Genomic DNA, 72,089 nt, shown 5'->3' with positions numbered 1-72,089 from the left:
GCAACGACAAGCCTTTGAACAAATTAAGCAGGAAATAGTTCATGCAGTAGCCCTCGGGCCAGTCCGAACAGGACCAGATGTAAAGAATGTGCTCTACACCGCAGCCGGAGAGAATGGTCCCACCTGGAGCCTCTGGCAGAAAGAACCTGGGGAAACTCGAGGTCGACCCCTGGGGTTTTGGAGTCGGGGATACAGAGGATCTGAAGCCCGCTATACTCCAACTGAAAAGGAGATATTGGCAGCATATGAAGGAGTTCGATCTGCTTCGGAAGTGGTCGGTACTGAAGCGCAGCTCCTCCTGGCACCCCGACTGCCGGTACTAGGCTGGATGTTCAAAGGAAGGGTCCCCTCTACGCATCATGCAACTGATGCTACATGGAGCAAGTGGGTTGCACTGATTACTCAGCGGGCTCGAATAGGAAACCCCAGTCGCCCAGGAATCTTGGAGGTGATTATGGACTGGCCAGAAGGCAAATACTTTGGGATATCATCAGAGGAGGAGGTGGTTCGTGCTGAAGAAGCCCCCCTGTACAACAAGCTACCGGAAAATGAGAAGAAATATGCCTTGTTCACTGACGGGTCCTGTCTTATTGTGGGAAAGCATCGGAGATGGAAAGCTGCTGTATGGAGTCCTACACGACGAGTTGCAGAAGCTGCTGAGGGAGAAGGTGAATCGAGTCAGTTTGCAGAAGTAAAAGCCATTCAGCTGGCTTTAGATATTGCTGAACGAGAAAAGTGGCCAGTTCTCTATCTCTATACTGATTCATGGATGGTAGCAAATGCCCTGTGGGGGTGGTTACAGCAATGGAAGCAGAACAACTGGCAGCGCAGGGGCAAGCCCATCTGGGCTGCGGCATTGTGGCAAGATATTGCTGCCCGGGTAGAGAACCTGGTTGTAAAGGTACGCCATGTAGATGCTCATGTGCCCAAGAATCGGGCTACTGAAGAACACCAAAACAACCAGCAGGTGGATCAGGCTGCTAAGATTGAAGTGGCTCAGGTGGACCTGGACTGGCAACATAAAGGTGAATTATTTATAGCCCGATGGGCCCATGACACCTCAGGCCATCAAGGTAGAGATGCAACCTACAGATGGGCTCGTGATCGAGGGGTGGACCTGACCATGGACACTATAGCACAGGTTATTCATGACTGTGAAACATGTGCTGCAATCAAGCAAGCCAAACGGTCAAAACCTCTTTGGTATGGAGGACGATGGCTGAAATATAAATATGGAGAGGCCTGGCAGATTGATTACATCACACTCCCTCAAACCCGCAACGGCAAGCGCCACGTACTTACAATGGTGGAAGCAACCACCGGATGGCTGGAAACATATCCTGTGCCCCATGCCACCGCCCGGAACACTATCCTGGGCCTTGAAAAGCAAGTCTTATGGCGACATGGCACCCCAGAGAGAATTGAGTCAGACAACGGGACTCATTTCCGAAACAACCTTATAGACACTTGGGCCAAAGAACATGGTATTGAGTGGGTGTATCACATCCCCTATCATGCACCAGCCTCTGGAAAAGTTGAACGATACAATGGACTGTTGAAGACTACACTGAAAGCAATGGGTGCTGGGACATTCAAAAATTGGGATACACATTTGGCAAAGGCCACCTGGTTAGTCAATACCAGGGGATCTGCCAACCGAGCTGGACCTGCCCAATCAAACCTGTTACGCACTGTAGAAGGGGATAAAGTTCCTGTAGTGCACGTAAGAAACATGCTGGGTAAAACAGTCTGGGCTACTCCTGCCTCAGGAAAAGGCAAACCCATTCGTGGAATTGCTTTTGCTCAGGGACCTGGATGCACTTGGTGGGTAATGCAAAAGAATGGGGAGGTCCGGTGTGTACCTCAAGGGGATTTGATACTGGGTGAGAATAGCCCATGAGTTGAATTGTAGTATGTTAATTATTATATAATACTGTATGTCATCACTACCATGATTGCTATATATCATAGATGAAAATGGTGATTAATTAGAATGTATTGGACAGAGTGTAACCTGAGCATGACATAAATGGTATGGAATAAGGGGTGGATATCTGTCCTGGTTCCAGTTAGGACAGAGTTAAGTAGCTCATAGTAGCTGGTAGGGTGCTATGTTTTGGATTAGGATGAGAAGAGCGCTGATAACATGCTGATGTTTTAATTGTTGCAGAGCAGTGTTTACACCAGGCCAAGGACTTTTCGGCTTCTCGCTCTGTCCTGCCAGCGAGCAGGCTGGGGGTGCAGCAGGAGCTGGGAGGGGACAGACCCAGGACAGCTGACCCAAACTGGCCAAAGGGGTATTCCATGCCATCTGACATCATGCTAAACAATATATAGGGGTGGCTGGCCGGGGTGGGGGGGCCGGCTGCTCGGGAATAAGCTGGGCATCGGTCAGCGGGTGGTGAGCAATTGCATTGTGCATCACTTGTTTTCTTACACATTATTATTGTTAATACTATTACCATTATCACTATTATTATTATTATTGTTATTATTATTTTCCTGTCTTAATAAACTGTCTTTATCTCAACTCACAGGCTTCACTTTCCCGTTTCTCTCCCCCCATCCCAGAGAGGGAGGGGGGAGGGTGAGCGAACGGCTGTGTGGTGTTTAGCTGCCAGCCGGGTTAAACCACAACACTAGCAAAGTAACTTAGATGCTTAAAACACTGTTGAAACTGATCTGAATCTCAAAACTTTTTAATGTTACATTTTACAATGTGGCCAGAACGTTGTAATATTAAAGAAGCATTATTAACTTTGGTATTATAGGATATGGGGGGGGGGGGGGGGGGGTGTTAATAAAGGTACTGTTGATAGAAGGAAGAAGGAAGGGCAGGAAGTAGTTAATTATTTCCTTCATTACCATTGCTTTCAAACTGAAGGGAGCTGAGCATTTGGGGCTGATGAAGATACAAGGAGGAATCTGTGGAACTAAAGCTACTGATACTGAAACAAAGTGATTATGATCTGGACAGATAAAACTAAATGCCTTGAGAAATAAAGTTGATTTTCTTCTTTATCCTCTGGGGAAAAAAAAAATGAAAAAAAAAACTGTATTTTTTGCATCAGAGATTCGTGAGATTTTTCATGAAAACATTAAAGGAAGTGCTGAGGATGGAGAAGAGATCATTTGAGTTTCACCACCCAAAACAGCATAAAATAGAATGAGGTTTTAGTTTTGAAAGCCAATCTGACAAGTGGTCTACAAAAAATATATTTTTGTGAAAAAATAAAAAAATAAAATAAAATAAAATAAAAGCTTTTTTCCCTCCAGGGAAGTCATTATTCAAAAAAAGTTTTATGTTCAACACCATCTAATTAAACAAAGACTTAAGTCTCTGGTCATATATTGAGGTAGAATAGGTTTTCAATTTAATCTCTGGTCATATATTGAGGTAGAATAGGTTTTCAATTTAAGTTTGAGCCTTTCTAACTTCAGTGGACAAATATCCAGTCATATCCCATTCCCAGCTTCAGGGTGTCCCCTGCTTATCTTGTCACAGTTCTAAATGCAGTTCATATTAAAATTCAGTCTGGTCTCCTGAAGAGAGTATATCAATGCAGTCTCTCATTGCATATAACACTACCTAAGTGCATGCCAGGTTATTCAGCTTTCACTCCCTAATACCTTCTGAACAGTTGATCATGGAAATTCAACAGAAAAGTTCCAAAATGGAAGTTGTAGTGATCAATTTTATATAAAACTGGTAGTCAGATAGAGATGAAACAATATTCATTAAGTCCCAATAAGAAAAGAGGCTTCAATGAAGATCTATATCTTATCGAGCATCAGAGGCTACATCTTTGATACGAGGTAGTACTGCTCAATAGAAGCAGAGAACTGGCACTAGTGACCATCCACGTTATGTATACAGTGTATAGGGATATGGCAGTGTTTTACACTAGCTCTAATTTGTGAACTGAATGCCTATTAGAACTTGAAGCATATTAGCTGTAGTCCTGGAGCATGTTTTGGTTTTGTTTCATCCAAAAGGAATAGACTTCTGAGACCCTACAGTGCATAAATAGATGCACCCAGGGACCTCAGTCACAGAAACAAACCTTACGAAAGAAGTGCTACTAGTTCTACTGTTTGCTGTAGTGCAGCATTCAATGGTATGGGGAAACACCAGACTCTAAGTGATTCTCTCCTAGCATTTCTCATAGGGATGAACAGAAATTCATTGACCGTGAAAGCAGTAAGGTCCCAGTGGGAAGTCACCAGAGAGGTAACTGGTTCCTTCTGCATAAAATTCAATTATCAGGTAAGGATAATAAGAATGAAACAAGATAGTGCAAGGCACCACCTAGAGATAGAAACACTACCCCTAGCCATGCTTTTTCCTCCAAACGAAGTGGCACATGACAAGAGCAGAAAATGAAAAATGAACATATTATTCCCAAAATAGGACTATTGGGAAAATGAATTAATAAAGAAAGGCACTGAATATTCAGATACATACTTAAAACTGTAGAAAATTATTCCAAAGCTCCAAATATTTAGAAGATTGATGTCAATATAAAGCATCACCAGATTTTTCAGAAGAAGAATATGACAGTTAATGAACTGTACTGGTGACAGTAAAATTGGGAGCTTTCTTAAATTTTTCTTATGCGTTTGACATAAAGGAATGACTGACCCACAAGCTGATGCCCTTCAAAACAGGCTTTGACCTCACTCTTATACAGAGACAAAAAAAAAAAAAAAAAAAGTGAAAAATTTGGTGATTCACTTGCACTTTTCTAGCCCTGAGGTAGTGATTTAGTACCAAATATGTTCTAAGACATAATGCACACACTTTTAGAAAGGTTAATGTTAATGGTAGTAGCCACTTAATTGTCCTAGCTTCCCCGCTGTGTCCACCGTTCCTCCAACAGAAGACATGAGAAGTAACTATGCCCTGCAGTCAAATGGTCAGGCGAGATATAAAACAATTTCCAGCAAATAGCCACTTATACTGAGAAGAAAATGAGAGAAAAGCTAGGGAGACAGACTGACAGCTCAAAGGCTCATCAGAGAATGAACTTTAGCATATGGCAAGAAGGAAGCCGTGAGGTAAAACAGTAAGGACTGCTATCAATTCTGGGGCTGCTTTAACACATTTCGGTTTTGTTACTTCCTACAGTAAACAGAAGCTGGTGTTTTTTCTTGGCAGATTTCTCCTTCATTGGTAATTCAATGTAAGTTACATTATAAAGCCATAATATGAAACAAAGCCAATGTGCATTAACGGTTTAAACTTCAAAAAGATTATTAATAAGTTAAGTAATCCTTGAATTAATGAGCTAGAGTCTGCATACACTTTTTGTTATTGCTTGTCCTGTTCCTTAATGCTGAATTGTTACACTAGAAAGATCTGTTTTTCAAGTGCAAATCACATTGAATGAATTTATCATCTTCCATCCTTCCCAGTGCAGTTGACATTAACGGCCACTTCCATATTCTGCTTAAGATTTGATAGTAAAAAGATACACAAAAGCTGAAAATACCATATAAATATATATTTCATAATTAAAAATGCATTAATTATAATACAGTTGTAATTAGAACGGAGTAAGATTAAAGAAAGGTAGTCCAGAAATATTATTAAATGACTGGTAGAAGGCTTTTCAGTGTGACAGAGAACAATTCAAGCCAAATTTCAGCAAATATATAGTTTATGTAACAAGGGTCTTAAAAATATGCCATGACAAGACAGTGGGGTAGTTGCAATACTTCATCCATTACCTTAAAGTTGTGTCAGATAGTGGTCATTAAAGATACAAATATATATATATATATACATTCTAGTTACAGAGGAATTACACTGCAGATAGCATATGCTCATTAAAACATTATATTGCAAAATGTCAGGAACACTAACACCCACTATTTAGTTTGCAGGCCTGACTTTTGCTATTTGTCTTCCAGATATAATACATATTTTCCAATTTCTTGTGCAATATAAAAGAAGGAAGGGTCATCTTTTTCACTTGTATTATCTAAAGAGAGAGAAACAGTAGTAATGCAAAGGCATGTCAAAACATTATTTTCATGTTGTTGACCTGATGACAGCGAGCGTTTTCTCCCTAGACTTCACAGAGATTCAGAGGGAAGTATTTACTGCAACTGCTCAGGAAGTGAAAGCCCTTACTGCAGCAGCTGCCACCTTTTCAGCCTAGCAGTGAAAACCAGCACTGAAGCTGCAGGTTTGATACTTTCAGGCTACTGAACGGACAGAGTAAATTGACTCGATATGGCTTATTAGCAGCAGTGAAGCAGCACAGTAAGCATTCATTCTATTCAACACAATAATAAGTCTTTTTACATTTATTTGGTGGCGATATTATTTAAATCTCTTACAGTGGCTTTTCCACAGTGACTACAAAATGCTTTTGTGGGAAATTCTGACTGCTTGAACAAGAATAAAATAGTGGCAGAGTCTACACAGAATATAAACATCAGGTCAGAAAGATTGTAATAGTTATTCATTTGGGGTTCAGACAGGAGCAAGTAATCTGACATGCTACAATTTTTACTGTGGCTTTTCTTCTGTGTCACAAGCAGTATGCAGAAAAATAAGCAGTATATTGGCAATATATCTCAGTATTCAGTAGAATAGCCTGTTCCTTCTGTTTTCATTAAAATTTGACTTTGGTGAGGTTACATTGATTTATGCTACCTGACAATAAAGTCCTTTAGATTTTAACAATCATTATAGATGTAAATCTGAAAGCTAGATATTGTCAGTGCTGGTTGGCTGGACTTCGATTGCTGGCCTGAGTTTCTTAACACATCATCAATTTTGGGTGAATCCTTTATGTATGTATGTATGTATTTATTAAATATAGGTAGACTCAGACGTTTTGCTTAGGGCTTGTTTAATGCTGCTGCACCAACTGCACCTCAGTAAACTAACATGGAAAAAAGACAAAGTGAGCACTGGCTGCACTGTACCACTGCATGATGGAAGCATTCTTTGTCTGTCCCTCTACTGACTGGAGATGTTTAGGAAACAGCTGTTTCATGCTTTCAGATACCTTACTGTGGTCCATGCATAATAAGATAAATTATTTACGTTTTTTTAAAAACTTTTAGGGTTCCTTATATTTCCAGTAGAAAATGTGACATCCCTCAATAGAATTATTTTCTGATTTCAGAATATTAAATCCCTAAATCTTTTGACTCACCTGAAAAATTCTACAGAAATAGATTTCTTTCTTCTCCATTTGAATTAGGATATAAAGCTGCTTTGTAATATATGTGTGAATGTAGTATGTATCTGTGTGCATGTATATGTATATTTATTCAAATAGAAAACATCTGACTACAGCTAATACAAAAATTATGATAAATAAGATACCAAAACAGTGGTAAGTAAACAGAAAGAAAATTCATGTTGCATTACAAATCTAGATCCCAATGCATAGATTCACAAAACCCCATAGAATCATATAACAACTTTAGATGGAAGGGCCCCCTCATAAGGTTATCTGGTCCTGCTCTTCCACCCAAAGCTTGGAAGTTAGACAGAATGCCAAAGACAGATAGATTGCTCCAAGTCACACCCTCATAACAACATGTGTTGAAATTATAAAATTAATAAAGTGAACCAGAAATGTTGCTTACTCAATCTCCTTGTGCTGAGACAGCATTAAATCCACCTAACCGCTTCTGATGCATGCTTCTTTAACTTGCTTTCAGAGAATGCCCATATAAAGATTTCTACCGCTTGTTCAGCTTCTCACAATACTTCACTATCTATACGATTACAGTGGGAAAAAATCTGTTACTCAAAATTAAGATTTTAGAGACTCATTAGCACCTTCTTGTCCGTCTCCCATAGTACACAAAAATGAACTCAAACATAAGAAAATGGTGCTGTCATTTTTAAATAGATCTTAAGAGTCAAACTATTTTCAGTAAGAATCCAAAACCTACCTCCTTCAAGCTATTTACAAGTGAAGCCAAATACATTTAAATGATGCTAAGCGGAAAATCCAGTTTCAGAAAAACCAGATAAAATGCTATTTTGTGAAAGCAGGATTTGATTTTGCAGACTTTTATGTAAGTCATCCACATTTTCATTACAACCTGTAATAATCAACAGAGCTGACAGCTGCAAACAAGAATTGCAAACAGAACAGTCAAAAGACTGGCAGACGGGTTAAAAATTACATTTTCTCCTGTGACTATTCTTTAATTCTTATGATAATTCATAAAACACTGAGATCACTTGAAAGAATATTCGGCCTGCATTTTAAAGCATGAAAAGAAAAGGGTAGAAGTGGAGTCTAGCAAATAGTTTCCAGACCCAAAACTAATGTTTTAGATTCTAGACCAGCATAGGGAAGCCATTAAAAAACAGGCTGTAAATTTTTCAAAAATAAAATAAAATTTATTTTAAAATGAGACTTGCAAAAATCTTAAAATCTACAGGAAAAAATAATATATGAAAATAGGAAACAAAAAAGTAGCAATAGCAAAGTGATTTTATTGCCTAACATTATGTTTAGCATCCTAAAGACAAATTTTGTGTGACTGATTATTCAAACTGTAAGTAGAAATGCTACAGTTGCATCTGATACAACAGGTTTGTCCTTAGTTGCGTGCAAAAACCTGTTTTGTATATGCAGAAAACATGAGTTCACAGCCCTCTAAGTTTGCTGAATCTTTTATTACATGAATCATAGAATATGGATTTTTCTGTTCTATTAAAAAATGTTATCCCAGTTTAGCATAAAAAGATATCTCTGAAAAAGTGAAATTTATTTCTCCTTTCACCTACCCAGAGTAGTATTCTTAACCAGACCATTTTTTAATATATCAATGAATTCTAACCTTAAAAAAAAAAAAAAAATTAAGAAAATTATTCATCTAGAATATATTCTTGGTTGTTATACAAAGTGCTTCAAAACCAGTTTTAGGACTTTGCCAAAGTATATTCTTGTTGATACCTAAAACTTATCTTAATCTTTCAACAAACCTTTCCTTTGTTATCACTAGAATCCACAGGCCCTGGTCACATCTCTGCAATTTTATCTCCACAAAAAACAGCCCCTGTGTGCTACAATTCTCAAACTTCTTCACAGTCATAAGGCTGAGAAGAAGACTACTAAGAAGCTTTCTACCTCCATGGGGTATGAAATAGGAGTAGAGTCATTCTTCTCCATCTTTGGCATCCTCTTCCCTGCCACAATACATCATAAAACCCTGCTGCACAGAATACTTTTGCCATCTCAAGACAGTGACAACATACTTCACACTAAGAAAATATTCAGTATAAGGCTGAGCTAGCTAGCCCCCAAACTATGTGATATTCCTCAGCTTTTATATAGAGTATGAACACTCACACTTCCCGCAATTTTTCATTTGAAGTGAACTAGGTGTGACATGCTAAGATATAAGGTTACTCATTTCGTTAACAAATTACAAGTAAAGATGCTATGTGTCCCTCACTGCTGTGACCTAATATGAGCCAGCAGAAAAGTGCATTTGCTTCTTCCCACTGCCTTCAACCCCTGAAGAGGACATTTGACTGTTATTTCCTTGGCTTTAAATGCCTAGAATATTAATAAACTGAAGTTTGTAGCATACCATCATATATACTCCCAAACCATACGATCATACACAGTTTACAGAGATCCTCAAGTCAGCCTTACATTACTGATTAATCATGCTTTCATTTTTTAATCTCTGTAACTTCTTGGTGTTTCCAAGCTCTTTGGGTTTGATTTTTAAAGGCTGTATTCCTTCCAGAGTTTTTTCAATGTTTTCAACTCTGTTGCTTGCTCACTGAAGCTTTGTGCTGTGCTGTTACTCCCTCACCTGCTCTTTCAGTTCATTGCAGGATGCAGGATGCTCATTTTTTGCCATCCCCTCACTTAACTGGGGTCTACCAGTTAGAAAGGCTAATGTATTCGCATTGTTGTGACCGTAAACTACAAGACAAACTGCTTCCAAATCACATAGAGACAGTGGGGGGGGGGGGGGGGGGCGGGGGGGGTTGGGGATTTTATAGGGAGATACAAGTTATTAATGAAGCCTTCAGAACAATCAGAAGCAGGTTGAGCAGATGCCCGCTGCTTATGTAAAGATTTACTTGTAAAGCTGCTTGAAAATGTTTTGATTTGCCTCTTTAGGTAGCTTTTAAAAAACTTCATAAAGTATTTTTAAATGTTGCCAGATCTTTAAGCAAAATTGAAACATCAAGAGATATATTTTTAAAAATAAAAAGCCTAAAAAATGGCAAAGAACATTTCAAAGACTTTTTTCACCAGTTTTTGTCTACAAATTTCATGGAAGTTAAAATCCTTCCCAAAAAGGTCTACTCATAAGAAACCAGGTGCTTACATCTTTATATATATATATATTTGTAATTATCATTATGTATTACCATATTACATTTATTCATAAAATCACTGCATAATCTGAGGAATGAAAGCTGCTTAGCCCTTTGAAGAATTTCACGTACTAATATATTTAATGAAAAAGCAAAGTATCAGCAATCTGACATTCAGTGCAGGCACATACCAGACATATGCTCTCCTCCAAGGCAGATTTGGGGTAGAATATTACAGCAGTTCTTTTCCAGTTATATTAATACATAAAAGTGAGTGAGGTAATATTTATTTGACTATCACACTCAAAAAACAAATGTTTTGTGGTTTTCTTTAAATGTCAATTTACCAATAGCATGGTAATACCTCACCAGTGAAAGGACAACTTGAACTCAGTGCAGAATGCATCTCTTTTAAAAAGCTGTACTTTTGTTCCTTAATCCTGTATCCAGGGAATACTGCAAGTTCTAGTAATCAGCCTGCTATTTCACTTACACTTTGTTGTTATAAATCTATTAAATTTTTCATAAAGCAATCTGTATTTGCAATTAATCAAGTGAGTTGTCTTTTTAAGATAGTAGCCTAGCAACTTCCCAGAAGCCAGGGGAAGTCCCAGTTGGTGCTGCAGACCGATACAATGATTATCTCAAGCCTGATCTAACTTGTGTGTTTCAAAGCATCCTTCTGATTAAAAGTGAGAAGAGAAAAAGTTTGGTGGAAGCTGGAAAAATTGTTACATCTTGGTGAGTGTTCTTTATGTCCATGTGAGCTAAAGATTTTTTTTCATGGGAAAATTAATGGTTTCATTTGTCTATAAATTAATACAGATTTGCTTCTCATTCACAAACAGGCCCAAACATAAAAAAGAAGCAGTTGATTTTCTTCTCGCTGTTTTGCTTCAACCCCAAACTAACCACTCATTCAAGTGGAGCTAGGAGACTGGAAACATGAAAATGTATTTTCTAAGTAAGCCAAAGTGAGTGTGAACCTGCCAAAGTGGATTATATTTAATTAATCTCAAGGTGTCCAGATTCCCAACTCCTTGCAAGAGAAAAGACTTGATAATTTGAGATCTAAGTCTTTCACAGCTTCATGCCAGGGACTCTGAAAATGCCAGAGTTCCCAGGGCTCCAAGATGCATCAACCAGAGCTGCAGGCTTTAAGTCTTGGCTGAAAACCGCCCTGGGAGCATCTTTGTATCAAAACATGTAGGTTTCCACTGAACTTGCCTGTTTCTTGGTCAGAAAACATACATTTCCAGGCAACATTTTGTTCTCAGTGAATTCATTTCACCAGCGCTCCTAAAACCATAGCATTTTTCAAGCCACTGACTGAAAGACAGCTATGAAGTTGTCCAGGGAAGAAGTTTCTGAAGGGACTTCCTATCCAGATTCACTAGTAGTAGGCTAGAAGAGCACCTGTCCCCCAGAAGTAAAAACCCTGCTGTGGAAGTGCAATCCTGACTGTCACCAGCAGGCCACAACAGGTCTGTAACAGCTAGCATTGAGGGGAGGCCAATTAAATCATTAAACGGGACCAAATGAAAACCCAGGGAGGAACAGAGCTATATCAAGGTCTCACTTTTGCATGCATATTGCACACAGATACATTGCATTCTTCATTAAAGGTAATCTTTTCAGTATGCTTTTCCTGAGCATTTGACAATGGTCAAAATTCTCAAGCTATGAAGGCCTAATTTTAAACTTTCTATTTAACTTCAGTGTAAAGGGACTAACCTGAAGACGAGTTTGTCTCTTGTGTAAAGTCATTTTTGTTGCTTCCCTGAACATTCAGTCAAGCAGCAGCTGAAACTCCTTTTCTGAAATCTCCTTGTATTCATTACCAGAGAAGCAGAACAATTCTGATTCAAATTGCTGAAAGGACTTCATTTAAATGAATATACATTGCTTCAGGGCTTTCTGTTTGGGATCAGGGACAAAGATTGCTGTAAGTGATAGGAACTCTATCAGAGACAGAGCTACTGAATGTTGAGAGGCCTAGACAACTGGTTCATATAATCACCATAATTTACATGGTTTATATGAAGCTGAAGATGTTTTTCTTCTTTCAGTACAATTTGACTATGGAAGTGTTCTCCTTCTACATTCCTTTAAACTTACTCTGTTAAGGAGTTTATAATTGGTGACCAAGCACCTTCATTATTCTTTGAAGTTAAAATTATTCCCAAAAAAATCCTTTTTTTTTTTTTTTTTTTTTAATCTTTTCAAAGGACTGGCTAAAAAATCAAATTCTATAAATCCTAGTTTGACCATCTGTGATTTAATATTGTTACTTCAACTTGCTACTTAACTCCTAGTATGCTTTCTCCATCCTCCAGATCTCTTTCCAAGGTGTTATGCTGCTAAAGACTTTTGGACTATTCATTGAGTTAAAACGCAGATTTTCATGTCATTTTTAAACCATTTCTTCAGAAAAGCTGTATAAGGCTTAATGTTCTCTGCACAGCAATCAAAGACAGTTTTCTCAAACTGCAAATAGTCAATGAATGATTCCGATCCAAAAGCATGAAGATTTTTAAGGGCTAGAAATCAATATGATGCAGTTGAAAGGGGTAGGAGGAAAAAGAACTGAGTTAAATGAAAGAGAGAGAGGGTTGACAGAGGATGTTTGCCTACCTGCTGTCTTCACCTTTGCAATTCCTGACCCTGACCTAAAGAGTTATGCAGTTAGAAGGCTTCCAGTCTTGTACTCATATATATGGGAAGTGGGCAGATAATTGAACAAAGATGAGCCAACATGACAGAAGAATCAGGCTAGACATGACATATTTGGCCTTTTATAAGGAATAAGACATTTATTCTATAGAATTAAACTACTCTGTATGTGCAAATAATACCATGATCTCCTGATTATATTGTCCAAAAGTATGGATATTGGGGGGTCGTATAAAGTTCTAATACTTCCTAAAAATCACCATAGTGTGTCACTCTTAATCATACCTAATAGTATCCTAGTATGTTAGTAGATTAAATTAAATATCCTTCATGGGGTGAGCAGAGAAGTATTTTGTTTCATCAGTTTTTAGTACCTGTCATCTAGCTGCGCTATATGACCCATTTACAGCTTTGTTTTATAGAGTTAAACAGTAGTTTTAAGAGAACAGAGGATATCATGTTTGTGCTATGAACAGTACAGAACCCCTCGCCATTGAATTATCAGGGACACAAGACAGCTGCTCTCCTTGCAAGCTAGGAGATATTCCAGCAACTTCTGCATAGTCACTCTGTCTAATGATAGCTTTGTTCTGGAGCTCAAGGACCTGTTTCCTAGTTAGGTATCATCTGCTATAACATGTGACACAAATTTACCAGCCTTTTCAACAGAAGGCATTAAGCCATCAGTTCCCAGATGTCCAGCAGCCCAGGCTGTTTGAGTCTGGAAATCTCAAACCTGTAAATACAATAAGCCTGTTTCCGAGTATGTCCAACCAATTATACTGTGAATCTGTGCTACACAGTTGACACATCATATTTACTGAACATAAGGAGGTCAAAAGACAGTATGCCTAAACCATCACTGCTCCGTATCATAAGGAGGTAACTCTCTTTACTGAAGCCTCCATAGGGATGTGATCTGAGCAATGCTTCCACGGGAAAATGGAGTTGTTACGGGAGCCCGATCTTCAACTCCTGGACATCTAATTTCAGAGAGAACTGAATAGTAAAGTGTATTCCAGAATAGCCAAAAATTGTAAGCTTTGTGGCCATTTACAAATTTGAAAGTATCTATCTACCCAACACACCTACTTTGTTTTCCAAATTCATTAGAGAAAACAACATTTAAAAGGTTAGGAATGTTTGTCACACTCCGGCTTGCAATGCTATGCTAAGAATTCCATAAATAGTCCATTGATGTGCTGCTACTATAATACTTACAGTTAAAATTTTGGCATTTAAGAATTCACAAGAGTTTCAACATGTTTGACAATGATCTGTAGGTCCCCACCAGTAGTTCCAGTCAAGGAACTACTAGCTTGGAAACTGAGTTCTCTTACCATCTAAAAAGATTGCTTTTCAGATTAGGTTTAAAACGTTGATAGGTCAACATGGCATGCTTTCTTCCCCTATTATGCAGATAATTAGAAGACTTTCATCTGATTGAAGCTGACATTTCAGCACTCTGTAAGAACACTAAGTTCCATAGATGTACTTCTAAAAAGGAGATTTACATTATGAGCGCAATGGTAACAGCAAAACAAGTCTCCTGGGCTCTCAGGAGAGGAAAACTTCTCACTTCATGCATGGCTGGACTAACAAAGAATTCTTGAAGACTACAGAAGCTGGATCTTTTGTTTATTTTTCTTTTTTTCTTTTTTTTCAGAGCTATACTACATTTTAATCATTATTATTAAAAAAAAAAATTAACATATACTTATGTTCTTGCAGCCATAGGCTCAAGTGATAAGGGTTATTTAACTGAGTTGGTACTTGTATTGATCGCTCATTGCTAAGAAAGGAACTTGCAGGTTAATCAGATCTGCAAGTGCCTTTCTCATTATTTACACTGCTGAAGAGGATTAAATATTAGGGGGGAAAGACCATGGTTTGCTTTGCCAGATAAATAAAAATCAATTTGTTGTCGTTAGTAAATGTGTTAAATGTAGCAAGGTAACAAATCCTGCAGCCCTCTTGAGGATGATTTTTCAAGACAGAGTAGCCTCTGAACGGCAGTAAAGACATGGCTATGAACAGGGAACTATGTAGGAGGTATTGCTCACTCCCTCTTCTGGTTAATTCTTCTGTTAACCTCATTTCCAAATCTGATTTTTCATGTAATGTGTGATATTAATCTCCACAGGGGATGGACAATTACACACAGCTGTTTCTTCTTTTAATCTTGTTTCCAATTCAAAGCTTGGACATTTCTTATGCAAATTGTTTGTGTTCATGACATTCAGGTTCTTCAACAGATCTGGAGACAGCTAATGAGACTGGATGTAGATCCTGATGAATTTCTATGATGCTAAACACCTTCATCACGTATCATATTGCAGTTTTACTAGCAAATTCTATAACCTTGTGTGTTTGCATCCCTCTGACTATTTGCAACGCGGATTGTTGTATTGTTGTCAGCCAAAGTTTCCTGGCAAACTCTTTTGCCAGGTTCCAGCAGCTATGGTACCAAGTACCACATTTGAAAGCAATATTCCCTGGCTTTGTACCAGGCTGTAAAGTACATGGATTCATGGATTAGGGAGAGCTGAACCTGATGTGAGGCAAAGTTGCATGCAAAATGGTATTTCATGTTTCTTTTTAAATCTACTTTCTCTAAAACTGTCCTACTATCTATGCTGGAAACATTTTTTTTTTCCTCCTCTGACAGTCTCTTTCTCTTCCTAGACTGACAGACTTCCTAGACTATCATGGATATACAGGATTTGTATGAGGGTAGGTTCTTCCTCCTCACATGGTGGGAGCTAGTTCTGCACTAAGGGGTACAGAACATTTCTGTGCTTGTGTAACAGCAGAACAGGTACTTATCTCATTCCATTGCCTGACAGACAATGCAAGTCACAGAGCACACCTTATCAGCGTTATGTTTGTTTACTTCTGTGTGTCCATATACTGTATAAATCTCTGAGTCCATTTGGCTGAGATTAGAATGGAAGAATCGACAAAATGACACGAGTGAAATGCAGTTTGCAGTTTGATTGTGTGTGGAATAGGTTTCATTTTTAAGTATCTGAATAAACCAGATTGCAAGGAGAAAACAAGGTGCTTGTTCTGCACTTTGTGAGCTCAATTTATTTCCTGAATTGGAAGCAGGAAGAGAATTCACCTTGTTTTTAATTGGTAATAATTGAGCAAAAGTTGTTGTGGGACTACAGCACTTGAGGAGGCTGGACATTTCTATGGTGTAGCAAACAGCCTCATGCCATAGTGTCAGAAGTTAAAGTATTCGGTACCTTACAGGACAAAGACCATAATCCACCTACTTTCAGAAATGCTCGGTGCAAGCATATTTATTTTTAAAATAAAAATCATATACATTAATAAATTTAACCCTTCTCTTTCTCTTGCATTTTACATTTTAGAATTATCTAGGTCAGTACATACCCTTCCAGTAAAAACAGTAATTTCTGTGATTTACCTGAACTCTCCTACCCTTCTTCCAGAGCTCTTCTTAACCTTCAACACAACTAATTTGTTCGTGTTCCAAGTTCTTTGACATAGAAGTGTCTTCTAAAAACTCAAGAGTATGTGGCTATAGATTTTCTTCTGGGGCATTAGGCACATGATGTCAGGATGCACTACCTCCAGCTCGTGGCTTTGCCTGCCTTTCCTGGACTGAGGCTCATGGTGGCTTCCATTCTCACGCCCGCCCTGCTCACCTCACTTGTGTGCAATTAGGGTTGTGCCCTTGTCGGTCGGGCCTCTGCTCTTGCCTGCCTTGGTTGCCTGCCTTGGTGTCAGTCTTGGATCCCAACTCCCCTTCCCTTGGGCAGCAACTAGCCCTTGCTGATCCTGGATGGATACCTTTAAGGACAGAAAGTCTTGAACTATCAGTTTCGAGTACCTTAAAACCAGAGGTGCTTGGATGAATAGCTCTTGGTTAAGTTTGTATTAGGCATAAACTGCACATCTATAATTTATGAATGGTAATTATTAAAAAAATTATTAGTTAGCAATCTACCAATTATACACAATATCACAGGATCACCATGCTGCTGAGTCCCCAGTTTTGACAGCAAAGTCTCACTAAGAGCTGCTTTTAACACATTAATTTCCTTTTTAAAATACAAGTGTTAAACAACACATCAGCTGTGGATGTTTTGCTGATTTTCTGTGTTCTCTGAAAATACATTGCACCTGCCCAGAAGAAATAAAAATTAATTTAATTTTATGAATTCAATTTAAAGGTTTCACAATATGTCACTGTTTTTGGATTGTAATCTTTTTTTTTTTTTTTCCTTTTTTTTTTTAAGAATGGGATGTTAATACTGCAGTTTCTCCTGCACTGCTCCTTTAATGCTTTGCCTCTATTCTGTGCAAGACATCAGTACTATCTGATGTTCTCAAACAAAAGAGTTTACTACTGCCACCTTTTAATAGTTTCTTACTAAAATAGCTCCCACCGCTTCCTTCTTCTTGCAAGTACTGTAGTTCTGCCTGGAGCTCACATAGGTCACAGCAAGGGCAGGAGGTATAGCATTAGGTGCTCATCGGTACCTCTGAATAAGCTGATTTTCAAACTTCTCTTAGTTAGTAAGGGTGTTATCCCTGTTCCTTTTCCTGCTCCTTGGCTCTGCCTCTTTAAACCAACATGCAGTAACCATAATGCCCCACACCTGCTCCAAGCAATGCTAGAGTAGCCAGCAGTAAAGCCACCTGGTTCTGAACATCCCTGCAAAGTCACCAGTGACAGTGTGCTGGTGCTACAATGAAAGCTAACTTTATATGGGGCTGCATTAATTAGTAAGAGCATTATCAGCAGTTTGAAGGAAATGATTATTGCCCTCTATTTGGCCCTCAGCAGATCATGTCTCATATCCAGTTTGGGGCCTTGTCAGTAGCAATGCAATGTCAACAACTGGGACAGAGTCAATGGACGCTCGTTAAGATGGTGAGAGGGCTGGAGCACATAGGCATATAGGGCCAAAGGAGCGGGGTTTTGTTTCACCTCATGAGAAGGCAGTGGAAAGTGAACAAATGCTACTGTGCAAAATAAGCGGCTCAGGGAGACTCTCATCCTGCAGTATTCTTAGGTAGGAAAGAAAGAATAATCATGAAGTCTCTGTGGTCATTTTGCTTCTTTAATGAGTGGTGGACATTTAGCTTTGGTTTCAAGGATTGCTGTTGTAGTTTACTGTCAGACACAAATGCATTTTCTCATGCTTTACCTGCGCTTCCAAGAAAAAGCATTAAGGAGCAAATTTCTTACTTTGAATAGTTAGTGGCGGAACTGTGTAGAAAATGCCAGCAAACAGCTTTGAGAAAGGATGGAGATTACAACAGAGACTGCACACAGTATGTACACAGCACAGTACAATGAAGCACAGTGCAACAAGCTGCTACTAAATTGTCTCAGAAACGGAAAACTCACATTAGCCTAGTCAGAATAACTAAATGAGACAGCACAATCCTGAGCCTACCCAGATATACTACTACGTGTTCTCAAGTTAAAATAAAAATTATTAATTCCTCTCTCTTAGGCAGTCTGTCAGTACATGAAGATGGTAGTGTAAAGCTCTTTTTGTTTCTCAGAGAGCTTCTTCATTCCTAGATGACTCCTTTCTTGATTCAGTGAGCATATTGTTCATTATTGCATATTCTATTAATGTGTATTTCTACAGATATATGTGCCAGAAATTGTGCAACAGAAATATTCTAGGATGATGTGTGCCTATGGATATTAGTAGAATAAGGTGTTATGAAAGGCTGAGTTCAGTACCTTATTTAAACAAATACTGTTGTTCTTTTGGATATTTTGTATATTTTATATGCATTCATTTGGGTGTAGTTATTATTATGTTGATATAAGGCTAGAGTAATTCAACTGACATTTTTATTTGTGAACTATTTGGAATTTTTCATCCTCAAAATTTTGGAAAGAATTTGATTCCTTGTCTTGACTCACCTGAAGTTAATGATCTTCATAACAGCAGGTAAGGCATATTACATGCTCGTAGCGTGTTAAGGGCATTCTGTTTTTCCTAAGCATCACCACCCAAGACATCTCCAAACAAAATCTGTAGGTACAGACTAAAACCTAGTAGTAAAGAAGGCGAACAGAATGCAACAGCCAAGGCTTTTCATCATGCTTGGCAGCCTGTTGGGTTTTGTCTTAAGAATTCTACATTGCAGGTGACACATTTTCTTACTCCCCAGATGTTTCATGACACCTGCTACAGTGACTCACTTAGCATTCCCCAGCAATTTTCAAAGCTGAGAAGATTATCAAAAGTATCCTGCCCATTTTTGTAATATAAAATTCTCTCACCTGAAAGTAAACATATTTCTACCAGCCAATTGTGTCATTTCTGAAATGTTAAGAGAATATACAGATATTCTAATAATCCTACTGTTCTGTTTATCACTGGAGGAAAAAGAAGATAAAAAAACACTTGACTTTGTAGAAATACAGCACTAAAAAGTTCTGTGAATCATATTCAGCATGAAAGGGTGGGAGTAGACCTGGTTCTGTCCTGTACGTGGATCAGTAATTAAATGGCTGTTGTAAACAACAATATTTCCTACATCTCTAAATAAATTCCACTATTTCTGGGTAGTGCTTCTTTTCATTTGGTTTGTTTATTTTTAATTCACAGCACATTTCTGTTCTGCCTCTGGTTCAAGGATACGATCACTGCAGGTATGCTGTAGCACTCTAACTGTTGGTTATCCAAGCTGATTTATGGAGCAGCTTTCCTTTTCCCTTCCCACTGCTTGTAATGTAATAAAAAAAGGAAATATAAAATGGAGTCATAAAATAATTGATTCACTGACATGTACTAGCAAATGAACTCACAGTTCAAAAAGGCAGAGGAGCAGAACAGAAGACTGTCACATCTAACAGTGACAAATGCCATTTAACTGTTATGAAATGAAGTTGATACTGAGTGTTACTTGCACAGCAGATGAGGAATATGACAAAGCCAACGGGTTGTCTTCTTCTGAATCCGTTAATACATTTCATGCCTCTTGACTGACACATTGTTTTGAGCTAATGGGGGAAAGCTGATACTAAAGTTCTTATTTCATGTTGTTGGTGGATTTTTTTTTTAAATTGCTCATCTTTTCTATAGAGATTCAGCACTCCAGATGGCTCTGTCATACTTTCAGTGCTTGCATAGTAGGAAGTAAATGGCTGTAGAATTTGCATGCCACAGAGGGTACTGGATAGCTTTCATATGTAGTCGACAAGATTATATTTTATGGCACTGTCTGAGATTTTGTGCAAATAATGGCATTTAAACCAAATGATGAATAATTAATCAATACTCAGCAGGAATGAATGAGGCCACTGGCTGGTGCGATCAGGAATAAGCTCCAGTGGGCCCCTCATCATCTGGGACAAATGCTTACCTTCGTTCCAAACCTGAATTACTTCAGAAATCTACTATACCCAACAGATGCTGCATTATCCTTTTTTTCTAACAATCTCCTTCATTAATGCAACATGTTATGTAAAAATGTGGAATAGCCTGTCCATCAGCAAAGTCACACTCCACTGGTCTTGCTTGCCTCTGTAGCAGTCGTGTTTCACCCACAAAATACAGCTCCACATTACACAAAGGGTGTGAAATTCACAGTTGAGGCTGCCTCTATCATGATACCAAACTCGCTGATAGAACTACATGCTTACATTAAAAGTAAAACTGAAACAAGACAAGCTAGAAATTACCTAGAGACAGCTAGAAATTAGATTTCCCTGTCATACAAGGAAATGTGATCATAATGATCATAGCTGATGGTGCACAATCACTAAATACCTCCTTGCAAAATACAGAATGCAAAACTACTGCTTCCATAAAATTAAACTGCATATCATAGGAAGGGACAAATTGCCCTTTCTTAGAACTTCTTAACTCTTAGTGTTTCTATTAATGTCCTCATATTAAAGCTACAAATCAAACCATAACATGGTGGTCCTCAGTAGCATCACCTTGCAATGATACCATGGTTTGCTTCTCATTCTGGACTATACCCAAATTAGAGCTGTCTGTTCCAACTGTTAAGTATATCATATGTCTAACAGATTTAAACTGATCCTGCAAGCTGTTCCGTATGGGCATAATATCTATCTGTATTGAATAAGCTGTGTGTGAATTGAATAAGCTGTGGAATCATGACTCTTTCTAGGTTAGAAATCATCTGCAAAATGTTTAATATATTCTTCCAATGAAATCATCATTTATTTTTACTACAAATTTGTTCTTCCAGATACAGTGGTTCCTAGATTTGTCTAAATAGCTCTTAATGTATTGGTCAGCACCCACTTCTTACTTTTCTTGGTTGATATTATGCAGAAGGGTAATGAATCCCAATGCAATGGGATTATGGGATTTTTTAATTTTAATTTTTTGAATGAATGAATATAACTTAGTTGCAATTTATAATTTTTTTCAAGAATAACAAAGTTTGAGGAAAAAAAAAACTATTAATGGGATTTTCTAAATACTTTAAGCAATAAAAGACATCCTGAGAATGTGTGAAGAAAAAAAAAAAGCTTTTTTTTTTTTAAAAGCACAGTATTCATGAGCTAGGGGGATTTCCTTGTAGTTTTTGACCAATTTTAAATGATTGTAAGGGGTATAATTCAATTTAAGAGTAAGATTCGTGTTCTGCTTTCATCCTCTATAACCTTCACTGCCATGCTACTTGCACTTAGAGTTTGACATATACCAGGGTTTTATGTCTCAGAAATTAAACATTTTTAATAAATTAAAAGTATTTAGGAAATTTAAACACATTTAGAGAATTACTACAAATTTCTGTATTAAATCACAGGGGAATTGGAATGATATTTTATTTCTTTTGCACTCTTCCTCTGGTAAAACTCCACTTCTGAAAAGTTGTCCTTTAAAGCTTTATTTAATATCTCTGAATTCTAATCTAGTCCCATTTCTATTAAAAACTCGGCAGAGTTTCTCCTCCTTTGACACTAAGCATTAGGCACTGTGATGTATCTGTATCAGTTGTAGGTCTATCAGTTTCCAGCCAAGATCCAGAATACTTTCCACTGGTGTGTTTTCATTAATGTCAGTAGAAGTGTGGACATACATATGTTGGGACATGTATACTTTGACATACATACTTTGAAATACTTGGATATATTTTGCCATCACACTATTTATTATTTCTAGTCCCTAATTTTTTGAACTCTTATTAAGAGCCTTCTCTATGATGTCTTATGCTTTCAATACAAAACCTTTAGACCAGTTTTAAAACTTTGCTTGGTCCTTACGATGTCAATAGCCAGAGACAGGGGCTGGCATTTGGCCAGCCTGCTCCACAGACAGCCCAGATTAGATGCGGATCAATGTACAATAAATGTCTCCTTGTCTTAATATGTAGGCAGTGCCCTCCCTGTTCAAAAAAACAAAGTCCTATGTTAGCTTCTTGATCCCACTTGTTTCATTTTGGTCCTAATGAGAGAGTGAAATGTGTATGACACTATTTCAATTTCCATCATTTTTTCTCCTTCATGATATCTCAGGTCTAAGCATATGACAAGGAATTGTGAAAGAGCATCACAAGGTTTCTTAAAACAGTATCCTTCAAAGGCTGGCCATCAGTTAATGTCTGGCAGTTCAATCAATAGGAGATTGCATCAAGAACCTATTTCCTGCAGGAGGTCAGTAGAAATGTCTGCACTGAATGGCTAACTAAAAACTTCTACTTATCTCATTATGTGCAGAAACACACTAACTATGATTTTATATCTTTGCTGGACTGGTGGAGTGATGATCAAAAGTCTAATTGTACAGGATCCAAACTGCCAGCAGCACCTCATCTCTCCCCTATACATGCACAATTGCTTTTTTTTTTTTTTTTCCCTTTCTGCCACAGAAGAGACAGCACAGTGGTTTTTAAAGCTAGCGTTTCATCTTCAGGTGATCACTGCCAGTTCATACACATATTGGTCTAGTCAGGATTTAGGTAGTATAACAAGGGCCTGATCCAGCTCTCCCTAAAAATCAATATGAGACTCTCACTGATCTCAGTGGAAGCTAGATCAAGCCTCAAATACACTGGAGGAGATATTTTCCAAAGCACAAAGGACAGTGAGACATATAACTCCTAATTCCTATTCATTACCTTTAACACCTCTTCTAATACTTCTTTCCCAGTGTGAGATAAAAATATAGATCAGGTAAATGTAAAAGACCTGTTACATCCCTGGACATACAAAATTGTTGGCTTGTTTTTCATCTTGACCTGAAGTGGCTATAAAACTACTTTGAAAACTTCTACAGTCCCATTTAAGCTAGCTGGAACTCAGACTCTCATTTAACGGCTTCTGTAGAAAAGAAAAATCAGAGATAAAGTAAAAAATATGGAAGATAGGAATTTGGGGGGGGGGGGAGGAAATCCTACCAAACCAATATAATTTAGTTGCATACCACCCTTCTATACCAGGCTTCCTTCAAATGTGCAATGCTTTTATTTAACTGTAAATTGACTAGATTGAGTTATTGAGATGGGAAAGTGGAGAAGAAATATTTCTAATTATTGTGCAAACACGTCCCCCTTTTCTGATGGTTTCCACACTTCTAATTACTGTTTGGCTTCATAGTAAGTGTACAAATGTATCTTTGCCCTCAATGGATTGTGAAACTGTAGCTTAATTATAAAAGGCAAGCTCCTCTTTTTATTTATGTATATATATATATATTTTTTTTTTTTTTTACTTAATAGCTGATTAATGGTCCAGGCCTTTGGCTTAGAAGGTCATTTGTCTTCTGTACAGTAAAAGAAGTGTGGATAATCTCAATTTGTTTAATTATGTTTAGTGATTCATCTTGCCTCTGCCCAAATATTTGTTTTAAAGTATATATATGTATCATTGTGCCATCAAGGACCTTTATTGTGAACTGCACAATTATTAATTTGCAGAAAGTAAGCTTCTACAGCTTTTTGTTTTTCAATTATATGTTTAAAGAAAAAATCCACCAGATCAAAAATAATTATTTTGTGGCCCAAAAGTGCTCTTCCAGTGATTTTCTATGTTTGTTTGAGAAATGTACTTGTTTAAAAAAAAAAAAAAAAAGATAAATCAGAAATTTGGCTGTTGGTGTGCATTTTTAATGACTCTTGCAAATATGGGAAGTTCTAGTGGATTTAGGTAGCCAGAAATTATTCGGTAGTATGGTACTAATGTAGCAATAGGGTTGGCTATTGGACACTGATTCTAGAGATGATACTGGAAAAACACATACAGAAATTAAGGCCTTCTCTAGTAGCATTTAAGTACTTGATTTTTAGTATGATTCATCTCATCTAACTTTAGACATTTACCATATAGATGTCTGCATCTGAATCACTTTATAGTTTCTATTGATAGTAAATAGTGTAATTAATCCTCTTTTGGATATCTAAAATACGTCAAATGAACTGTGCTCTACAAGTACTGATTTCTCCTGACTAACCATAACTGTAGTTTAACTGCTAGCTCAAATATCTCCTTACAAATACCTAAAGATCAGGAAGAAGGCTCTTACCCTTAAGCCTCAGGAGGAAATTTAAAATTTCAAGATACTTTAGGCTCTTTTGCATTCCCTCTTGTTGTGGTTTAACCCTGGTAAACAGCTAAGCTCCACACAGCTGCAGTCTCATTCCCCACTCCTTCCCCATCTAGATGAGGGGAACAGAACCATAAGGCCAAGAAGTTATCCCATGAGTTAATCCATGAGTTAACTCATGGGTTGAGAGAAGGGAAGAAAGGAAGAAAGGAAAGAAGGAAAGAAAATATAAAAACGTAAGAAAAAAATAATAAAATCGATGCACGACACAATTATTTGCCACCAGTCAACCAATGCTCAAGCCAGTCCCCAAGCAACAGTAGTCCCCCATCCCCGGGCCAAATATCCCAACTTTTATTGCTGAGGATGATGCCATATGGTACGGGACATCCCTTTGGCCAGTTTGAGTCAGCTGTCCTGGCTTTGTCCCCTTCCAGCTCCTTGCGCACCCCCAGCCTCCTCACTGGCAGGGCAGTGTAAGAAGGTGAAATGTCCTTGGCTCTGTGCAAGTACTGCTCTGCAACTAAAACAGTGTGTTATGAAAACTATTTTCATTACAAATCCAAAACACAGCACCATATGATCTACTATGAGGAAAATTAACTCTATCTTTTGCTAATACAAAAGGGACGTGCTGTTGACCATGTATTTTGTGTTTTTTTTATTATTTTTTTTTCCATGTCTTTTACCAGTAACCTTCCCACTTACGAAAAGAAACACTTAGAAGTAATGGAGCTATTTATTTTCACTTTCTGTCTCTGATAATCTTTTCTTTCTTAATGTGTGAGGGATATATACCTAAATATTGGCCTCTCATGAGCATTTAAGAAAAGTATCTGAGACTCATTTGTTGAAATAAAATTATTTTAGAGGAAGATCTACTTTGGTACTTCATATATATTAGTGAAACAAAAGACTCTTAGATTACATCTAAGTCAAAAAGTTCTATCTTTATATTTACTTGATGAATATTTATTGCTACTCTTACCTTATAATATCTAGGTATCATATTGTGCTATCAGAGTATGTGACAATGACTATCAAAAAGCTTGGAATGCAAAGTAAAAAAAATACATAAAAGTAAAGGCAACAAAGCAGGCAACAGGCATACCTGAACTTGGCCAGGACCTGGGAACTAAACACAAATCTCCCAAGTCCTAGTATACTGTTTTAACTTTTGTTCTTAAAAAATAACAAAACACATATACCATATACCTGATTATCTAATGGATTTGAATACAGGCTTATAATTAGCAAAAAGTAATAATGCCCATTTGACAACTGTCCTTTTTTTTTCTTTTTTTTTTTTTTAATAATGGAATTTTCCTCCAAATTATGGTGCCTAAATAATAAAACAAGGCCTTAAGTGGATAGTCCTGATCATGACTCAGTGTATAGAGCTTCCTCAAGTCTAACAAACTTTTGTTAGGTATCCATTCTGACATCAGTTTTCCTTAGCAGCAGGGGCCCCCAAAATAAAGAACAAGATTACAGCAGAAAAACAGTACAAGAACATACATGAAAGTATAAGAACAGGACAATGCCTGAGGGTTGAAAGCACAGATCCAAAAAGGTCAAGTACAGGTTCCTAAAGCAATGTAACACTGAGAAATGAATGGGACTGGTTTTAGCAGAGAACAAAGAGCAGGTATCTAACATGCAAAAAGCCCATATGTGCTGAAAAGACAAAGGAGATAGGAGAAATGTAATAAAGAAAGCTAAAGTCCCTACAAGAATGGGAAAAAAGGAAGAACCAAATGAAGAACTGCTGAACTTCCGACACCCCTGGACTCTTCCGGCAGAGGGTCAGACCTGGCAGAAGGTCGGACTTTCTGCCTGATGAATAAACACCACAGCTTATCCACAACAAGCACCCTCCACCCTTCACTGAAGAAGAAGGACTCTTTTTTCAATGTGCTGTGCATCAAATTTGGCTACTGCAAGTCAGAGGCTTCCAACAATTCCTGCTTCAGATAAACTCTTAAGCAAATTGGTGGGGCAAAGCAAATCCTTCACGCCATGATGGGAGAAGTAACGAACAGAAAAGCCTTCATAGGACTGATGGAGTCTTCTTTTCCTACTATGAATTCTAAGATCTGTCATCTTCTTCATACCTGCAAAATACACCAGCATTCTGCTTTCCTTACCTTTCTATCAAATTGGGCAAAAAGTTTTCACACAGTGCCTCATTCATGGCCCTATAACCCAGTCCAGGAGTCTAGGTTATGTGAGAGCACTCACAGAGAGAAAAGAACTAATGGGAACAGTGGCATACATTCATTCACTCAGGTTTTCTTTTTATTGGTGTTAAGATTATGCATTCAGTAAAGTGACATCATTCCACTTCACTAATGAAGCCATGAGTGTGTGAACTCTGTTGCAGAGGAATAGCAATAATTCTGAGTAACATTTCTCAGGCAGTTATTTCATTCAGTATTTAAATTAAAGGAGAAGCTCTGTGATTATGGTGCAGATGTAACAAAATGCATTTCATTTCAGACTCTATCACCCCTCAATTAACAGAGATCCAGCAGATAGGAAATAATTGCACTTATTACTTTGCTTCTCTGTTTTACATTAATGCCACCATAATATCACTGGGATTTTAAAATAAATAAATAAATAAATAAATGATAAGAAATCAAATATTATACTGAAACTCAGCACAGAGGCCATATATTGTTTGGTGAGATATATTGTGGAGCACCAGAACTATCATATGCCTTTGTGAGTTAATTTTGTACAATTCAGAAAAGCCCTTAAAAACAATCCAAAATTCAGCAAGTGAGAGTTCATATCCTGCATCTATAAATTATCGCTTACGAACTTTGCTCCATGAAAAGCCTACTAGCTGCCTGGGCTTTGTGCCATGTGGAAATAGAAGAGAATTTTCCTGCTGTCAAATCAAACTCTGGAAATGAGAAAGGGTCATAACTGAGGAAATACGGATTTTGTACTGCACTATAACACATCAAACTATTCAGATATAATCTGCCTTTCTGGAGAGATGTCTTCCAGATAGCTAGCATAGAATTGCAGTTTCTGAAAATCATGTATTTCCATCATAATACCTGTTACTGAGTAGCAGATGTACCCATGTTGATACCTGAGCATGGGTACTGCCCGTAGATTTGTGGATGTTCTTTTGTCAGAAAACACTATTTCAACAACAGGCAATTGCTACTCCTCAGTTCAGTATCACAGATTTACCACAGTGAAATTATCATTTTACTCAATGTCTCAGTATAGTAACAATTTCCCAATACAAATATCTTCCTACACATTCTGTAGACAACAGCTCTAAGCATATTTTTTCTTTTTCATACTAGATGATTATACAATTATCAGCTTAAGCTTTAATTGGATTTAACTAATTGGTAAACAGGATTTTTATTCATTAGTTTTATACACGTATCAGTTCTTCATTTAAGGTTTAATTTGAATTCAATATAAGCAACTGGACAGCAGAGATTTGTTTAAAAAAAAAAGGAAAAACTTGACAAATCACAGTAATTTCTTCACTTTGGTATTTTTTAAAATGTCTATTATTAAATCTGTTTATTTTTATGTGCATGTATAATCATATTATATAAATTATAGCATATGTTTCTAAGAGAGCTTCCTATGGATTTTGTTATTTGATGTGATCAGCATGAAAAGACATGCAAGAGCCTTTTAGTTTAAAGTTTACTAAGTCTTACTTATAGTCCATACAAGTCTGAGAAAAGAAATATAAAAATCTGCAGATGCAAGAAAATAATAATTTTATTACTTTGAACTAGTCCTGTAGTTCTATAAAAGAACATGGAAGAGGGCTTATATACTACAGAGACTTAAAAGAATAATTACAACTATGAATAAATGATCATTCACAAAGCATCAGTCAATTTCCTACAACAGAGTTATTGTTATTAGACGCAGGGGATATTGAACCATGAACTGTGGCCACAAATTTCCATAAAACCCACAGATAATGCAACACTACTTTAGAATTATTTTAAAAGGCTTTTCGGGTTTGTCTTCACTGTATTTATAATCAGTGGCAGTGGAAAATGAAAGGCACTATGAAAGCATTGGTGGCACACTCTCTTCTAAGATCTTCCTATTCATTTTACCAAGAATCTGGCTGCAGTCAGAGATGTTCTGATTGTACCTCTCTCCATGCTTTTTGTTAAAGCAGGAAAACATGCATTAGCAGGAAAGATGTGTTACTGTAATGGATTATCAACAACATAAATTGTCCAAACATTCCCACTCATCATTTTTCTGAAATGAAACGCTACAAAGAAGTATCCTCTTTCCCATAAATCTGGTTGGTGAACATGTTAAAAGAAAACACCAGTTCCAGTCTACCATATATATATCTATGCAGGATGAAAAGAGGTTTCATGGCAGTGGCAATAGTTGTGATGGTAATCACAAAATATAAGGAGTTACATGAAAGATATGAAAAGAAGAAGAAAAATGCACACTTGGAAAATAAGATAAAAGGTTGGCATAAAATGGCAAGAGTAAAGAAAGAAGAGATAAAATGTAAAGAAAGGAAGAGAATGTAAAGTTAGTGACAATCAGGAAGAAGAAAAAAAATGTTAAAAACAAAACAAAAACAGCATGTCCTTTACCTTTTTTTAATCAAAGTCATCCAATAATTTTAGTCAATATATAGACAATAATCATTAGTGTCACATAAAAATGAGCCCAGTTGCCATCTGACAGATGTCTAGATTATAAAGTTCAACAATCATCATTACATTTAGTAAGATGCTTCCCCGTAACCTGAGCTGAAGAAACAGGATTGACAGAGGTTTAAATTGCTGCCTGTTCTCCACTTCAGATGGATCCTGCAAGTACGCTGCTGGGAAGATAAACAGTTTTTTGACTACTATAATCTGTAAATTCCTTTAACTCCTGTCTTTGTACAAAGATTTGGGGTACATGCTACCTGTAACTAAAAAGTTTTGAAATGCTGGGGTATCAAGAGATATCAAGGATATGGGATAAACAGCAGCACTGGTGAACCTCTGATTTTCCACTCTCTTTTTTCTTGGGTTCCTATTACTTGTTCTTTAGTTGATTGTTTCTAATTCTGAAGTATATAGAAATTAATTCTCATTGTTTTCTAGTGAACTTCATGGCTAAAGATCAATTAAATATTGTAAAATTCTTATGAATAATTAAGCTCTTATTCATATTTGCTGACAAGATCTTAGATTCTGCTCAAACCCATTTGCCTTCAGATTTGCTCAGCTCTTGAAGATCTTTCCAGCTGCATATTATTTTAGTATTTATTTAGCTTCCCCTGTTTTCACAACAGTCTTCTCCATTGTCCTCATAGTCCTCATAGGCAAGATATTTTACTATGGTCAGGACAGTAATAATGTTCATCTTTATCACTTGAAGATTAAGCAAATAAAAATTCCATGAACTCATGTCATGTTCTCTTCTTCTGCAAGTCCATTGACAGTCATTTCACTGCCCAGGAATCTCAGCTATAAGTAGCTGTTAGAATTATAGCTTAAATAGGAAGGGACATGTTCTGTTTAACTATTACACTAACTTAAATCCCAAGTAACTCCACTGAAGTCAGTGGATTTGCTCTGGGTTTAATCCAGTGTAGCTGAAAGCAGAAATTGGCCCTTTGATTCTTGCTGCTATTACACAATTGTTGGGAGATTTACTATATGGGGTATGCTCTGTACAACTAACACGTTGCAGCATACTTGTCGATCTACTTACTGGCAGAGTAAGAGCTTTATATTTGACATAACTGAAAGTTCTGAGTAAAAATAGATTTTAGAAAATTCCCAGCTGAGCTTTAGTATCAATTTTCAGGAAGCAAAAATACAACTTTACACCAAGCAAGACTAGTTGAAATGGAGGTAGTTTAGCTCACAATGGTTTGTAATATACTGATTACCCTGCCTGCAACCTCTGAATGGATAGTATGAAGATTTGATAGCAAACCTAGAAATTACTTTTGCTAAATAGAAAAATGGAGAAAGGAAAAAAAAAAAAAAAGTTGGATACTGCAGAGCATAATAGTTGTTGCAATTTATCATCAGAATTCATAGCAGTCATTCTGGCTGATTTCCACAAGTTTTCATAGCACTAGAACTGGGGGAAGGTGGGGGAGATGAGGAGAGAAAGTATTTACTTAATATTTTATTACAAAAATGTATTGAATATTGTCAAAATATTTGACAGGTTTTATGAATGGGTAAATAATGGGACAAACGGGAAACATTAGCAAAATAGCATAAAATATTATTAGAACAATAGAAAATCATCTTGACCACAACAGCAAACACAAGTTTGTTGAAAATCTATACAGAAAAGGACAGAAAATAAGATTTTCTCCAGAGTCTACACTCTTTCCACCAATTTTACACATTTTACTTCAAATATAGACACTGGGCATTTATTTAAATTACATTTTTTTCTTTTTACTCTGTTAAAATATCTTAATCAGGAAGAAGGAAAATTACATGAAAAATATTAAATATGTTCTTGACACAGGAATTAGGCATGATTCAGAGAGAACCAGGAAATATTTCTATTATGTTAAAATAGAAAATCACATCTACTCCTTCCTAACTTATACTTTGGAAGTGGATGTGAACAGAAAGAAAAGAGACAGAAATTCTCTAGTGAATGGTAATATTTTGGAAGTTAAATGTGTTTGTATATATACACACATACACAGATAAACATATAAATATAGATATATATGTATACACAATCTCCATCTTCTATTTTTTATTTAATATTATGCAAAATAACCACCTTGCTCCCTCAGCAGTATTTGTGCTCTTTAAACCCTGAACTCTGTTCTAAAGCTGTTTCATGTTTGTTTTCAAAGACTTCTTGTAAAATATTGGAGGGTTTTTTTGATTGTAAAAATAAGAAACTACCTTTCCATTTGGGTTAGAACTGAGATGAAATGAGGAATGGCTGCCACCAAGCAGAAAATTTGCTCACTTTATGTGTGCCAGTTAATTACGACACTTCAGAGGCGCTTCTGAAAGGATAAGGCAAGCTGCATAAATTTAGCTGTAATCCAGGCAGGCAAAACTAATTTGCAGGGGATGGCCTTATCTAGCTGCTGCAGCTTTCTCAGAAAATTAACCTTGGATATTTGGGCCCAATTCAGAAAGTGTTTGATTTTTTTTCCTTCCCTGCTCAGCATAAGAGAATTTTAAATTCAATACAATACCTGACTTTTAAGAGGCACTATGAATGCTGTAGGCAGTTCAGAGTTATTACTGACAAGCCAAAATATATATTTATATACGTACATATATGATTGTCCTTCATGCCCATTATCCTGCCTTGTATGTGCATCACAGGGTTTATCACCATATGTATGAAGGGGGGGGGGGGGGGGGGGGGGGTGGCAAGGGGGGGTCTTTGGATTAACAGAAGATGCAGCTCATTTTAATGTACTTAGAAAAATTCATCAAAGTTCATTGCAGAATAAGTCATGCATACTGACTTGTTCATTCCAGTGGAAATGAAGAAATCCCTATAAAAATAGAAGTTTAATGAAGTGTTGGAGCAAAGTCCTGCCTGTCATTCCAATTACCACTGATTTAGAATTTTCCTTGATACACAATTATTAATTGCTCTTACTCAGCACAATTAAAAGTTTACCTTAGATTTCACCACCTTCACTGGTGAAAGATTTAATTAACAAGTATTGCCAAATCCACCTTAAAAGCTTTGGGCAAAATATGAAGTACAAGAAGTGCTACTGGCTTCTTAGCATTTTGCAACCTATTTAGTTAAGACTGAATTTTGTTTTACCTAACAGCATTAATAAGTTCACAGTATGTCCCGCCTTTTGCCCAGCCAATAATCATTGTAGGAAAACATGAAAGTTTAACTCATACAATATTTTTTTTCTGTAATTTAAGTGGCTTGAAAACCCTGGATGGTTTCTAGACAAGGCAATTTTTTATATTTGTTCTAAAAGACAGACTGACCACCCAAAAATATATCAAAGATTATTTGGAAAAAAATGAAATCAATAATTTTAGGAGGATTCCTCTTACTTCTCTCCTATTTTCAAGGAGCTAGGTATCTCCTTTAGAGCCATTCACTCCAGCCTAAGCTTGATCACTAAAACGGGACCACAGAAATGTAATTAATACCTTTTAGGTTATTTCACTGACTTCTGTCTTCACTGACAAGATGCCTAAATTTAAGACAGCCAAATTCATACTAAATTAATCTAACCTACAGTTAAAGCCCATTAACTCTTCTGATGTTCAGCAGTATGTTAATGATGAGAATCTTTTAAATACATGCTCAGTTGCCATTCCATTTTGATTAGGCCCTTGAAAATACAGCTAGCTTTCAAGAGGACCTATACATCTTATGTACATAATTCTGAATATTCCGATTTGGTGTAGAAAATTGCATGGCAGTGCAACCCTCATTCTTGCTCTGAATTTTGCCAGGTTTTAACAACCAAGGGCTACTTGTGATCAAGGAAACACAGGCTAATTTAGCACCCCCCTTCTTCTCATCCAGCTTCAGTATGCCCCAAGATACCTTTTATTCTTGCATTATGTCAGTACAATTTTATGTTAGTGTCAAGTTAATGAGTAGCTGCCACTTAGTTGATGCTGATTTTTGCCTTCAAAGTGATGGTAAGATTACATGTAAATATAAATGTCAACATAACCATTCTATAATAATAATAATAATAAAACTGTTGTTTCATTATTGTAATCTTCACCATCATTAATATTTTTATTCTTATTGGTACTTAATTTTTACCACTACAAAAATAATAGCAATGTGCTTCTTACCATCCATTCATGCAGGAAAGTCCAACTCTTGCTCAGCAGAACTTCGATCGGAAGAGATATACAGCATATGAAAGACAGAAAGCTGACCGTTAAATGTTAAGTTAAAAACAGATTTTTTTAGAGAGTAGTAAATAGGTTCGAATTTAAAAGTTCATCCTCACATTCAAGTAAACGTGAAAAGTAGTAAACCTGCAGTATAAAGAAAATTAATTATTAACTAAATTAACTAAACTATTAACAGAGAGAATAAAATGAAAATTGACCAAAACTAGCAACACACAGCAAACTTTCTAGTTTGAAGATATTTTATAAAATTGTATTGTAAATATCACAGTATATAATATTCTAAAGAAGAGTTTAAACTGCTTCCATTTCTGAATAAAAGTATTCTTCCTCTCTGAAGTTTTACAATAATGTTAGTCAATGTATCTCTTCAATGTAAAAATATTTCACTCAGGACAAGTAACAAACAGAGCCAAGCTACAAGAGATGGAAAGATCTTGATCTTCACAATTTTGTTGCTTGTCTTTATCAGATGCTCACAGAGATACTCATTAAGCAAATGTTTAACCTGCCAATTTTTGTTATACTGGAACAAAACCAACCAACCAACCAAAGACATAGAGACAAATATTCAGCTATAGTGGGAATATTACTATTACAGTCCAGTAGAATGCAGTTCATCACGCATGCTTGAAGGATTTAACAGCAAATTATCATTGCTAGCATTTACTCAGATTTTACCCCTTCTGTGTGTAAAATGGTTTCTATTAGGCGGTCAGGCGACTATTATGGATAGATGGACTAAGTAGGTATTTCCAGATTTATGCAGAAGTTAAAACAAGGATCTATACAAATTTCCCTGTCCTACAGTAATTTACCTGAGTTTCCTTTATGTGGAAATTCCTACACTTTTACATGTACAGAATGGTCTTGAAATATTTTTCCATGTTGCTAAGTATTACACTCACTTCAATAATGCTAGGTATCTCCTAAGATATATATGTAGATTTATGTGACAGTCAATGGAAATAAAGAAGCATCTCCAGTGATATGTGCTCTCTGAGATATATATCTTGTAGTAGGTTTATGAATTCTCTGTGAAGATACTGTTTTTAATTTATCTTGTAGACTGCTGAATTAGGCAGATTGAATGACATCTTAAATATTCTTTGTATCTTGTTATGTGTTGATATCTGAAACATGACATTTTTCTGTTAGTCAGTCCTCACCAAACTGAATCCCAGATGAAAGAATTCCACAAAGTATTTTGAATATGTACCCAGTCTAGTATGATCACAGCTGATTGTAAGTCTTCATTACTGGAGTCTTCAAGAATCATGATTCTATATTTTCTTCTGCTTTGTGACTTCTCTAGCATGAAATGGCATAATAATACCATAGACATCTAATGTAAATGATAGTATTAGTCACTAAAACCAATGGGCCAAGCTGATAAAAATTGTGCTGATAAACAATACTTGTTAGAATTTGGAACCACTAACACGGTGTTTTCATTTTCTAAGAAAGGAGATGATCTATAAAATCATATGTATCTCCAAACACATGGTGGTATGTCATCTGGTAAATTCAAAAATATAGCTGGAAAACACTGGGAAGTGCAGCTAATGTAAGGAAAAATTGTCTTAGCTGTAACTGCCCACAGACGAAACCTGTAGTCTTGAATATTTCCATTTTGTTGGGATTTTCACTTTCTTGAAGTGGTAGAGAAGAGCTTTTAATTTAAAACATCGACATTGATTTTATTGTTTAAACGTGCTCAAAAATCTAGGTGAAATAGAAGTCTCCATGAACTGGCTCTGATTTAATACATCCAAAAGATTTCCAATGCTCTTAAGTACAGACCTGGGTAAAAGAAGCATTCAGAAGCAAAGAGGAGAGTCAGCAAAATAACAGTGGAAATAGATTCAGTATAGTCAAGTTTGTACAAAGACACCTCAGGGAGAAGAGAAGAAGGCTAATACAGGTCTGTGAAGATTCTGCTCAGTACTTCAGTCAGGGCAAAAATCCAAAAAATAAGATGCTATCCAAATGGCAAGAGTTAGAACAGGCAACGTCAAAAAGGACAATGTGATCAGCTCGGTTAGAATAAACTGAGTAGTCCCCGAGGATAAAGATGGTGCACAGTCTACCAGACTTGGCAACAAAAGCAACTCAGATTTGATGTAAGACATTGTTACATATAACTCTAAATGCTTTTAAAGGGTGAAGCCAAATTGTAGGGGCAAACAGTACAAAACAGCGCAGAAATTAAAGGCCGATTCTTAGAAAAACCAAGAATCTGCAGCTGCAGCTCGTGCAAATGGTTTTCATTGTACTGTTCTCATCCTTATTCTTTCATATCACGTATACAATTCCTTTCAAATTCCCTCTCTGTGCATTATGTGGATTTCCCAAAAGGTAAACAACGCTTGGCATTTATTAAACCAATAAGCTAGCAAATAGCAATGATAGGTTTTATTCTTTAACTCTTTTTGTCTTTTGTCTAATGGCAGAAAGAAGCAAACTGAACAAAGTACCTACTTATTATTCTTCATTCAAATTTTCCTTCTTCTATTTCTTTTTCCACATTGCAATACTAAGAACTTCCAGTGGAATTCCATATTCAAGAAATGCATATGCCGTCAATATTTCTCAGAAATAATATGAAAATACAAGATTTTCTTTATTTTTCCCATCCAATAATTATAAATCCAACCATCATTTCCACTAATATTTTCCTTTCAAATTAGATCTATTCTATTTCCAGCAAGTCCTTTACACAAACCTTTTGCATGCATTCTTTTCTATCACTCAGATAGACTAGTGTGTGGTAAAGGCAGTTTTGCTAATGAGATGTCAAAACACCAAGTGGTTAGTTTTTAATTTAGCCCAAGGTAGAATGCTGTAGTTTAGAGCCAGTGATCCATTACTAAATTCGATTTCCCAACTGTTTAATTAATTTACGTATACAATATAATTATATTTAATTTGATATGCACATTCAAGATACAATGTGCTTAACCATTTCTAAATAAAATTCCAAAAAGTTTACTAAAAATTACTAACAGCATATTTTTCTTCAGTGGAACTATTCTACCAACCATTTTTCTAAATTAATCTTGTCATTTCATCTATTATGCTGATGTTTGCGGAAAACCTAAATATATATACATTTCTAAGAAAAAAATCAGAAGATAACTTTTAAAACCCACTTTTGGATTTTGACTTTGGGTTAAAATCAGACATGTTGTGGTCATCAAAATGAACCTTCAGGATGCTGGAAAAACAATAGAAAGAAATCTCTGTGTTCGTTATGTGTTGCAGTCTCATGAAGAGTTTTGGTTCTACGCTCTGGGACAATGAAGGAAAAAAGGATATTTTTGTATAAGATTAACCACAAGTAAAATAGTGAATAATGAAAGGAAATTCTAAGGCAGGTTGTGTGCTAGAAAATAAAACCATGTAAAGTTATGAAAGTAACCAAAGAATCAGTGTGGGTCTATTTTTGTGGGCAAAGGATGCCTGTTATGTCCTGGGAATGTAATCTTAACTAATATGAAATATAGTTTGTATTACAGTAAAGGTTCCCACCAAACTTGGGACTCATGTCTTGCACACATCTACTATTACACAGTCTTTACTACAGAACTTACTTTCTGAGTAAACACAGTAAGACCAGAGGGACGAACACACTAATCATAAGCCTCACACTTTGACTATAGTGAAAAAGATTAAATTCTCATCTTGGTTGCCTTACCTACAGGAGTGTGCTTTCCCTTTCCAGAAGAGGAGGCAAAAATTACAAAGGAACAACCTGGAAATATGATTTCTACAGCCTCTCTCTACACAAAATGAAGAATTAGAAATATTCAGAAAAGAAAATCCAGACTGTCTGTTTTAGTTAATGACATAACACTGCAAATGGCAATGTCATCACACTCATATATCAAGCAAGATGAGCACAGCCTATTTAGCGCTAACCCAGGAATTCACATTGTTTAATGGGCATCAAGAAGGGCATATTTCATTCAGATGCCTTCTCCTGAGTGATACATAAAAGGTTTTACAAGTCACAGAGATCTGGCCAAGTCCCACACTAAAACATTAGCTAAAAGCAGTAATTGCAGAGTCAATTGAATGCATTATTCTTCGATTCTTGGTCAGCATAGGGTACCTCTATTACGGTATGCCTTAGAGATTTCCTGTTATTAGTATTTGTTCAACCGTTCAGTGGACAAACAATGTAAGATCAAGATGATTTGAAGTCGGATTCATCGCACCTAGCTTTAGACATTTAAAAGTTAGACATCTAAGTCTGAACTGGAGAGAAACAGGCACCTCTAGAGGCCAATTCATTTGACCTATCTCAGATTCCTGTGTTAGTCAGAGATGAATCACCCTCCAGAGATGCCTAGATTTCTCTACTGACTATAGAAAGAGCCTAGGGCAAGTAGTTCAGTACTAGACTTCTGAGTTTCAGACATGTAATTTAGAAGAGATATATCTCCCTCACTGTAGTCATAAGGTTTGGTTTCCACAGTTAATCACTCATGCTGTTTTCAGATTCACAAAATATCCAAGAACTCATCTCTAAGTATTCCTCATTCGCTCTTTTTAATTTTTATTTTGGGTTGTTGGTTTCTTCTCAAGCACTTACTGCCTTTACTTTTGACTCATTTTCTCATTAAAATTATTCACTAATCGGAGGTTCATTGTAACTTCTCCATATTTCACCTCCCAAAACAGATGCCTTAGTGATAACAGCCAGAGTACATTATATAATTACTATGCTTCATCCAGCTGTTACTCATTCTTAGGATTTTATTTCCTCAGATGTCTGAAGCCTTAGTTTTCAGGCCTCCAAGATGGAAATAAATTAATAGTCTTTCTCTATTTAGTCAGTGATTTAATACGATTATTCATTCAGTATTGTATAGATTATGAATTAAATCCTTATAACTGATCCCAAACATTCAAAAAACCATGGGTTATGGAACTAGTGCTTGATTTGGATTTTAATTTGTTCTGAACTAAAGAGGCCTGACATTCTTCTCAGACTGATTTTATACTATTGTAACTCCACTGACTTTAGTAAAAGCTTTCCAGACAACAAAAATGAGAGCAAAAATTATTCATAGGTTTTCACTAGACAGGAAATGGTTGCAGATGTTTTACATTAATTATTAATTATCTTTATATTCTCAACCAATTAACTTAATTAAATCATTTTATTAAACAGTGCTTAGATTAAAAAAAAAAATGGTAGACATTTCAGCAGTTATTCTCTAAGAGCAACACAGATTTTTGATGTTCTTTTCTCTTTGACCAGTAAAAAAACTCTTGGTTAATCAACTTTTTCACATAGCTGTTAATTGATACAAACAGCAGCTTATGTTCCCTCAGCATGTTTTAAACAAGCATCCAGCATGTCTTGAAAGTCTTATACAAATCACGAATTCTTTTATTAAAATATATATGCATATATTTTAACATCACTTCAGTTACTCCAAACATTTAAAGAGAGGATTCTTAATATAAAAGTATTATAATACAGAGTGAGTGCAATCAGCATAAAAATAATTTGACAGCCTTCCACATTGCTGAGTAAATGAGGCATAACCTTGAATATGAAACTCAGAGGCTGGTGATTTCTTTAGACTATATTAGAGATTTTATGACACTTCCTGTGGGAGAGGGAAACTGTTCAAGAAAGTTTATCACATCTCCCATAGGCATAGCAATCTTTTCTTATTTATGCTTAGATTATCATCATGAGCAGGTGTTTCTCATTCTCTGTGGGAGTCAGAACTCCAATAACAGAAGTACAGTTTGTGTGAAGATGAAAGTGCTGGAAGTGTTTTTTTTCCAATAACATACATGAACTTGACTGTGTCTTTTAGTGTCTACTGTTTCATGTCCTATTGTTTATACTACAGGTTTAATTCTACAAGTGTTGGACACTTTTCAAGTACAGATGACTTGTTCCACCAATGGACTTTAGAAATCAGCAACAAAAGTTGATTGCCAACAGGAGTCTTTCCCATGACTTCACAACTTCTCTCTTTGGATGCATTGAGTGCTTACAACAAATGCTTAGCAGCCACAAGGCCAAGACTTCCCATATGTTTCTGTTTTAGAGAAGTGCGCTGGACTTGGAACAGAAGTTATAAATTTGTAATAACTATTTACACATATATGCACACTCCAATTAATTATAAATGTGTAAATAAATACCGCATATATTTAACAAGATTGTGATAATTCTACATTTAATAAGGTTTTCTAGATTTCACCAAAATAAGAATTGCCTAGCAGCAAACTGTTAAGGACTGGCAGATCAAGAAAAGGTGTCTCCAGGATAAGCTGAAAGGACTGTGGACCATTTTAAAGGAACACCGTTAGGGTCAGCGGTTAATTGTTGGGAAAACAAGCTAAGTAAATATGAAGAAATTAAATCTGAGAGAAAGTTATGTATTTAAGTAAAACAGACTTATGCCTAGTTTTCTTGTTCTTTAAAAACTTCAATTCTGCTTATATATTTTCTAGTAATAGTCACAGTGTGGATGAAAAGTCCTGCAAACAGAGGTTGGAGTGCTTCTTTCCAGATGAGTCCCCAAACTACAGAATTACAATCCTCTCTCTCTCTAGACATTGGTAATGCTTCAGGAAAAAAATGGCAATTAACTAGTATCTCACTCCAGCAACAGTCTGATTATCTCCTAGCAGATTACAGCTCAGGATTTCAAACCAATAGGATTGGGAGTCTGTTTCCTAATTTCTGAACAGGTACATTTAAGGACTAGTCATCTTATTTAAAGGGCAAAAGAAGGAAGCACGTCCACTATAACCTCATCTAAAAATATATTTTAAAAGAGCCTAGCTGTATTGTGCACAGCCTGATCTTTTAGTTTATATTGAGTACATTTTATTCAGCCATATTTTTACCTGTGTTTTTACCTTTTTTTGAATTCCTAAATACAGTTCTCAGTTAAGTACAAGCATGAAAGCAACAGCAGGAGTTTGGAATGGAACACAAAACTATCAGTCTTCACTCAGCGTTGGTTGAGGTTATAGACATCGTCACCTCAGGAAGTTGTAGAAGTTGAAAGTTTTACATTGAAGCTTTTTTAAGCTTCGCTTTTATCTGTTTACACCTAGATCCTAGGCCAGATGGTTTGAGCAGCGTATCTATTTCATACAGTAAAATAAAATGTAATTCAGTTGAGCTAAATTACAAGGCCCAGTCTAAAAGCTTGGAATTTGAAGACACTCAGCACAGCTATGGAAATAAAGTTCGAAATTTGAAATGATTTTATTCAGCAACAAGTTAACAATGTTCAGCTTTCTGAACAAATCTGCAGAAGGGCTTAGTCTGGTTGAAATAATTCAGGTTATATTTCCCAAGTACAGACAAAAAACAAATATGAAAGATATAAAAAAAATCCAGTTCAGGGGAAAAAGGCATGAGGAAACTATCCAGAACGTAGAAAGACCAGAGTTACAAACAGTGTTGTGACAGTGACAAAATGAAGCAGTATTTATGAACCATTGCATGTTCACTTATTAGTAGAAGTGGAACGAAAAATCTAAAAAGACTTGTCATTGCTTCAGCTTGCCATTTTAAATGTGATAATTGTACAGTAATTTATCACTGTCTCACAATTAAAAGTAAATCAAAGTGAATTTATACTCTGAACACAAATGTGTCAGAATTCTACATCAAGCAATTCCTTTTTCATTAGATGGAAGCAGATGACAGCAAGCTCACTAACAGGAACCTACCTAAGACAAAAGTACCAAAAGAACATGGAAATGTGAGTTTATTATCATGAAATACATTATTTCTATGAATTTATCGTCAGTTTTATGGCACTTCTAGCTTCTATTCCATCAGAACGCTTTGAAAGTTGGATGAGTCAGGAAACTAAATGTCTACTCCTTATCCCTCTCACACTTTTTTGAGGCTTCCTGGTGCATCATAGGTTGTTGTCAACTTGCATGTTTTACTTAAATATTTATTTTACCAGAGTCCTTAGACTTCAACTAGAAGACACTACACAAATGAAAAAGTAATCCCAAACAAAGAGTAAGAAGTTAGAAAGGAAGGGAAACACTAGTAAAAATCAGCATGTGTGTTGTGTAGTGGCCCACACATGGGATCATCCCAAACAACTAACATAAACAAAAAGACTTGAATACTAAAAATACTTCCTTTCATAGTTCATTTATATACTATACATAGGTCTGGCATGGATTTTAGGAATGCTTTAGGAATACTAAAATCAAATGGCAGTCCTCACCTCAGACTAAGCTATAGGTGCAATAGCTCAGTCAAGTTCACACAAATCTGGTGAAGATTGTCACACACCATTTGAATATATACATATATATTTGTGCATGAGTAAATATACATGTGTTTATATTTAAAGATGATTCAGAACACTTTTCTAGTCTTTTCTTTTTCTTTTTTAACATCAGTATGACCTCACAAAGGAATGTCTTTGGTTTCAGTGCTTAACAATCGGTCAATGTAGACTGAATGACTAAAACAAATACCTAATCTGCTATTTATCTCTTCTGAGAAGGAAAGGAATTTAACATAATAGGAGACTCAAACAGTTCAATCAAGCAATATTTCAAGTTAATAAAATGAGTTCAGAATTTCTTTTCTACAATTTCTCACAGCCCCCCTTCCTATTAAGCATTTGTGGAGTCTAAGTTATTGTTATTATTATTATATTATACTAGGCACAACATGTCTATGAACATTAGTTAGAGTAGACGCTAATCATGCAATACTCTTCCCCTTTCCAAAAGTTATAGGAGCCACCTAGTAACCTCTTTACCCCACCCCCTCACCTCCCAAATATAAGAATCTTTGTGCAGAAAATGCACAGGAGCAGAAGTGCTAAGCATTTGGAAATGTAAGCATAGTCAAAATATATTGTTACCATCTAATAATGCTGTATCACAAGGCAGCATAAAGGCTAGCATGATGGCTTTGCAGGAGAGATTCTGATCTGAGCCCTGTGCATACCGTCTTCGTACTGCCTTCTGGTGAGATGTCTGTTTCAGGTCCCACATCCAGTTTTCAGCTCATTTCTTCTCCTGCCTTGCCAAGACCTGCATTAGGTGCATTATTTACACGTATTCTGGAAAAAAAAAAAAAAAAAGAAAAAAAAAAGAAAAAAAAAAGGACCAACCATCTCAATTTGGGCACCAAAAATTATTCAACAAAATGACATTTCCTTTTGTTAGGTGTAAGGTATGAAAACAAATCCACTGCTGTTTGTGCAGCAATCCTGTGTTGTGATAGTAAGCATCATAAAAGTGCCCATGAAGAAATTATTTCTGTGTTCAGTGAATTATTTCTGTGTTCATTGAAGATCTTCTATGTAAGAAAAATGTCTAGAGACCTCACACTAACTGCTGGCAACACAGAAGAAAAATAATATCTACCCTTACAGTGACCTTCAGGTCTCATCTTGTTGAGGTGGGGAAAAGGGGCAAAAAGATAAAAAGGTAAGGGATGAAATCTGGCCTGAGAAAGGTAGGAGTGTATGGAGTTACCTAGTGGAGTGAGCTAGGGTTGGAGTTTTCAGATGTATTATAAGTAGTGTCAGAGAATACGTAACAGGGCATGGAGTATCAGAGATCTAATGTGGCATGCAGAAGCAGCCCAAAATAACCCTGAAAGCTGCTGTCTCCCAATCAGACTGAGCCTGGCATTTCTTTCCAAGGTATAGAAAAGCTTTTGATGGCTCATAGTATGTAAGTACATACTAGTACATCTACTGACTCTATGCAATGCTATAGTTGCAGGCAGCTGTGAAGTGCAATAATGGTCCCTGCCCCAGGTTAGAATTAGCCTATATACTGAACCCACCAGGGGACTCTGGGGACAAAGCCTGTAAAATCACAGAACAAAAAAAAAAATACTTTAAAAAGCTGCACCTGACAAAGTTACCTTAAATCTGGTATTTCTTAACTCTTGACTTTCTAACCAGCAATCTTAGCATTCTTAATTACTCTTTCCTATGTGGCTTTCATAAAAAAACTGTGTTATTAGCTGTAACAAACTAAACATGGTAACACATTTTAGTTTTCCTTTAGTCAAATAAAGGCAGGTACATTGTATGTCAGTGTATGGGACTGATAAAGCACAAAGGTTAAATGCCAAGGGTTTTTCATGTTTTTATGAAAATGTTTGGTAGGGGTATAAAGTGGGAAAGACAACGATTTATTCTCCCAACACAGGCTAACACAAACACTCTCTAAATTCCTAAAATGCAAAAGTAAGCATCCAAGCATCCTGAACAAAAAAAAATAAAATAAAAAATAAAAATATATAAAAATAAAAAAATGTTTGTCTACATCTGTAAATGAAAAAGAGTAAAGAAGAGTGAAATGAGATGTGACTGCTTCTGAGCACAGGGATTTTTAGGCAATACATTCATTTTCTATAGTTGTCAGAGAAGCAAATGTTCCAGAAATATAGGAGATGAAAATTTTTCCATCATCTCTCTTGGTGAAACAAAACCTAGCTAGAAGATGGGATTCAATGAAGTCATATTTTGACAGTGTGGGCAAGGTCATACTGCTTTTCAGTTTCAATAGTCAAACTGGGCAGCTTTTCATCTCCTTTGTCCAACGGACCTAAGCACTTCTCATTCAAATTTAACTTTGAAGCTTATCATTTAAACTTATCACTGCAACTGACTGATTTGTTACTAGCAGGATGACATTTAGAGGCATCAAATTTCTAGACTACTTTGATTTACATCACATCTCCTTTCGCCTTCAGATCAACATAAACTCCTAGGTAACTCGAACAGGACTGGCCAGGTTTGGATTGGGTTTGTTTTGTTCTGTTCTATTTTGTTATGTTTTAATTCATTTCAATTTGTGATGGGCAATGCTGATGAAATAAAAACATCCATGAGAGGTTAAATTTGTAACAAATTTCTATCTCTACAGAGAATAAAGCTTTCTGACACCATTAGCACTCTGAAATTGCAATAGCTTTAAAAAAAATAATAATTTGAAATGTATTTTATGAGTAGCTTAAATACTTTTATTTGAATTTAAGCATAAAAATAAAATTTCAAGGGAAAAATGAAGGGTATAATTTATGTTTGAAGTGAAATGTTCCTGGAAATTCCACTTTAAGAAAAAATTTTAAATGTCAGTACTTAATATTTTACTTAATGTTTTGTACTTTTCCCCAAAGTCATCATTTAGCATGAAGCTAGAGCTACAACTTTCATTTGCTTTTCAAAAATGTTATGCTACGTTGTAATTTTTTTCATTAAATATGACCTGTGTAGATAAAATTTTAACAGTAAATGAATAATAAATGCCGAAACAAGACAGGGAATAACGTGTTTGGAGACTTTTAAAAATACACATAATTGATTATATATTGTTATTTTTTATTATACTTTACAAGGTACAAATTCTTGTCACAAGCTTTCATTGTGATAGGAGAGAACTGCACTCTTATTTTCCCTTTTCTCAACGGCCCTCTGGCAGCATTCCTTTTATCCTGCTGGTGACCACTGCTGCAGGGATGGTAGCTCTGCTTACTCCATGGTTTTCATGGGGGAAACCTGAGATCAGATGCATAGAATTCACATGGCATTTATGAGTTATATAAGGCAATATCATGATATTTTAACTAGCTGTAAAAATCCTCTTGCAATGGGTGTTTTTTACAAATAGATCTAAATTAACAGGTAGGTTTCTAAGCTCTATTTTTTCAGCCTCTGAAAATTTCAACTGTGAACAAAATGTACTTCAAACTTTAAAGCCATTATTGCTTATGTTTCAGTTACTTGCTCGTTTATTGAAGGACTGATTCTCCTTATTTAACTCAGGTAATTGTACTCAGAGTGAAACTGTTGAAGCATTCAAATATGGATCACTCCCATGAGCAAGGATTATGACATTCAACCTTTAGAAATTAACACACTTCTGGTCTTAGTTGTTTCCACTGTCGAAACATAAAGATAAATCCTTTTCAGAAATAAGGAAATATACTTGCCTGAAAAGAGCTATATTGTTTTAGCATGAATTTGATAGCTGTGAATAATATTCATTCTCACAGGCAATGCTAGAAACAGTGCATGCTTCACTAGGCCTGCTGCAGTATCAAAGGTGATTTAAATAGGATCACCCAGCAGCTGATAACCTCATGGGTGAGATTAGCAGCTGTTAAACCTGCAACTGATACCCAAACTGTGCTTTCTTTCTCTGCCCTTAGAATCAAAACGGCTCATTTTTTCCCCAAATCAGAAAAGGCAAAGAAAACATGCTGTCTTATTCTCTTCCTTCCAGATAACTTTTTCACAGTGTGAAAAGATGCTTATACAAATGCAAATAAAGACAGAACTATTACAGCATTCACCCAGGAAATAGTGCATGGCATTGAATTAGAGATTTCAAAAGAATGATGACAATGCATATGCCTAAAACAGGGAAGACTAAATATTATTTGCTATGCACATTTTCCTAGACAATAAGGTGGCAACTTTATTTAGGTCAGGAAAGAGCAAAAGTGTGGGTAGGACATATGCAGTCTCTGAGATCAAGTACAACCTGCAGATGGACAATTTGTATCTGAAGATAAAGTCTAAGTCAAGAATTTCCCTTGATGCATTCCAAAAACAGAATACAGGCTATCATTGAAAACAAACATCACACATACAGCTAGCAAGTTTTATGTCTTAAAGCAGCATTTTCTGGTTAAATTTTCTTTTCGTTTTGGAAAGCAGATGAATTATTATTCTCAAACAAACACAATGTTTTAATAGCCACTCCACCAGATTTTCTGTATCGAGTCAGCCCTTAATAAACATGAAATATCTAGATTTTCCCAGATATAAAATGTGGAACAAACAAATTCCTTATCTGAAGTACCTGGAGTATCTAGGAACCTCTAAATACCTAACAGAGCCCTGGTCATTGGCCTGCATCCTGCCTGTTTCAGACTCATGTCCTCCTACATCCCAGTACTAAATGGAGGCAGAGGAAATACTGATTTTAACAGTAATAATGAAAGGTCTCTTTGTCTTGCTTTGTTTTTTTAAGCTTTGGGCATTTAACGAAAATGAGTTATTTAACTTGGAAGAGAAATGTGTTGGTCATTAATATCTACCACTACTGTCGGTTCTAGATTGATATGTTTGTACTCACACAGAAATAAATTAGGGCCATTGCTTTAGCTTTGGTCAGCAGGCTCCTACAATTTTATTCATAGTTTGATATTTACAGATTTTAAAATTACCATCCAAGTGTGACAACATTTCTCTACGTCTTTAAGTTATAACTGGGAAGAGAAAACAGTTTCCCATCCAGGTTACTCTCAGACCTTCCTGAATAGTCACGAGAGGTTTGTCTCAGTGATGTTGAGCCAGAGTAACAGCTCCCATGCCAATTCTCATCTTTCTGGCTGCACAGATGGAGTGAAAGGACTTCCCTGAGGGTTTTTGGCAGCTAAAACAATCAGATCACCTAACGGCTGGTCTAATTTTTATAAAAGGCTGTTATCTCCTCCAAACTATAATCACCCATTCTAAATACCTCTGATTATTTCTTAACAAATAATCAGTGAATATCATTTGCACCATTTCAATGCAATATATTAAATATTGTAGCAGTAGAGTGGGTAGCACCACCTCTATTTACTACTACCTACCTTCCCTTGCAAGATCTGATTTTCATTTATTTGGAGACAGAGAAATAGGGCAACAAAAATACAGGTTTTTCTTTTTTCTTAATTTAGCAGCTAGAACAAAAATAAATAAATAAATAAATATAGAGCAGAAAACTATGGATCTGGCAGGGACAGAGCTACAGCTACTTAAAGTCAGCACTGCACTGTGTATTTCAGGGGGGCTATGCTGATTTATGCCAGCTGAGAATTTGGCCTGACTCAAAAGGCTGGATAATCAAAGATGTCAGTCTACTTTGGAAGCATTCTTTAAATGGTAGCTCATGTAATCTAAGGGGACTTAGAAGAGCTTTCATTCAACACCCTCATCTATATAGGCTCTTACCACCTGATGAATAATCACTGCAGATATGCTTTTCACAACATTTCCAGCACTTCTCAAAAAGAAGCCATACACCCCCTCTCACAGTGTACCAAGGGAACAGGAAATATTCTTTGAATCTGAAAAGACAGACTAAGCAAGCTGACTATATAATATTAAATGTCTGTTTTGTTTATTTGTATAAAATGAATGAGGAGCAATAAATCCCAATCATCAACAATGCTTTAGAACTTAATTCACCTCTGTATTACTTCAGCTGTGTTTCAATATTCTTCCACTGACTTTACAGAAAATATACATCAACCATAACGGAAGACTAGAACACTCTTTATTAATATCCTCTATTATCTACCATCTTTATTGTTTATATACTTACTGAGTTTTCATCCATATTATTAACTTCTGTTTTATTATGTACATAAAGAAGCAGACATATACTGTGCCCTTGTGTGGGTCTTTACATGTGCTCAAGTATATATACACTATCTATGTACACATACTGCAATAGGTTCACTGTGAGCACTGGCTCTTATCAGATAATTGCTCAAGTGTAAACTGTTTCCCATGTCATATTTTAGCAGGCTGCTAAGTATATTTAACAGGCTCTGAAGCTGCCTATTTTCAGTCCCACATTGTGAGTCCATAATGCAGCCCATTTTTTTTTTTTGTACTTAGTGCTTTGTATTATGTGTTGCAAATAAGTATTTAATTTGTACTTCAGTTAACAGGCATTTATTGTACAGTAAGAATCAAATGACTGCTACAAGGATCCTTTTTATGATTTGATCCATTCACAAGAAAATTCAGCTGCTATCATAATATCCTCAAAATTGCATCAACAATACATATAAGATTAATATATTATTAGCAATGAAATGTGGGTCTCTAACTGACACGAAACAAGATGTATAGAGAATTAGCTTTCAATTGTCATACTTCTTTGATGTCAGAAAGTATTTAAATTAATTTATTATTTCATTAATTAATTCAAATCAGATTGATTTTCTTGGTTTTGTTATATGACAACCAAATCGCTAAGGAAGGCTTTTAGCTTTACAGTGTGCGTAATGGAAGCATAGCTATACCCGCAATATTTATGTATCTCAACTCAGTAGTTTTGGATTGTGATTTATATTTCTGGCATCTAAAACACACACACACATATGCACAGCATACTACATTTGACTTCAAAAAACGTATAGGGCTTCTATAAAACCAATGCAAAATGTAGTGAAATAGTTAAATATTTAAAATACTCACCAATATCGTTTGTCCAGCCAGCGATTTAGTTTCACTGATGCTGCACAACTGGGGGAAGAGTAGTGATAGTCTGTGGCTGCTGAAGTAGAAAACTTTGAGACAGGACAAAGCTTGAGAGAATAGTGGTTTTTGAAACAGCATTAAGAAAATAGTATCAGTATTTGTTTTGTTTATGTCAGCCTACCAAGCATTAAGATTAAGGTTTAGGCTCTAGCTGACCTTGACAAAATAATTAGACTGAAGCCCAACAGAAGCACAAAAAGCAAATGAACAAGCATTCTCTGCTCAAAAACAAACATTTTCTGCTTTCTCACATACAAAGCTTATTTTCCAGAGTGAAAATCCATTCCTGTGCCAACTCGTCACCTTAGCTTTTCTCATGCATCCCCTCAAATGCAGAGGCTTCACAGGCTGTCATAAAGGTCAGAATACATGAGCTATTTCCTTTGGCAATCTTGAGAGCAAAATCCAAAATCAGTTTTCAAATCAACAAGCCATATTTTGTGGCCCAACCAATGTGAGAATGTAACAGATGAGAACTGAATTTCTCAGCCTAGTGTCAGAAAAGAACAGGAAAAAAATATATATAAAGAATTAAGAGAACATAAGTCTCTCCTTCGTAGCTCAGAAAGACACCATCTCTATACCAGTATGAATTTCCAGCTAATTTAAGAGGCAGACCTAGAAGCTGGGTGCTGCAGCTACTGAACCATTAAGTCAAGGACCGAATAACATTTGGAAAACCTGTACCAAAAATGTGCAGTTGACCAGAGGCTGATGGAAAGTTTAAGCTGATAATTGTTTAATATAATCATCTTATACAGTTGAAGTACAACATGATAACTAATAAACATTGACTTTGTTAGGCATACTTAGCAGCATACAGTGATGTACCTTCTTTAGCCGTGTCCTGAACTGTCAGGACACAAGCCAGCCCATGCTTGGAAGAAGTGGAATGCATTGGTGAGCACTGTACCTACTGTAGTTCCTGCAACTCAGTCACAAAACTGGCTCACCTCCTGTCAGCTCAACAAAAAATGACCTGGTAACCAGCATACATAGCCTCTCACCTTGTTTACATGTCTTCCCAGGCTACATTAATCATATTACTCAATTCTGCAGGCAGCTAATCCTTTGTAATACCTCATATTTCAGTCAGTGCTAGACACAAAGAAATTTGTCTTACACTGTATCCTCTTTGTTAATCAAAATGAAGAAAGGCAATAAAGCATTTTCTATATATTGAAATAACATCAAAGAAATTGAAGACTTTTGTACTAGTTACAAGGAAATACACAGCTTTGGCTTTTTGTCCTTTGTCCAACACCTGGTAAAACAGAGGCCTGACTAGGGGATGTGACTCCCAGACACCATCGTTGTTCCAATAACAGATAATCATTCCAGCTTTCAGCACTGACTTTGTCTTATTTGCAAATCTTTTCCTGTTCCAGTACAAAGTTAAAACCTTTACTAGGTGTGGCAAAGAACTTCTGTCTCTTATCTACTATTTGAGCTAGTACAGTCATGGTCGTGATGACTCTTCATCTGCCCAAGAAAGGAGAGAGGGAGGAAGAAGCCCTCCTATGTTCAGATCTCACCCCATCATGGATTTACAATGTACCAAGGGCTGTAAGACAAGGAACTGAAATGACAGGTCTCCAAAAACTAGGAACAGTCTGCATATAACCTATGAAATTTCAAAGTCAACTTTCGTATCTTTTATCTAGCATGATCAGAATGCTAGTCTGAGACTCAAAAGTTACCCTGACACATCCAGGAGAGTTTCTTACCTCACTTCAGGTCTGTTTAAAGTTATTGAAAATGGGATTTATGTAGGTCTTTACTCAACAACTTCATAATATGCTTTATGACAATGATTGTTAAAGTTCTTCAAAGTGAACTAAACCTTGCAATAAGAGCTAAGCAAAAAGTTCTGTTAAAGCTGCAGGTGGCAAAATTATCTAAATCACCCAGGCTTTATTTTAATAGGAACCTTTAAAGGCAGCTTTTGTTATTTTCCAAGGTTTCTTAAAAGGTGTTTTAATAAACACTTTTCTGTTGTTGTGAATCTTTTCATCCACCATCTTGTAGGCTTTATCAACTCTAAGTTATCTCAAAAATCTTCATTAAGCCTCACGCTGATTATTTCTAGCTTGGACCTCTCTTTCCCATTTGGCGTTTTTAATCGTTGGTTCCACACAGACTAGCTTTGAGGATTGTTTTGTTTTTCTCTATTTTGGGTCACACCAGGGCTACTTCTGTGAAATTCAATTAGAACCTTATAACAGTTCTCTGAAATTTCATCACTTCAAAAAAAAAAAAAAAAAGACACTGAGATCTTGAAAAAAGAACTCTGTGACTGCCAGAAGGGTTTATTAGCACCTTGTCAGAAAAAAAAAATGTGTTTGTTTTTGGTAGATCAATCTAATCCACTTCAAATGACAAGTCCTTGAGCTCTGAATACTGTGGACCTAATATTCAGATTTTATTAAAAAAAAAAAAAAAGGCAGCACTCCATCTTAGTGTGAAAGCCTACAGAATCAGCTGGCTCTTAACTCCAAAATTATTACTTCAGAACATTTACTTTTACCTTCAACTTTAGTTGAAGACCTGTTATCAGAATATTTGTTTTGTCACCCTGATCTGGACCACCAGAACATCCATTAAGGCTTGGCAATCTTTATTTTTTTTCAAGTCATCATTTCCCAAGGATGTCTTTCCAACCTACAGGAACCACTAACTGATCTGACAAATTTATGACATTTGCTTTAGGGAACTTTGCAATACAGTAATTATATCAATGTCATTTAAGATTAAGTCAGAAACTGAAGTCTCACATCACATCTGTAAAAAACATCTACACTGGGAGATTGCAGTGATGTTAGTAATTACAACACTGGAAATTTCTCCTGTATAGGTATGCTGCTATAGAGCAGGTCATCTCAAGATTTTTTTCTAGGCCCGAAAACTGTCAAAGATGGAAAAAAGGAGATTTGTGTAAAAGAAGTCCAAAAAGGCTTCAACGGGCTAAATTAGTTGTGAGAAAAACTGAGTACAGTTTAGGTCAGAAAATGTAATCTATTCATGGGTAAGTTTCAGAAGAAAAAGAGGTAAATATGAAGATTTTATCGTTTGGGATGAATCTTTGAGATGTATTTGGGGTAACTGTACCTTTGCTCCGTTAACTGTGACACATAAACAGTTTCAGCAAACAAGATCAGGTTGTCTTAATATCCGTTAAGGCATTCATTTGTGAATTCATTTTCCTGAACATTAGAGCAGCATTGAACCTGAGTAGCCTTATAACCCAACTATTCTGCAGAATGCCTTACATCTTGTCACTTATCTGCTTTATGTACACCATTAAACTAACAAAAGAAAGAGAATCTCAACCCAATGGTTACTGTATTCTGTAAAAATGGAGACCTGAACTACACTGTTTATTAAGTACACACATACAAGGAAGGAAGGAAGGAAGGAAGGAAGGAAGGAAGGAAGGAAGGAAGGAAGAGAAAGAGAGAGAGAGAGAGAGAGAGAGAAAGAAAGAAAGAAAGAAAGAAAGAGAGAGAGAGAGAAAGAGAGAAAGAAAAGAATTCCAAGAGGATTAACAAGCACCTCCTACATGAACATTGCTTTGAAACTGTGTTAGGTTAATAAGGAAAAAAAATAAAATAAAGCAAAATAAAGTAAAGTAAAGCAAAGTAAAGTAAAGCAAAGTAAAGTAATAAAATAAAATAAAATAAAACAAAACAAAACAAAATAAAACAAAATAAAATAAAATAAAATAAAATAAAATAAAACAAAACAAAACAAAATAAAATATATAATAAAACACTAAGAAGCGTTTGGACTGTGCACTTAGTCACATGGTCTGAATTTTTGGGTAGACCTGTGTGGTGCCAGGAGTTGGACTCGATGATCCTTGTGGGTCCCTTCCAACTCGGGATATTCTATGATTCTAATAAAAAACGCTTTCAATAAATTGTCAATTTGAATGAGAGGAAACACTGTCAGAAATTTCCCAAGCAATTCTATCTTCTGAACTGGATATAACTATATCATTGTATAATTACACTGTAATCCAATCCATTTCCATCCAGCATATGGTTAGTATTTCCAGCAATATTCTAAGAGCCCGCCACTTCCAATAAAGTATGTTTTACTAGATATACCCAGGCCCAACCATTTGAACCCTAAATGTCTAATAAAATCAATAGTAGCTTATTGCTTCTTAAAAACTCAGTGCCTTGATGCTCTGGATTAAATTCTCTCATGATCTACCCACAAAAGGGTAAACTGGTAGCAGAGAAAGATTAAACTAAAAAAGCTGTCTCCTGGGGCCACTCTTCTTATCATTAATCTACACACTTTCAACTTAAAATTGTCAAATTCCCTGTTGTGTAGAAAGGAACTTTGTAAAGAATCTGTGAACAGATTACTACATTAAATATCTAGAACTATTCTAGAGGACTCAGTTGAAGGAAAAGAATGCAGTCTTCATTGAATAGGGCACTAGAGTCTTTCTGTTTGCGGATCTCTTTTTCAGCATTTTCTATTCCAGTTGAAGTATGTTCAGTTTTTTTATTATTATTGCTTTCCTGTGTGTTTTTATCACTGATCGCTTTAAATTGTATTTGTTTCCTAGGTACAGTGAATACAATATGAATTGTTTACACATTCACTGTTCAGATTATCATTACTTTCCTTCTCACCTTAATATCATCACAAATATCATACCTTACTTGGTAACTTGATGTTGATTTAATGACTTGACTGGCTCATGACAATAATGCCTCTTAACTTCCAAACTGTTTAATGTATTTGTTTTTAAGAGTAACTGAGATCTCAAATGTCTGTGCAAGCAAATTAGAATCAACACAATAAATTTACTGGTAAAAGATGATTACAGGAGTTTGAATGCCAAATTAATGAACAATCTAAAGATTTGATGTAGCTCCCAAATTATAAATTGTTTCTTCAAGCAGCTGAAAATTAATATTATGTAGCTGTTGTTTTTTAGTTTATACATTTATATGGCTTCAACTGGAAATTCATAAAATAATCCCAAACCTCTCATTCAATTTCCAAAATGCATATTGAAAACCTGTCAATTTAATTAAATAGCTTTGTGAAGACAGTGACCTGGATAGAAAAATTGTTCTGACATTTTAGCCAAAATAGCCAAACTGACTGGCATCCTGGCTGATGGTAATGTGAGAAACTAAGTTGTGTTTTTGCAGTAGAGAACTAATTTTCTGTATTCAAAGGTAGTTGTGTAGTCATAATAAGGAGAAATGCTAAGTAGAAAAGTGGACAGTAGAAGGCCTCACTGTTCCAAAATAAGGTAGAAGCTTGAGAAAAACAGGATGCGCAGTGTGAGAACAGTAAAACAAAGATCACAAGTTCTCAAAACATAAGAAAGGAGAAATTAAAGGGTTGAAAAAAAAGAAAAATTGTACATATATGGTATAGAGGAGCATCGAGTAGCTTGTGAACCTGTAGTACTCAGCCAATGAGGAAACAGGGGAGGTGATCAGGCATCAGGTAATAGGAAATAAAAGGTTATGATTTGTTTACTAAAATGCACTCCAAATTGACAGGACGCCCGCCATTGCAATCGAGAATAAAATAGCTTCACAGAGGATCCTGTCTGAAGAAAATTATTTGAGATTTTTCTCACAGTAATAGAAATTGTTTCAGTTCCTGGATTGAGGTTGCCATGCATAACTGTCGTAACTGCCCACTGTTCAGTTTGAACATCACCTCTTTTGACCAACTTTCAAATACAGATATCTTGATGTCTCCCATTGCCCCAGCAAGAATTCAACATAAACAAATTAATGATATAATAGAAAAATTAATTTGTCATGAAACTAAAGTGAACATGTATAGGCAGTACTCCATACACCTTTAAAGTTCGTATATTTATGACATGATGAGAATGTTTTGTTTCCCAAATTAGACTTTAAGATTCTCCTACTTAATGGAAATTCTTCAGTGAATTCAAGATAATCAAGTATACATGCTTAATGAGTTCAGGAAAAATTCTAACAGTGACAAGGAGACTCACATGCTTAAAATTAAGTGAATGAATAAGATCAGATAGTTATTTAAAAAGTCATGTTCAAATATAAGAATGTAACTCCCAGGTACATGTTATTTTTTCTTCTGTTTGTACATACCTTGGATTTCATTGTAAGCACATTTCTAAGTTCTGTGTTACAGATAAAGAGGAGAACTCTTCTGACTGTTTTCTTATTTTCCTGTCATTGTGTCATTTCTGTCATTGTGTCCAAAAAGTCCTTGTCCGACAAATGGGCCATAGACTGCTAAAATATCAGTATTTTATTGTAATTGATTATTTCTGTTTTGCAATATAATGCTCACCACCAAAAAGTTCACATCTCCCATTGAGAGGCAATTTTGTCTTGCAATTAGTTTGTCCTACAAAAAAAATAACACTATTATGACTATTTCATAGCGGGGAAAAAAACACACACACACAAAAAAAAATTAAACATTTTAGATACAGGGCAAGTATTGTGAAAAATTGGCCACGTATTTCCACCATGCCTGTTGGCTCCATCTTGGCTAGCCCGGGAGGTCAGCATACAGGGGAAACTAAGCCTGTCTGCAGTCACCATATAGATATGCCAAAGTATTTTTCTGAGTTAACAGCCTGAAAGACAGACACAGGATTATCAAAAAGGGCATCAACACAACAGGCATGCATCAATTAAAAATTAGTGTATACTATTAACACTCATTGATTCTTGGGCAGGCTTTCTTAGCTTGCCTTCCTATTCAATGACTACTATGTAAATAATGCTACAGTGTCATGAGTTGGACTTTGAATGGTGAGAACATACGGAAAAAGACAATATAAGAAAAAGAAAGAACACAGAATTGTAAAGAAGTTAAAGACAGAGAAAAACAGTATGTGATCCTATTGTGGAATTATTTATTTAGAATGCTTGTGAGCAAGTCTGAGCCATCTGTATTCAGATAATCCAAATTATGAGAAAAGTCAGGGAAACAAAGATGACTGAAACATTTTAATGCAGAGCTACTTGCAAACCATTTTCCAATTCCAGAAAAATCTCCTCTCCCTGAGCCTTGAGTCTGCCATTATTAAAAACAATGCACACACACACACAAAAAAAAAAAAAAGCAAAATTTTTTTTAAGGTTCCCTGCAAATCTGTATAAAAAGGGCAAAATTCTTCAGTCTACAAAAAAAATCAGAGTTGTGTGTTCTCGCTTACTGAATCAGCAAATAAGTCATTTGCAACAGAAGGCAAAACAGCAAAAAAAAATACTCAAAATTACAAAAATAACTATATACATAATATAAGCATATTTGGGGAGCTAAATTCTATTTCAGGAGTATATGATATAGAAGATTTGAGTTTTAGACCTTGTTGTGGTTTAACCCGGCTGGCAGCTAAACACCACACAGCCGTTCGCTCACCCTCCCCCCTCCCTCTCTGGGATGGGGGAGAGAAACGGGAAAGTGAAGCCTGTGAGTTGAGATAAAGACAGTTTATTAAGACAGGAAAATAATAATAACAATAATAATAATAATAGTGATAATGGTAATAGTATTAACAATAATAATGTGTAAGAAAACAAGTGATGCACAATGCAATTGCTCACCACCCGCTGACCGATGCCCAGCCTATCCCCGAGCAGCCGGCCCCCCCACCCCGGCCAGCCACCCCTATATATTGTTTAGCATGACGTCAGATGGTATGGAATACCCCTTTGGCCAGTTTGGGTCAGCTGTCCTGGGTCTGTCCCCTCCCAGCTCCTGCTGCACCCCCAGCCTGCTCGCTGGCAGGACAGAGCAAGAAGCCGAAAAGTCCTTGGCCTGGTGTAAACACTGCTCTGCAACAATTAAAACATCAGCATGTTATCAGCGCTCTTCTCATCCTAATCCAAAACATAACACCCTACCAGCTACTATGAGCTACTTAACTCTGTCCTAACTGGAACCAGGACAGACCTAAATCTTATCCCTCCTTGGCAACTGAACTAATGTAACTGAATTAGTCTACCCGAAAAATAATTTCTCCCTGTGCTGTTCTAGCTAAGTATTAAGATCCATGTACGTATAGAGAACTTGTAATGTTTTAATGACATAAATAAACCTTCCTAGTTACATCAAACAAGTGAAAATGAAGAGCTAAAGATTTTCCATACTGTCTCCAACACATTCTGCTATAACAGACTATAGAAATTCATAATCTAGTTTTGGATTCTGGAACTGTTGTGGGTTGGTCCCACCTAGCAGCTAAGCACCCACAGAGCCATGAACTCATTCCCCTTCCCCAGCAGGACAGGGGAGAAATTAGGAAGCACAAGAATGAGAAAACTCATGGGTCAAAATCTATCACTGTCACAGGAAAAAAAAAAAAAAAGTCTGGGGGACCTTAATTTAAAACATATAATTACTAATTTGGGTATTGTGAAACAAACATAATAAATATTTAAACAATTAGGGAAAACACCTTTCGTCTCCCTTTCAATGGCTCAGCTTCCCTCCAGACACCTCTTTCCTCCCTGCTTGCTCATCTTCTCCTGACATCTCCAGATGCCACTGACATCTCTCCCCACGGCAAAAGAATCAGCATGGTCTTCAACGTGTGGTGCAAAGGAAATGGCACAAAAGTAACATGAAGTTGGCATGTCACAACCACCTCCCACTGCAAAGTACACGGAATGAGAGGCCAAAATGAAGTGATGGTGGTTCTTTTAACGTACAGGACCTTCAACCCATTTCTTCCAGGAAGGCATGACAAAGATCCCTCCCACCAAATATCTGCTTGCTTGCATGAAGCTCCTTAACCATTCTGGAACCCTTGAAAGGAAGAAACTAAAATTGGTCCTGACAGTGAGGTTCCATGTATACATTGCTCCATTAATCTTGGTCTGCTATCACTCTGGCAAATAAATCTCTGCAGTCAGTCACTGCTTCTCAGAACGAATGAATTCATAAAGTTTCCTTCATATCTCTAAAGGGTGTTCTATTGATGACATTCTAAAGATTTATTCAGATGATGACATGTCCACCCAACTATCTGTTTGTTGTGTGTTTTTGTTTGTTTGTTTGTTTGTTTGTTTTCAGGAAAATAGGAAAAATAACTCAATAGCTATGAACTTCAGGGTTGGCCAAATTCAAATTGAAAGCAAACTGAAAGCAAAATGAGATGCATAAATATATATATATATATATATATATATATAACAAGAGTACAAATCCTTATGAAAAATTTTGGTACTTGCTAAATCTTACTCTTTAAACACAATGCACAACTTTTTATCTTTATTTACATGGAAATAAATATATATCACAATTTTAGGCATCTAGTTAAATACATTCTTATATTGTATTATTATATGGTAATAATCCAGAATGTACTTTTGCATATTGCAAAGGGTGTAAATCATAACACCACTGGAGAGTCTGAAAACAAGTGACTACTGCAGAGCGAATATCAGGAAGAATTCTCGCTAAATCCACAACTGTTCTTGAAGCTTTGAACAACACAGGCTGCAAGTAGGATTCCTACCCCTTTTTTGCTTTCCTTTTCATTTCTTTGATTTTTCTTTGGGGTAGATGCTGCCATAATACTTACATCAGACAGTGACTTCAGTCCTCAGGCACTGTGACTGAGTCCCACTTAAGTTATGCACGGATATGGAAATGTTCTCTCTTTCGTACATGCACACTGGTTAATCTTTACCTATTTCAAAATGCACTCAGCATACTGCATGGTTGGATCCCATGCACAGCTAGAATTTATGCAAAATGTCAAGTTTAATATAGCTGGAAATGTATTTCAAGCATATATTTTCATTATTCAATCTCTAAAATGTGTACTTGGGAAATATGTATTTTCCTACACAAAATACTACTACAAAACACTTTCATTACAGCTTAGTCACAGAAGTATGTACTTCTATATGGTGCATTGCAGTGCTACTGACTATTGACTCCCCACATCCAACTTTAGTGCCTTTGACAGAGACATGCCAATCAGCACGAACTTGGGTGAAGCCTGAGACAATATTTCTGTGTGTGGAATAAAGGAAAGTACACATTTTAGACATTTCATCATAACATGTTTAAAACTTTATGATATTCTCTTCCTTTATCTTATCATGTTTATCTTAATATTAATATCCTTGCTCCTAAATGAGAATAGCATAATTCTGTATAAATTGGATTGATTTTTCCCATTCCCATTAAATTAACCAATATTAAGCAATCATAATCAAAATTTACAGCAGAAATATAGCTCTCAGCACATGAGAAGCTGGCTGCAGACTTCTGAATCAGCAAAAGACTTCAGGTAGTCTTTTGGTACAGCACCATAATCTCTGCCAGTTGGCCATTACTTCTAGTGGCATTTCCCATTACTGACATGATGTTTACCCTTCAGATCAAAGAATATGCTTTTAAGTTTATATCTGCTTGCTTTCAGAGTGAGAAAGTAAAAAAAGTGATCAATTTTAGACTAAGTAGAGCATTAAAACTATTACTTCACAGTCCAAAAACTCTGAGCCAACAAAAACAAAAGTATGGTTCTTCAGGTGGACCTCCTGTGATTGCTGATCAATGCAAACAGAAACCAAGCTTCTGGTATAATTAGTAAGATACTGATTATTAATGTTGTCCGAGTTGAAAACACTATGAAGGAGCTACTCCATTCATCTCTGGGGTGAAGCCATTCTCGGAGCAGAATACAGTGGCTATTATATGTTCAACAGCATAGTACAGCGGCCTTTCAAGGGGAGATTACCTAGCTGCAAAACACATGATTAAATAGCATACAATGCAGCTATACAAGCTGAAATCTGTCCAGGACAATAATAACTCCCACACTTTTCTTGCAAAGAGTACCCTGGGATCTTTAAAGACCCAAAGTGGCTTTGTCCTTGGTTCTATCTCTCAAAAGCCCTTCAGGTGTTACTTTAGAATCCTGCACCCCAGATATCCCACTGAAGTGAAGAGCTAAAGGAAAACAAAAAGGGCAAAATGTCAATAGTATGTATTGTTTAGTTTAAACAATCCCCAAAAGCTCAAGAAACATGTCTTTTTAATGAGAAACAACAATCTGTGGCCAGCTGTTCCACATCGTTATGAACACGTTAGCTCCAGCAAGATGTACAAATGGGGACTATAAACACAGTACATTGAAAATAAGGCCTGCATGGATAATCGTACCTATTAATATAAATGGCACTGAGAAGAGGCAGACCGAGCTCATACACTGACTGACAATTTAGAGCAAAACACACTGTTTTTCTTCGCTATCTCAATAAGAAATTAGATGTAACATGGGTCCAACAACAAGTGAGCCCCTTTAATGTGTTTATTAAATGTGAATTGAAATGCTGAGTGGAAACATGGTACTGCATATGAATGTGATGGCCTCTCTTTTGAGTTCTTTTACACCATTAAACTCTACGCACAATAGGATCATGCATTGGACTTATTTTCAAAACGCAGCATAAGTGGGGATTTATGCAGCTTTTCTGAAGGCTATTATGAAAAACACAAAGTGCAGAGAAAGAGCTAAGTTTATCACAACCTACAGAACACTGTCGACTTCCTTAATAATGACAGGGAGTTAGCCAGTGCTCATAGAGTTCTAGAAGGTATTTCAACATTTTCAGTCCTGTGATTAAAGAGTGTCTACTGAAAATGTTAATTTTCCTGACGATAAATATTTAAAATTTCTCTGTCAGCTAAACAACCGAAGAAAAAATCAAGATCCATGAGCTTTCCATAGAAATTTGCTCCATTGGGTTTCTTTTTATTTTAAGTATGTCCATAATAAACTGAAAAAAAAAAAAAAAAGGAAAAAAAAAAGAGAAAATCAAATTCTCTGTCTAAGCTATTTTTCCATAGAGGTGCATTAATGCAAATTAGACAGAATGACTTTTCCCAGTTATAATTGGGCTGAAATGAGGTGGAAGGAACAGAAAGACAATTAACGTTAGGGATTTTTTCTTTCTTTTCTTCTTCTCTCTTTTTTTTTCTTTTTCTTTTTCTTTTTTTATCTCCAGCAGGAGTAGGTTTAATGCTTGATGGTAGTAGGCTGTCAGTGCTGCCAGGCAAAATTATTCTGAGACCTTCAAGGGGCTTTGTTTATCACATTTTTCAATTAACCTCTGCATTTTAACTTCATCATAATGCCTGTGCCAATTCACACCAAAGAACAAATAAAAATCCCCATTTCCTGTCATTATTTCTTTGCTTCATAAAATCAAGGGACTTGGATTTTTTCCCTTTCTCTCTCATTTAATACAGGGAGGAAAAGGGTGTAAATTTCAGATCAGAGGAAACAACCAGAAGTGCCAAAGTGTTTAATATAAATTACATTTCTACATTAAAAAGTCTGTTTTTCTTTCCTTTTCTACTTATGAAGTGAGAAAAATGTTTTCTTTTAAAAGTTTTACAGTTTGACATGGGGCACTTGAAGTAGATAGCCAAGGTTCAATATTATAATGTTTGACTTTTAGGAATGCAGTCACAAAGAGAAATTCATAATTTCATAACTTTAAACCCCTTTGTATGGTAAGAGAAGCACCAGATGCCTAAGAATTCCACCGCTAAGAATTCACAGTAGCCATAATGTTAAGCAACCTTAGCTAAGCAAGCTTAGGTATAAGGTATTACTGAAATCTTATAGCTGTAACTCGGATACGTTTAACTACATGAAATAATCCTCCTCTTGTCCACTTTGCCATTTTCTCTGCCTCTTCTCTCCAAACTGCTGCTGAGCTTCTGGGTCTAGAACAGAAAGGAATGTAATTGTGGGTCTGAACCTGAGAGGTTTACATTGCATATGCAACACCAAGTCTGCTGGAATAAGCATTTTCTGTCCAAATGTGTGTTTCCAGCCTTCAAACTGAATAGCCATGAATGCAACAAATTCACAGGTACTTTTACACACCTCTTAAGTACTGCTAGTTGCATTGGATAGGGTTCAAGTCAAATGTTTGATGTCTGGCTGCTTACAAGGAAGTTAGTCCCCCGTCGGCTCCCTTTCAAGTCCATGGAGAGTAATGGGCACTTTCAAGGTTTGATTCATTTCACTTCTTTTAGGCAGCTGCTTCCAGATGAGAAGAATTGCACTTTAGACTCTATTCACTATATTGACTAGATCTCCACTAGCTGTGAATGGAGCCCAGGGCACAAACACTACCCTTTATGAATCCCATCCTTTTTGTTTTTCCCACCATCTCCTCCAGGTACTTCAACTAACAGATCACTGATTAAACTTGGGAAGTAACTGATTATTAAACAAGCAGTATTGCTGATAGGCAATGAGCAAATTATTTTAGAGAAAAAGAACTGGGGTACGAATTTGCAGTAGGATTTGGGGAACTGCACTGAATTTCTGTACACTGATTTTTTAATGCTTACTAACAACTTCCTGCTCAGTGTTGATGGCCAAATAAATTGTTAATTCTCATTTCCTCTTTATTTTTTTTCCTCTTTCCAAGACATAGTTACATGAATTTTCAGCTATTCACTAATAAGTAATCATCTTAAAAGCTGTGGATTTTTCACTGCATGATCAGGTGACTTGTGAAATAGAAGCTAAACGTGAGTGATACTGTGAAAGCCTGTTGTCCCATGTTTTATGTGGGTATCCACTGCACAAAATCTGAGGAAATTTGAAATAAGCCTTTATCAAACTGAGTGTGTGGGGTTTGGGACTAGTATTAGGTGAATCAATTTGAGTATATTTACATTTTTTCCAAAGCTAAGACAGAACTTGCTTTGCTGTACAGGCCTTAAAGGACCTGGCAAACGCCAGGATCTGGGCAACAGGGCACTCTGTTCCTGGCTTCGAATTATAACAGTGTGAAGGTAGCTGGGCTAAGGCACATATTCTAGGCAACCTTAGTATGCAGTGGAAATGTTTGTACACCTCACTAGGCAGATGGCTGGCTGACGGTCAAGGCTTATTAGTTTGGGTGCAGTCCTGTATTAAAGCAAATATCTCATTGTGAGAACCCAAGTATCTCTGAACCACTCGGCATACCAGCTCTGCCTGAAATCCACTGTGTAACATGTTTACAAACTTTTTATACACTCAGCATATAGATAAAGCTAGATGTCCATCGCATTCCAAGAACCACAGCTGTGAACCATCTCCTGAGATTAAGAGATGAAATTGGGTCAGTTCTTTCAAGAAGGAAGAAAATGTAGCATCATTGACCTCTTTTCTTTCCTCCTTTATTACTCAATAAATAGCCTCAAGTTAGAACAGTCTTCTACAACTTTGGAGATCCAGAATTAACTCATTTTTTGTTTCAGGTGACAAGAAATCACATCCCTTTCCTACCATCACAAGTTTATCTTAACCACAGAACTATGGAACGTTTTGAGGTGACAATTGTGTGCGACTCCTATGGAAACTGGCAAGAGAGGTAGGTTTATTACCAACATATTCCTTGGCACAGAATAGGCTGCAAGTGTTTGCATAACCTGCTCATTCGAGTGTTGTCTTTCTCCCAAAGCAGACAATCCAGATGGAGCCCAGAACCTGCTCCTTATATTAGTTAAGAACATAGATTCCACAAAGTAGCAATTCAGATCAGAAGGGTGTGTTGACACCCATATCCTGCGTCACTAAGTTCCTTGCAGTAAGCACAGTTCTATGAAATACTTAAGGCCTCAAAAGTAAAACAAATCTCAAAGGTAAAAATAGGAAATATTACATTAACTCCATCAATAGAAAAGGTAGAAAGACAGTTCCTTCAACCACACAGGCAAATGCACAAGGTTTTCCTCCTAATAACTGTGAGTTCAGGTTGCATAAGAACTTGAAATAAAAGCTTTAGAAACAATTTGAAAAGTATAATCTTCACAGAGTACACATTAAGTAAATGATTCTGTACAAGAACTGACTAAAAGACAGAAATCTGTCCTGGTAGTACCTCTATTCATATTTTCCTTGAACATACTAAGTCCAAAGTGCTTGAACATTCTGGTAGGACAAAGTTATCAGCTAGTGGCAAAAGATCTATAATCTTTACTTTGTAGATTATGTCAATTTGACTGGAAGAAAAAGGACCCTAACTAGCAGATCTAACAAAAAAGCTACTACCTGTGGACTGCTGATCAAACAGGAGGAAAAGGCCAGCACCAGGACAATAGAAAATTCTCATACACAACAAGAAATTTACATCAAAGTTGAGAAACTTGAATGAGTGGATTCATTCAGGTATCTCTGAATTATCATCACAAAGGAGAGAAATTCTGAAGCAGAAATCAAAAGTCAAATTGCTTTTATGATAGCAGCACTTGCAAAATTCAATGGAACCAGACGAGACTAGAATATCTCAAGTGCATCAAAGATAAAACTCAGAATAACTGTTTACGGATTTGGCCTGTACATGTATGAAATATGAACTCCAGTGGTATAAATAGAATGACAAATTTCAGACTTTGCATTCAGATGTCTCTAGATAAATATATGAATTACATACACCGTGCATAGGAGTAGTAACTCTATTAGAGTGGGTATTTCTGAAATTGGGTCCCATGAGTCTGTGCAAGCACTTGCAAAAAAAGACAGCTACAGGAATGGCTTGGTCATGTGAGAAGAGCAACAGCCTTGCAAACACAAAATATCAGGAAGAAGTCAAAAAGCAGAGGAAAAAAATCCCTATGGCTATTTCAAGAGAAGTTTGAAAAAAAAAAAGAAAAGAAAAGTGCATTTAGACAAGGAAATTAGAGGCAATCAGACTGTTTCTTCAAACGACTAAAGACTACCACAAGGCATAATCAGTACCTGAAAATGATAAATCTATGATCATAGCAGTCATCATCTTTTTTATGTGTGAGTTGATAATGATAGCACGCTAGCATTTCAGGAATCTATCTACAAAATCTCTGTAAATAAGAAGATAACCAAATTTGCATGAGATCTAGTTTTAAATGTGGAATGAATATATGGACTAAATTCTATCTTGAATAGTTGTAGCTTTAATGATTTCAAAGGCAAGGTTCTTACTCAGTCTTACATTCCTACTTCTATATAGGCATATGAATGTTTGGGCATAACTGATAATTTTGTTGTGTTGACGGTAGCACACAGATTATATCTTAGTGAATTATTCACTCAGTTTATAGGGCAATAATTCCACTCAGATCAGTAAAACTAAACAATATAACCCAACTGAGAATGTGTCCAATAGTGTTTCCAAAGTAATTTTAACTTGTTTTAGTAGTACACAAAATATTATCCAACCTGTTTGTCCTTTTTTTTCTATTAGTGTAACATTATCATTGTGTTGTAAATCTCATAAATTTAAAATGTATTACAGCATCCTGTTTCTTTGTGAGTAAGAATTTTATTTTTTTTTAAGTTTGCACATTTAATATGGTTGTAGATTAACTGTGTATTTTCCGTACCATGTTCATGTACCCATCTGCTTGTCTACCAAGTCATCTTTCTCAATGATAAGAGATGAGGCTTCAAAGGGCTATCAGGAAAGATACTGCGTGACATCTAGCACAAACCACCAGAACAACTCATCTAGTATGCGTGCTCTGTCCACCTCTGTCCACCTGTCAGTCCATAGAACCTGGCACATTCTATGCATTGGTTTTGGTACATGAGGCAGCCTGGGTCCTAGGCACCTAATCTGACCAGGCACAAACTGGGGAGTGGAATGAGCTAAATATATGTACCTGTACAGTAGAATAGATAATCTGTGCAGGCACAGTAAATCCAACAATACCAGTTAGTACTGGATCTAATACATATGTGCAGATGAGCTGCACTGTACATTCAGCATGATGAGACAAATAGGTAGAATTGCTTTTAGATTGCTCTGCAGGTCAGACCTCCTTTACTAATTTAATGCATTATGGTATTTCTAAACCATCCAGGAGAGGTCCACTCTGTTCTCATTGAAGGTGCTTCTGTTTGTTTGTTTGTTTTTACAGTATTACTGAGAGCAGCATTTGGCAAAGGGACTAAAACTTCTGTCAGCAAGGGGGATGGTTTCCCATACTGCTTCTGCTCTGTCCAAATTCCTGTGCTCTGATAAAGAGTACTCAGAGTCTACATAAAGTATTAAAAGAACAACTCCATCAGATAACATTTCCCACACATATAACTTGGGTAAGCTATTTATGGCCTCACGGACTCCTGTCAAGGGTAATGCCAGTAGCTAGCTAAGATGATCCCGTGGTACTCTGGCAACAGGCTGACTGCCTAATAAGAAAGCATTCAAACCCATATCATGTACATTGATTCTGTCAATTCAGAACAAGATTTCTCGGGTTCAGAGGATTCCCCATTGCCAGAGCACTACCACTTTCTCCAGAAAATTGAGTATCTCATGATTCACTCCTCTCAACAATGATCAGTCCCTTTGGGCCTGCCCTGCAGTGGCATATGTATCTAAAGAATATTTAACATCATTCTGCAGACAAATAAGGAAATGGATGTACAAGATATTAAGTTTGCTTTTGCATTCAACTGGCATCCTATGCTAAGCAGTTTAAAATTTTAGCAATATAGAGTGCCTGTTTCCAAAGTTCTGAGACCCAACATTAAGTTCTCACACCACATTTGCTTGTTACCTTCTCACATGCAATCCACCTGCAAGCCACTCATTTCATGACAGGAGATCATGGGTCTGTAGCCATCAACACATAAAAACCTGAACAGAAAAATACAACTTTAAATAATGAAGAAAATAAGTAGTAAAAAACAAAGACTACATTGCCTGTTGTTTGCCATGGTCACCCAGTGTTGTGGTTTAACCCTGTCGGCAGCTAAACACCACACAGCTGTTTGCTCACCCTCCCCCCTCCCTCTCTGGGATGGGGGAGAGAAATGGGAAAGTGAAGCCTGTGAGTTGAGATAAAGACAGTTTACTAAGACAGGAAAAAAAAATAAAAAATAAAAAATAAAAATAAAAAATAAAAATAAAAATAAAAATAAAAATAAAAATAAAAATAAAAATAAAAATAAAAATAAAAATAAAAATAAATAAAAATAAAATGTGTAAGAAACAAGTGATGCACAATGCAATCGCTCACCACCCACTGACCGATGCCCAGCCTATCCCTGAGCAGCCAGTCCCCCCACCCCAGCTAGCCACCCCTATATATTGTTTAGCATGATGTCAGATGGTATGGAATACCCCTTTGGCCAGTTTGGGTCAGCTGTCCTGGGTCTGTCCCCTCCCAGCTCCTGCTGCACCCCCAGCCTGCTCGCTGGCAGGACAGAGCGAGAAGCCGAAAAGTCCTTGGCTTGGTGTAAGCACTGCTCTGCAACAATTAAAACATCAGCATGTTATCAGCGCTCTTCTCATCCTAATCCAAAACACACCACCCTACCAGCTACTAGGAGGAAAATTAACTCTGTCCTAACTGAAACCAGGACATCCGGATACAAGTCCAAAGTCAAGCATGTAAAATGCTAACAAATTTACCAAAAAAAAACTACTATCAACAAAGCTGAAAAACATCTGTTCAGTTTCAGGGAACCCACAGGGTACACTCTTGAGAACTCATCACTTCTAGTGCTTCTCTGGAACAAAAGCAAATATGAAGGCATCAGCTAGACTGGGAACTGTTATTATGCACTTGGACTGTTTCAAAATCCTAAATACTTTCTGAGTCATGAAAAAGATAACTTGTTATTCTGACCTGCACCAAACAGAACATTTTCAGAGGTCACTGATGTAAACATTCTCAAGAGTTATTAGCACCAACACTGGACCTATTCAGTAACTGGGGAATGCTGCACCATAGGAAAGGTTACCATCATGCCTAATCTATGCAAGTCCACCATCCCATCCCACAACTGAATACCAGAAAAATCACAGAATTGATAGCAAGAATCTGCATTTTTCCATTTCCATGGAAGAAAAAGTGATATTTTCTTTAGGGAGAGACCACAAGAAAAAACAGACTGAGACAAAGTCAGAAAACCAGCAGCGTACACTCTCAAAGGGCCCTGAGCTACTGATGTTTTTGACAATATGAGAGCAGTCAGGTGCCAAGGCTCCACAGGACTATTGATATTTTGGCTGGGTTCCACCTGGCTCCAAGCAAAAATTCACTAAGACTCAAACATCTGTATATATAAAAATGAAACAAAGCATTTGCCAATATCTAGAATACACCCAACATTAAAATAGACATTAGTTTATAAACAAGTCAGTGAAATGTATGCATAAGCTGAAGACAAAAGATGTTTATGTACCTTCCTTCTAATAATGAATGCCGTGGTCCAACAACTGGACCAAAGGAAAAGTCTTTTGTAGGTCTCTCTTTTTCCATTAAAGATCAGCCTGAGAGACCATCTTCTATGAATTATGGGATCTGTTATTCTGTCAAAGAAAGTCCTAGACAGTCACACTCTATCCCAGGTATTTCTCAAGGAGAATGTTGATACATGTAGAGCACCATCCCAAATATTCCAAAAATGGGAGTCTGTGGGAGGCAGTGTGTGGGAGAAAGATGATCCTTATCTCTTTAAAGAAATGCTGGAGTCCTTTTCTTTGCCTTTTAACAGAAGACGAAAAGCATAGAGCAATGCAGGAAGTCAAGGCTCAGCAAGAGTTGATCTGTGTAAAGTTTCCTTCACCTCTCTGTCTACAAATGCAGGAGTGTAATAACTTTTGACACCATAACTACTTAATTTTGTTATGAACTTTACTACATACACAGAAGGAGGAAGAATAATATTGGTGGCAGTGGTAAATTAGAGCATCATCCCTCATTTTAGAACACCAAGAAAAGTCATTGTCTGACCTGACACATAAAATAGCAAGCATAATACTCATTTATTTGCCATGAACTCACTGTAAAAGCTGGGAAAAACAGATTTTCTCTTCATGCCATGACCAGACAATACACCACTAACCAACCCTCTCAATTATGTTAACATGTCATATGCCATTGTTGGTCTCTAGGTGGTGAGAGAATATATAAAAACATGAAATCATCACTTATACATGCTAACTACATCGAAGAAGCATAAACAGAAGTCTCTTATATTGTTTGTGAGCAGTTAGCCCAATAGGACTGATAGGAAGTCCATAAAATAAAAATAAAATAAAATAAAATAAAATAAAATAAAATAAAATAAAGAACATAGCTTCCCAAAGAACAATTTTTAAAAATGTCTTTGTATCCCAAAATGTATCTCCAAAGCTTTGTATCTAAGAAATGCTTGGAAAGATTATTCGGAACTGAGGGCAATGGTAAGAAGGTGTTTTGTTACAAACACCCATTTAAAGGGCTGAAGTAAGTCTGGGATTTTAGGTAAGAGATTAAGCGACTGGAGCAATATCCAGATTCTAAGTGTTTTTAATTTGTTCTGCTTCTAAAACTGCCTTTTCAGGTTTGTACCTTCAGTGCTGTTCATAATATCTTTGCTTGACTGCTAATCCTAGGTGGTGGCAGGGCAAGAAGAAGTCCATGAAATCATTCAAGCCAAAAAGTATATGAACTCCGCAGAGCTGATGCAAGTAAAACAACCTCTTCAGACTCTAAGAGAACAGAACCCAGCAGCATCTATCTGAAAACCAGAAGCTGAAGGCTCTTTCCTGTTAAGCTGAGAAATGAAAAATATGAGGTCAGGTCACCAGTTATGAGAAAGGGGATCTTTACAACAACATTAACTAGAGCCTCTCCTGACAACTAAGGCAGTAATGGGACTTCCTATGGATCCAGGCCAACACCCAAGCAACACGTTAGTGCTTGCACAAATCTCTGTGAGAGAAACAGTAAAAAGCCTAGAGAGAAATAAGAGAAAAAATGAGCACAAGAAAAGAACAAAAAATTACCAGAACAAAACTTTAGCACAAAAAGAAAATAGCTTCCTTTTTTAATCTTCCCATTTCATGGAAATAAAACTTGTGCATTTTTCTGTAGGTAAACAAGACTGGCTAAAAATCTCCACTACCAGTCTCTCCACCTAACTGAAACTATCAAGAGGCCCTGAACTTTAGTTAACTGTCACAGGATGAAATGGACAGCTAAACAACATTATTATTGACATTCTTACTGTTGCTAATTATCCCAGTCATAATTCTGGTTTATATGTGCTCTGAATTTTAAGGAGAGAGAGTTTAAGGAAAGAGAGTTTCTGTCCCCAGGAGATTAACATCTAAATTGTTTCCAATCTACTGAGGGTTTATTGCTGAATGGGACTGTGGAAATACTTTCCAAACTTCATTCACAATTTGTTTCCTCATCAACAATGATCCCTACAATCAATGTTCCTTCATCAGCTGAGCCAGCCTTTATCTACTACTAGAAGATGGTTTAGTAATCTGATGGAAAGCATTTCTTACTTACCTTCAATTACAATCAATTTCTGAAGGGAAGGATACATTTAATGGCAGACTTACTTACTCACACAAATGATTAAATTAAATCACTTAGTAGACTTAGTCACACTGATTATTAAATTAGGAAAAAACAAAACAGGTGTATTTTTGATTTTGTTTCTCTCATTCCTATAGATAATGCTTGACACAAATGCTTACAGCTAGCTTCCATCACTTCTTCCCTCTCAGTCAGTCTCTTGCACCAAAGCACTTCTCTCCTAAACCACGTCAGCAGTGACTACATCCTAGTACCAGAGCAGTCAGGATCTGCCACACCCCATGGATTCAGCTGACAACTCCTCAGCTTCCCCAAATCATTACAGTGTCCTTTCTTCCACTGAACTGCTCATGCTAGTGATTTAAAATGGGCAGTAGAATAATTAAAAGTAATCTGCAACAGAGCTCCCTTTCTCTTCTCTCCAAGTGTAGAAGTGTTGCCAGACCCCTCTAACCCCTCCTTAACCCTTCTAACTCTGTGGACACAGATGACCAGAGAGTACCAATAAAGGCAGTAACCCCTCTTTCAGAAAGCACTAGACAGAGGTAGTCATTTGGTAGTCATGCAATAAATTCTCCATTTGTTCCAGAAATACTGTTTTGTTCCTGATTTCTGTGGTGCAGGGGAATGGGAGATATGTGATACTCTGTACCAGTTCAAGTAGTTTGTCTGATAAAAACCTATCAACCTTCCATGATCCCTACAACTTATTGTGTGTCCTTCTAAAGTTTAGCTTATAACAATATATCCACGTTATATGTCATTAAAATATCCATTATGCCTCATGAAAAAATGCACTTGCACATCCATGCACGCATTAACTAAATGTCTAGCTGTAATTTAAATACAATCATTAGGTCAGCAAAGATCCACTAGCAATCATTTACAAAAAAAAAAAAAAAAGAAAGAAAAAAAAAGAGAGAAAGAGAAAGAAAGAGAGAGAGAGAGAAAGAAATAGGAAGGAAGGAAGGAAGGAAGGAAGGAAGGAAGGAAGGAAGGAAGGAAGGAAGTAGGAAAAATACAGTGTAAATGTAATGTAAATGAGACCCAAAGAGAGCATGATTTTAAGAAGCCATTTGCATGTTGACATATTTTGTATATATTATTTTATTGCACCTCATCTGCTACAGAAAAGAAGTCAAGATGATAGGAAAGCATTACAGATGTTATTACAATTACAGTCACACCAAGGATGAGTTTTAATTAAAGTTACAACATTCAAAAACTTTGTGTGTGTGATGATGAGAAGTTATACAAGCCAAAGCCATTCTACAAACTGAAAGCAGAAAGAAACACACATGGTGGTGATGGTATTTTAATACATGGTCTTTTAATAATATCCTTAGTCATCCATAGGGCATCGATAGACAAAGGTGACAGAAAATCCCTTTCTCTCTATTTGGTAAGGATGATATCTACTGGCACTGAGATATATGCACTACACAAGATTGCTGTCCTTACAGTGTTAATACTTGTTTCTTGAAGCAAAAGAAGTTGCTATAAGGAGGGAAAAAAGAAAAAAAAAAAGAAAAAAAAAGAAAAAAAAAACACTTTTGATTAGAACAGTTTAATCCTAATCCCTTTTCTCTGATCTTGGCAGAGGATTTTTAGCAAGTAACTATATTTAAATAACTACCCAGAATTAATCCTTTTGGTTGCTCAAGGCATGAAGGGAAAGCAGTGAGAAACAAAGAATTCAGAAAAGTGTTGCAGCTGTTTCATAGAATTCACTATTTATAATTGAAAAGATTCTTTTTTCTTTTCTGTTTTGTGTGTGCACGTGCACACGTGTGTGTGGTGTAAGGGTAACCTTCAATTGCCTTACTTGTCCTTTCTTTTTAACAATAACAAATATCAAGGGAGGGACAGAGCAGACATAAAACATTTTCAGCATGATGTTAAGTGTTTCTGACAGTTTACAATGTGCAGCATAATGCTGCTTGTAGAAAGAAGATTCTTTTCTCTATATAGCTTGGGTTGATTTAATAAAACTGGAAAAAAAAATCTCCAATTTTTTATCTCAGCAGTAATTGGTTGAAAGTACCAA

At 36.4% G+C, this 72,089-nt stretch overlaps 2 long non-coding RNA genes across 3 annotated transcripts; both read right to left on the bottom strand.

Annotated features, from left to right (window-relative positions):
* Positions 1-31,926: 31,926 nt before the first annotated feature.
* Positions 31,927-70,868, bottom strand: LOC310894344. 2 transcript variants are annotated; one of them, XR_014579827.1, is made up of 4 exons: positions 66,740-66,772; positions 66,278-66,357; positions 33,342-33,382; positions 31,927-32,050 (listed from the first exon to the last, which is right to left on the bottom strand). It is a non-coding gene; the product is annotated as an uncharacterized lncRNA (long non-coding RNA). The 2 variants fall into 2 exon arrangements; XR_014579826.1 differs by lacking the exons at positions 31,927-32,050; positions 33,342-33,382; positions 66,740-66,772 and adding exons at positions 61,466-61,778; positions 69,062-70,868.
* Positions 42,506-61,455, bottom strand: LOC310894343. Its single transcript, XR_014579825.1, has 3 exons — positions 48,659-61,455; positions 45,388-47,130; positions 42,506-44,953 (listed from the first exon to the last, which is right to left on the bottom strand). It is a non-coding gene; the product is annotated as an uncharacterized lncRNA (long non-coding RNA).
* Positions 70,869-72,089: the final 1,221 nt, after the last annotated feature.

This window comes from Anser anser, assembly GCF_964211835.1.
Source record: "Anser anser genome assembly, chromosome: 2".
NCBI classification, from domain to species: Eukaryota; Metazoa; Chordata; class Aves; order Anseriformes; family Anatidae; genus Anser; species Anser anser.
The sequence above is the reverse complement of the archived record's forward strand: the minus strand, read 5'-3'. Positions and strand labels throughout refer to the sequence as shown.